Source organism: Falco rusticolus, chromosome 11 (genome assembly GCF_015220075.1).
Source record: "Falco rusticolus isolate bFalRus1 chromosome 11, bFalRus1.pri, whole genome shotgun sequence".
NCBI classification, from domain to species: domain Eukaryota; kingdom Metazoa; phylum Chordata; class Aves; order Falconiformes; family Falconidae; genus Falco; species Falco rusticolus.
In genome coordinates, this window is record NC_051197.1 from 35,049,761 (window position 1) to 35,121,849 (window position 72,089).

General features: G+C 41.5%; 2 long non-coding RNA genes across 3 annotated transcripts; one reads left to right on the forward strand and one right to left on the reverse strand.

Annotated features, from left to right (window-relative positions):
* Positions 1-7,588: 7,588 nt before the first annotated feature.
* Positions 7,589-32,377, forward strand: LOC119155570. Of its 2 annotated transcripts, XR_005106758.1 has the most exons (5): positions 7,589-8,238; positions 15,283-15,447; positions 28,669-28,788; positions 31,124-31,173; positions 32,266-32,377. It is a non-coding gene; the product is annotated as an uncharacterized LOC119155570 (long non-coding RNA). The 2 variants fall into 2 exon arrangements; XR_005106757.1 differs by lacking the exon at positions 31,124-31,173 and having other exon boundaries at positions 32,266-32,353.
* Positions 32,378-54,652: 22,275 nt separating this feature from the next.
* Positions 54,653-72,011, reverse strand: LOC119155571. Its single transcript, XR_005106759.1, has 6 exons — positions 71,928-72,011; positions 70,605-70,689; positions 69,599-69,632; positions 68,660-68,742; positions 63,406-63,670; positions 54,653-62,881 (listed from the first exon to the last, which is right to left on the reverse strand). It is a non-coding gene; the product is annotated as an uncharacterized LOC119155571 (long non-coding RNA).
* Positions 72,012-72,089: the final 78 nt, after the last annotated feature.

The following is a 72,089-nucleotide window of genomic DNA, read 5'->3' on the forward strand; positions in this document are numbered from 1 at the left end:
CACACGGTGACAAACAGATGCAGCAGTGGAAATGCCAGGTCAGAGGGTTCTTTTCCCTCTGTATCTGTGGTGGTGATGTGACCAAGTCAGACTGCTCTGAGCTGCTTTGTTTCCCATGCATAGACGTGCACCCCGCGGAAGGAAGGCCTTTCAGGGGCTATGTGCAATGAACCATGTCATCCAGCTTCTGAGGGCAACCACGGAGGAGAACAGGCCATCAGGAATGGGGACAAGTCTGGGGTATCACGTTCAACTGCAACTGTCTCCTCCCAAATGGTATGACTGATCCAAGGCTTCAGTAGGGCACCGCACTCTGGGGTGATGATGATTATTATTTACCCACTGGGTACTTTTAATTAGTGCTATTTAAGGATACGAAATCAAAGACAATCTTCTATTTTTTATAAGAGCTCCTGTATTAAATCTTATTAAGCAAATCATGTAATTTGCTTCAATTCCTTATGCAGCAAACAACTTTCATCAATCAAAAGGGAGTATTTCTTTAACTCATACCTAAATGACAGTCTTTGCTCTGTCCTGCTAAGAAAGATGACCAAAAGAGAACCTTTAATCTTGGAGAAAATCTGAGAGGTGTGTGCTAGGTACACTAATGGTTTACTGATCCTTGAATTAGCATCACCTGCTGTTTTTGCAGCTACTTTGTAAAATGCAGATTAGCTCTCAGATACCTTTCAGACAGGATTTGATGTATTAGGTTGTATTGCCATAGCAGCCCCTATACCCTTCAACTGAGTGGTTACTCAAGCAAAGGTGTGGCACTCCCTTTAGCCAAGAACTCTACACCTTGGCAATTTTTGGCATTTGAAAAGACCTTTGGCCTCTCTCCTTCAGGAGACCTTGGCCATCTGGGTGCAATTCAAAACACCCTGTTATGAGCACACATCCAGCTGAGGAGGAGGGATCATTGAGGGGACTTTTGTACCAAAGATCTGAGCAATGACATGCTTTTAAAATTTTATTATAACGATACTGGGATAAGTGATTTTGTAAAGAGGTAAAAGATGTGAAATGCAGGAGAGAACGTGTTGATTACCCCCAAATGTGCGAAGCTTTGCTGCCGGGACGAGGTTACAGAAAGGCGTTCTGGTCAGCCTTCCAAAATCACCAGGGATTAGTTAAATAGGTTGTAACTGCCAGTGCAAACTTTACAAAATCAAGGAATCTGAGCATATTTGCCCATGCAAGGGTTTGTATCCTCATGTCTTTGGTTTATTGAAAAGCCAGTCTGCTGCTAACAGAATAATTATAGGCAATGCAAAAGTCCATTATCATCTCAATGCTTTTCTGTGTCCCTTGAAGCAAAGGAGAGTACGAGAAGGCTTGATTTTCATTTTAATGGGTTTTTTTGTTTTATCAAATACATCTGTCTCAGTTGTGAAAAGTTGGCTGTAACAAGTAAGAACAGTGGAATATTTGGCCTCAGAGACAGAGTTTCATCAAAAAGTATCACAACTTGATTATACCAGGGGCAATTTTGTAGCTTAAAAGATCCTTTGCAACCTTAGCAAGGTCTACAGAGTGCAGCAGGGGACAGAGCAGAGGAAATCAGATCAGACAGAAAGTGCAGGTACACACAGTACAGCTGGGAGGCTCCAGGCAGGGGGAGGTATTCTGTGCTGCTGATTTACAAAGAAACCAGTTTATAAATCGGTTTACATATAATTTGGTCATCTATCACAGGACATATGCCTCCTGCAAATTGACTGTCCTTTCTTTTCATTTATAGTCTCTGATCGTTGAACAGCTGCGGTTTAATTGTGTGAAACTGGGTTTCAGGATTCAAGATATTGCTCAGATTGTTCTGCAATAAATTGTTCAGATTCGGCAATGTGGGCAGGAGGGAGCCTATGGATGCTGAACTAACCCCATCTCTGCAGCCCATTGTGCCATCACGTGAAGAAAAGATTCTTTCTTCTGGATCAGTCAGGATTTTCCCAGCAGCCAGCACTGTCGCACAGGTGATTTTTTGGATGTGTGCCGCCTCCATTACTTGCCTTTGATTGCTTTCCCCTTTATACTTCTTTTCCTGCTAACTTCTTCATGGCTTGCAGAAGGCATTAGTTTTATATGTGTCTTCTCTGACCTTGCAGACCTCACCCACAAAAATGCTTCACCACAGTATGTCCTTTTATACCTTAGTCATTCTTGCTTACTGCTGTACAAAGGGCATAGCCGATCCTGGGAAACCTTTTTCTGTGGCACGTGATGTATTGTGCATCAACAACGACAAGTCTGCCTCAGGCAACTCCAGCAACCCAGAAAGCATAGGGTTTTTTTATACAACAGCTCTTTTAAAAACAAGTGTATTTCCCACCCAGAGAAACTTTTTTTTCCTTTGATTTCCTGCAGGTAAAATCAGCAGTTGATGCTACACAGAAAGACAAGCCAACAAGACCTTGCTCATTGATAAAAAGCCTGAAAGTAGCAGTAGCTATGATGAATTTGATTTGTACTGTCCATTCATATAACATTGCAGAGAACTTCATGCAGCACCTAGCAGAAAGCATGTTATAGAAGGGATCCTACTGTTACGGCAATACCGAAAGGGCAAGCCTGCCCTCCTTTCGAGAAGGCTGTGCTGCTGTAAGGTCCGCTCCTACCGCTGCATTTGCATGAGAAAGCGAGAAAGTTTATGCCAGGTGTCCTGGAAGGCTCCTCTTGCTAATTAATTTGAAGAAGTAGAAGGAGGAATTTCAGAGAAATTTTGCATATCTTGCACACGAGGCAGGTCATCTTGCAGTTACACTGAGTTCCTAGGGTTGCAAAACATCTCTAGTCTGTGGGGCAGGGCTGCTATCCCCAACAGATTTTTTATTTATTTTTAATTATTTTAAAATAAGTCCAGAATTGAGTGTTTTTCTGGACAAACTGTTGGCAGTTCTGTAACTTTAGACGTTAGGAATGCTAGCACAAATTCCATACATGTTTCTAAACTAGAATTCAAAATGGCCATAACCTCTGAATGTAATTTAAAGAACGATTCAGGATTCAGAAAGAAACCAATCTTTCAGTTTCTCTTAATTTAGGAGCTTGTAATAAACAGGAATTTTTAACTTGTTTGAAATCACCTTTCAAACCGAGCTCCAGCTATAACATAACCTTCTGACTAGCTGCGCTTAGTTATAGTGCCAACAGGTAGAAATTCAAGTGCACAGTGCTCTTCTGTCCTCGTAATAAACTTGAAATCTCTCTATTTTGGACCTCAGCCTGAAATGTTCTGCATGTCTTCTCTCCTCCTGACCTCAGCTGTCACAGTGACACCCTGCATCACACAGGAAAGCATCTTTGTTTTCCATCAGCCTCCATTTTAGTATATCAGGGAGACGAAGAATAGGGGGTTTTAAATAAATGCATTGTTGCTTGTGTTCTGTCTGTATTTCTACTATGCCATGTGTACATAACGCTATCTAGGAAATGGGTACAGACATTGTCTGGAGCTCAGGGAAAAGGGAGGTTTATGAATTACACCTTTTTTCAAAAGAGACCATGCAGAATGCTGCTTGAATTGGTCACAGGGCAGCTTGAGAGAGCTGAGGTATTTGGTAGCCCAGCGTTATATGGCAGAAACCTTCTACCCACATCCCATACAAAGCTTATACTTAAAAAAAATTACAGTAAAATTAAATCTGCAGCTGGCTATTTAGTCCATTCGATATTTTTTGCTATATCTGTCCTTCTTTTACCTGCTACCATGGTGAAGAGGCAGACTCATGCACTGAAGTGGGGAGAACACACTATGTTTAATAGGACAGAAAAGAACTCCTGTCACCTGTTTTCTCTCTGCTTGATAGCGGGTTCCCCACCCTTCCCCCTGAGCTCTGAAGTCAGTTTGAGCAGCAACAGGTCTCCACAAATGTGCTAAGGGGGAACCTTTTGAGACAGCTTCTCAAAGTGCTTTATCTTTTACTGACAAATTGGTGCCAGGGCCAGAACTTAATGAAGTCTTCAGAGAAAAATTTGCAGCAAATCAGAGAATCTCAAAGGTATGGACTTGCAGTAAAACCAGTGTAACAAATGATGTATCTAGTTTTATTCATCTTTTGAAAGGCTGAAAGCTCAGCTTTGTGGCAAGCTGTAATATCACCTTCTTAGCTGCACCCACATGATTATTTTTCAGGTTTCCTGACATTCAAAAAAAAAGAGGCCAGGGCAGCAGCTGGGAGTAATTTGCAGTTTATCTCTCACTGATATCTTCAGTCTTGAAAGCTTTTTGAGCACCTCTGCTAGGCTTCTCAAGAAAATTACCAGGACAACCAAGCAGGGGAGGTCAAGACTGTGTGCCAGTGGTTCTGTTCGAACTGCGGAGCTGTGTTCATGTCAGCAAGTAGGTGCTGCTCTTTCTCCTGGACAGTGACAAAGTTTGCTCCCCCATCGTATGAAGAAACTCAGGAGACACCATGCCTTCCGAAGCATATCTGCAGAGCTGGGATGATGTTTCTGTCACCAGAGGACCTCCAGTGCTTAGGCAGGACCTTTTATGTGACTTATTTACCACAAAAGTGTTTTCCTTCACTTATTCAGATGTAGAAAAGATAGATGAATGGGCAGAACCTTAAGTTGTTATTGAGGATCAGGACAATAGTGATAGAAATAGAGCAGTCTAAGTGGGTTTTCTGAGCACTAGCCATTTGGAGAGAAAATGTAAATTTGATCTTGATTCTGGAGAAATTAATGTAAACTTGCCAAATTTGTCAAATTTATTTTTTCCACTGAAAAAGGTGTCGGCGGAAATGTTTTTCTCAGTTCTCGGAGCCAAGGGGATTTTTTCTCCATTTGAAAACATTTAAGGTTTTCAAAGGAGTTGGTAGCATTAAGCTCTTGGTAGAAAAACACCCACTTCTCAAAAACCACTTTTAGATCACCACTAGCCATCTCAGCTCACAGCCCACAGACTGAACGCGCACATAGAATCAGTAACTCTCTCCCCGATAGATAACGTGTACCAGGAAGCCAGGGCACCGCTCTCTGCTGCTGGGCAGGGGCCAGGGTCACGGCCCTCGCTGCGCCCCAGAAACCGGGCAGGCTGCTGTCCTCTGAGGGACAGACCTCAGCGTGCCGGGAAGGTGTCAGGGCACTCGGGTTACCCTCAAAGCGCAGGTTCAGTTGTATAAATACAAGCACTCATCTTTGGAAACTGTTGCTCTAACTGCATCGTTTTCACCAGCAGTAAAACAAGGCAATAGAGCTAGTCCTGGCTGGTGAGAAGACCCAAGTCCTATGTGTAAATGTACTTTTGTTACTGAAAAAATGTTATTTGGTCAGATGTGAAGGGAGGAGAGCTTAACTCCCTCTCATACCTCTTGTTTAAACTAACTTACATGGCTGCACAGTGGGTGTTTGGAAATCACCTTTACTAGATGTATTTACTGGTAAAAAATGAACACTCAAGAAATCCAGATGTGCTTTGTTATAATAAGAATGTTTTAAAGGGGCAGGTATTCTGGTACACTCTCAGGTCAGGCAAGTTCTGTATCTTTTGTATCGCTTCATTGTTTAACATCAAGGAACTTGATTTTCTCAGCAACATTCATTCATTTTTATGAAACGTAACCAGATACAACTAGGGACAAATGCCCACCATTAATTCCTTTCTTCTGATTCCTGTTCTGGTTTTATGCATAGAACACATGCGATTAGATTTTTACATTAAGCAGATTCCTTATTTGAAAGCTTCCTTAACTTTCAGATTCAGATTTGAAAAAAACATAGAATGAATGAAATTAAATGTTTCTTTTGGATAGCACACTGACAAAGGAAAGGAAATCCCTTGCTGCGGGATATTGCAGTCACGGGTCATGAATGTTTAAGCAGGAGTTACTGCCATCCAGAGGAGAAAAGCCATAAACTGTCATATTTCATTATTTTTTTAAGCATAGAAAGGTAAACCTAAATGGTTGATTCAGTTTATTTCATATTAAGCAATCAAGGAATAGACAAATAATATAAATGTAAATATAGAGGTTTCTGTGGGGTTTTTATATGTAGGTATTTATGAAACAAGGTTCAGAGCAACACTGGAGAAGCACAGTAAGAAACACATTCATAGAGGAAGAAGCACCAGGTCATAAATCAGATTTATTTTCCTTTCTGCAGTTTGAGATATTTAAGGAAGAGGTTTTAGAAATACCTATGCTAGGTTCCAAGCTTTAGACGTGACCCAAAAAGTAGAAAGGAGATGTATGACTTATGCCAGTCCTACCCCAAGCCTCTGGTGCAGCACAGGCAGAGGACGCCTGGGCATCCTGCCCCCCTCCCCGGGGGCACATGGCAGGGCTGTCTGGGGGCTGGAGGCAGAAAGCCCCAGGACACACAGGGGTCTGTTAAATCAGGAGACTGGATGGTGCCATGGACTGAAGGTATTTTTCCACAACTCTTGATAACCCAACTAATTCAAAAAACCCTGGGTGTCCAAGCCCAAATAAAAGGCCCCTCTCTCTGCAGTCCTTCCTTCCCCCCAAAAATGCCAAAACCACAGTAGAAAGCAAAGAAAAAGGTGATTTGGGGAAAAGGAAAAGGGTGGGGGGGAGTTGTTTGTGCCCTCTGCCCAGTATGTCCCTGAAGATGAACGAGAACAGAAGTTCTCAGCTGAAGGGGAAAAATAAGGGAAAAACAAATCAAGGAAATAAGTAAGCTACTGAAATGGGATGCCTGTCTTGGGTGGTCATAGACAGCCACAGGCAGGTACCAAATTCAAGCGTGGCGATACACGGCACCGAAAGCAGTGACGGTGATCCTGCCAGGAAAGGTCTGTCTAGATAGTACCTTGTCTAAACTGTATCTAAAGTTCCTTCTAAATCATAGTGTTTCGGTATTTTTTTCTTTATCGGAAATTAATCTCTGGGTGCTTGTATTTTCCTCGTACCTATGAAGAGTACGAAAAAGCAGCGCCTGTGGTACAGATCTTTACTTCACACGGGTGAAAAATAGCTGCACCCCCTCTGAGCACAACTGTGTGTAACTGCTGCAGGGGGGGGTTACACGTCCGTCCGTAGGTAATTCCGGAGTGCGCTTGGGCCACGCTGCTGGGCCCCCTGCCCAGAGCCCCCAGCCCCTAACCCCCAGCCCCGAGCCCGGTGGCGGCCCCCGAGCCCCCCAGTCCCGCGCCCCCAGCCCGGTAGTGGCCCCCGAGCTTCCAGCCCCCAGCCCCAAGCCCCCAGCCCCCAGACCGGCGGCGGCCCCCGAGCCCCAAGCCCCCAGTCCCGAGCCCCCAGCCCCCAGTCCCCAGCGCCCAGCTCCCAGCCCCGAGCCCCCAGCTCCCAGCCCGGCGGCTGCCCACGAGCCCACAGCCCCGAGCCCCCAGCCCCCAGCTCCCAGCCCCCAGTCCCGAGCCCCCAGCCCCCAGTCCCCAGCGCCCCGCCCGGCGGCGGCCCCGAGCGCAGCGTAGCGCAGAGGAGCCGGGCCGGCAGCGGCCTCTGCTGGCCGCGGGGCGCAGCGCCGGGCGGGCGGGGGCTGCGGGGCCGCGCTGCCCTCGGCCCTGTGCACCGCCACGGCGGCCCCGGCGGGGGGTGGCCGCGGCGTGGGGCAGCCCAGGGCGCCCCGCAGGCTGCAAGGCCGTTTGGCTCGCGGGTCAGGGTTGCGATGTGCAGCCGGGCAGCCCCCGGGCCGGTCACGCACCGGCGGTACCGGGGCAGGGCGGGTGCGGCGGGCCCTGGCAACAGCGACGGGCTACCCCGGCCTGTGCGGGGGCTCCGGGCCGCGGTACGGCCGAAGCCCCGGCGTGCGGCCGAGGCCGGGAGGGCCGAGCAACCCCGGACGGCTCCGGTGCAGCGCCCCACGCGCTCGGCCGTGTCGGGGCCGCCCTGCCGGGCTCAGCCGGGCCGCCGCCCGGGAGGCGAGTTCTGGGGGGAACTTCCCGACGAGAAGGCGATGCTCCCCCGTTGTACAACGTCTCGAAGGACACCTACTCACTTTCCCTTTCAGATTTTACCTACAAATGTATCAAACGTTTAACCCCGGGAGCAGAGCGGAGCCCGGACCCTCTGCCACCGCAGCCGCGTTATTACTGAGCGCCAGAGGCGTGCGCAGGCTTCATACAGCCACAGACCGAACCAGTTTACATTAATTAATACTCCCCTTTCTTTCCTCCAGGGTCTCTACTTAATGGAGGATTTTCCAGAAAGACCCCAGCCTGGGACCAGTGATGTGCCTGCCCTGGCCTCAGGTTTAGTTCTGGCGTAGCAGAGAGGTCAAAAGCAGGGAGCCTTCTCCTTCAGTAAGGTACGTGCCTGATGACCTGCTGCAGGAGTAACTATTGATCTCTGCTCGCAGCTCCTCTTAGAGTCCCGTACGTATCGACAGTCCTGGAACCCCAGATTTAAATACTAGCAGTGCCAAAGACAATCAAGCAAATATGTTAGCTTGCTGTCTGCAAACTTTCCCTCTGCAAAAATATTTCGGTTGTGATTGTTCCCAATGACATTGAAAAAATCTGATAATTTATGATTTATAGACATGCAAAATAATGTAATCTTTTGAAATAGAATTTTAGGGGTTTTAAGCAGGTTTTTTTTTCCTTTCTCATCCTGTATAATGCTGAAATTTAAGGGGAAATGGGAACCTCTCCATTACTATATAATTCTTGTCAATTACATGTATCGTAGTCCATTAAAAAGTCCAGCAGAATACCCTATTGATTTCACACAGTTACCCAATACACAGAAATTTAATGAAGTTGGTAGTGAGGCAGGACAAGCCCCATGTTTTTTGCCACTGTACCAGATGCCTTCAGTATGGGATTGTGTCGTCTCTAGCTCCATCACAAGATGATATATTTCAATAGCATCTGAGGAGCAGTTGTTCTTACAGGCAATAGATAACCCTAAAACAGCAGCATCCAAGAAAAGCAGAGCAGAAATCACTAGCTACTGTTTCCAATTAGGAGAAAAAAAAAAAACCACAAACAAAAACAAACACCAGGAAGAGCTACATTTTACAGAGCCAAAATTATGTGCTATTTCATAGTCTATTATTTTAATATTATACTCCAGATAAAAACAAACTTAATTTAGAAATCTGCATTAAAAGATGGAAGAGGCACTGTTGAGATGTAAGGAGGTGCTTGGGCCAGTGCCCAAAACATTGGATATAATTTTCCACCACATTTGTCCAAACAAATGCATGTAAACTTTAAACAAGTTTGGCAAGAGCCATAGTGGGGTTTTTTTTACTGCTATATGAAGGGGGAAAAGTCTCTTGTGCATTGTGTATGCCTTGTAATGGGCAAAATCATTGTGGTAAAATGTGTTTATATATTTTAAGACAATCATGAATCAAGACAATTCTTTGAAGACAATTTATGGCCATAATCTCCTGCCTGTTTCTTAAGTTGCCTAGTCTACATAGCTGCCTAAATGGGTAAGTGCCAAAGTAAACAGTCAGTATTAGGTGATGCCAAATGAAATCATCACCCATTTTAGTGCCCCTTACCAAAGCATGCTCCTTGCTGGCAGCCTTCAGTACGTAAACAAACTGATAAATCATCTTGCTAGTTCAGAGGGTGACAATAAAATTAAATTCCTTCTCAATGCTACAGTTTAGTCATTTGAGACAGGAAATCACTTTTTGTTGGGAAGCAGTACTGCGTAAACCTCAACCAGTTTCCAGAACGATGAAAGGCTCGGGTTGTAGCAGTAATGAAGTGATTATGATGGACAGGAAGCAGAACAGGACAAGTTCCAGCAAAAACTCCATAGAACACAACAGTGAATATTATTCTTGATGTAGATCTTTAATAGGTGGTTCAAAAAATTGTACCAAGATTAATTCTACAAATACATTAAGCTCTTAGAGCCGTTCCTGTAGAATTCTATTCAATACGGTAGGATTTTTCTACAGAAGCACTTGTCTGTGCCCTGCATCAACCACCCTGAGCCCAGTTCTACAGAAGTATCTGCATGAATAAGGACGTAAAGGAGAAGATACAGAGAAGTAGACAGGGAAGTATGAAAACACACACTGTTGTTTTCCTCTCCCACTTCCAGTCAGCTGCAGTATCTCACTATCGGTGAAAGCTGGCAGAGGGATCAGTGACAAGTTGCCACGAGATAAGGCAGGCACAGACTGCTCAGTAGCACTTGGAGAAGTATCTCCTGTGGAGGATCTGCGCCAAAGCTGATTTTGATTCCTCTTTGTCAAGGCAGAGGCTAAACTTTGGAGCAGCGTCAAGTCTATTTTTACGATACTAAGAGCTCCCTGGGAATTTATGAGACTCTCTCTTTGGATTTAATTTATCCCTTCAGGAAGTGTGGGGTTTAGATCAGTCATTTTAAGCCAGCTGACCTCAGTCACCTTCAGTGACAGGTAAACTTAAGCTTAAAGTGAAAGGATCCCCCAGGGTCACTGGTTTCTGCTAAAGGCTGCATGTGTGCTATCGGAATGCTCAAACAATAAGAGAAATGTGATGTAAACTGGGGGCACTTGCTTGGAGCAGTGCTGCAGACACAAACGCTAAACTAATGTAACAACCACTGACGTTTAATTCCAGAACTACTAATTCTTCCCAAATGGTACAGATGGAATTAAATTCAACAATGAATCCCACTTTATAGATGATGATACAAAAGACTAATAGCAATTACCTGGCGAATAACAGTGGAGCTGAGCAGTATTTGAGGCGTTTGCAAGTTGCTCAGAGCAGACTTTAAAGACTGCCTGAAAAGGTGCTGCCTTTGGTACAGCTCACTGTAATCCACCTGTAAATCTTCACAACTTTCATGGCTGTTTTATATGCCAAAAGTTCAATTTCAAGCTGAAATGCTAGCCCCAAGTATTCAGGGTGGGTTCATTAAATTCCCAAAAGCACAGTCAAGGATAAAAAAGCCACTTGCAGAGCTCTCAGACTGTTCATCAATCCACCTGCGGCTTCCTTGCATGTCTGATGGGCAAGGAAGTGTTCCAGTATTTTCAGTGTCTTTGCAAGGCTGTTTGGAAGGAAGCAAAAATATTAGGTGTGTTTGGAGATATTGTGGAAGGCAGTGCATTTCTGGAGTGAGTTTTCTTACTAGTTTATGATTTTACAACTCAAAGCTCAACATTGCAATTTAAGAATTTGTAGTTATTAGAAGATGATGGATTCTTTTCTATCTAGGCTGACTGAATGCCCTATTTGAACACTATCCAGATATTTCATCTAAAGTAAATATCACATGGAATCAGCTATCTGAAAGAAATTAAAATGATGGAATATTTTCTTGGCTGTTAGACATCAGAGAAATCTAGAAGGGGATGGTGCCAAAGTATCTGCCATATGTATGCTTCCTCTCTTCTTATTTTCCTGAATGAAATGTGGTTACCCCAAAGGATATTTGCAAATAAGGAGGAGAGATCAGCTAGATTTGGCTTTCCTAGATGTGGTCTATCTCTTAGCAAGTGTTTTACAGTTTCTATTACAAATTTAAGTTTTTCTCATTAACAATCACCACTTTACATTTTCAGCACAGAAAAATTAAGGATATTGAGGTAAGTTTCAAGCTACCATTTTAGAGTTTTAGGCAAGCGCTCTCACCGGCTCATTGGGATTTCACCACAGGCACCCAGGATTCTGTTTGATCAATCCCTTAAGAAGTAAATAAATAATAAAAGTGCATTTACATATATAATTACAAAAATTTAATTTAGAAAAATTATAAAGAGTAAATAATTCCAACCTTTAAACAAATAGGACAAAACATTGCATTTCAGCAAAACTTAATAACAGCTGTAAAGAAAATATTTCTTTTAAAAGATTTCTGATTTCTTTAGGTAAGTTCTAGAATCATAGACAATTTAGGCTGAAAGGAACCTCTGGAGGTCATGTAGTCCAACCCCCTTCTCCCTTCTCAAAGCAGGTCTCATTTCATCACGTTGCTCGTGGCTGTGTCCGGTCAAGTTGAACCGTGCAAAAACAGAGATTCTGCAACCTCTGATGAACGCTGATTCCTGCCATGTGTTGGTAGCAATCTGCATGCAAAATTATTCTGTTTTTCTATATATAATTTGAAATGTTCCACTTCCTCACTCACTAAACTTTCTGGATTGCATATATACTGTTCAGGAATCACATATCAGAACTTTGCATCTGGTGGTAACTGACAGGTGCCAAGAGGTACCTCCTCCATTTAGTACATACATTTAGTATGAGCCTACAGTGGTAATAATTAGTTAAATAGCTCAGAGTGAAAAAGTTAGCACAGTAAGTAAAATCTTTTGGTGACTTTGTGATTTACAGCTGGTTGGTTTCCTTGTTTACAAAGCTAGGGGTTTTTTTCCCAAGCTTTTTTAAAGCTGTACTTCATTGTCTCTAAATGATTTTCTAGATATTTCATTTAACCTACAGCATTTTGGTTCCTTATCCAAAGTTTTAATGGTCTTTCATTTATGCTTCATATGAAAATGTTGACAAAAGCCTTAGCCAGCATCAGAACCTATGTGCTCAGCCCTGTGCAAATGCATCAAAATTTCTGCAACACTGGCAATTAACCTCTTCTTGTACTTCCCAAATTGCTTTTCCCTTCCTTACGGGTCAATTAGCTCTTTCTGCCTTACCCTGTCTCATTTGTGGTGATTTCTGGGTGGGCAGGAGTAAGATCTCATTCCTTGTTTTCTCTTTACCTTGGAACACAATCCTTGTTTCATACCTAGTGTCATTTTTCTGGCCAAGACTCTGAATTAGCAATGCTGTAATCAAGTTTCCAGATTTAATTCTCTCTTAGGCTTATTGAGGGGTTGATAAAAATCTGTGAACTGTCATTGTCACTGGTATTTTAAAACAGTCCCTTAAAAAGCATGCAGTGATCTAACTCATATTTTTGGACAGACTGGAAACTCTCGCATCACTGCTAGAAGCACTGGTAGCCCTTCCCAGCGTGCAAATCCCACGTGAGTTCCCAGTCCCTGTGCAGACCTCATCTGACCTCTGCAGAACTGGGGACTAGAGGTTCTGCCTCATCCCTGCTGACCTGTCCTATCTCCCTTCAGCTTCAGTCCCTCTTCTGTGCAAATCTCAGGTCAGAAGTGCCAGGAAAGCAGCTGCGATTAACTTTTGTGGCAAAGTGCTACTTCAAGAAACACATCTCAGAGACACAGTTGATCCCTGCTGCTTTGGTCACAGTTACTTGCAGAAAAGGTTTCGATCTGGACTAGTGCTGGGACCCTCTTCTTCCACCTTCTTGGGAGACTAGTGCTGTGCTAGGTCAGTTCCCCCCACCAAAAATGAACATGGGGCATTTTGTTTAAACTGGGAGGCTGATAGTGCTGAACCCATCTATTTGTATAAGCTACCTGGCGATCTTCTTGCCATCTCTAATATAAACCTACTATGGTATTGTGAAATTTTATTTATTTTGAACTTGCAATATTTACCAATGCAAACCATACAGAAAGGGTCCTTTCTAACTTCCATACCGTTTTTCTACTGAGTTATTTGTTGGAAAGATATGTTCATGTATAATTAAATGTGGCTTGCTTAAACCTTTGCAGTTGGTAGCTTAATATATATTTTGTTGTATTTTGAGTACAAAGGCTATATTATGCTTTTGTTGGCATCCTTGCTGGTTAGCATGCCAACTGCATAATTTCGTTCTCTGCTATATGTCAGGATTCGAGTGCCGAGGGCTCAACAGGTGGTGCTGGGATAAAGTTCTGGCAAATCAAATAGGTAATGCAGTTATTTCTTTTGTCAAATTATAATTGAAAACAGAGACAAGTAAAATGAAACTCACATTTTCCTGGTGCAAAACAGAGTATAGAATTACATTCAAATCAGTTTCCATGACAAATACACATTACTACTGGAGCTTGGTCTGTAAATAAACATACAACACCTTAGTTTTGATGTGGAATGATTTGTTCCCTGTAAATTTAAACCTTAAGCATCAGTGTTTAAACAATAACAGAAGGCTAGGGTCCTTCATGAATCTTTCGTCTTTCTTGTACACATTTTGCAGAAAATGTGCCAAAAGCTTTGGGAAAACTTTGAAAAGATTTAAATCTAAAAAGTCAGAGAATTTGAGACAATCTGTGATACATAACTCAAATGTTTTACATCAAGAGTTTCCTGCCATATTGTTTTCTAATCATTTCTGTAGCCATGCTCCCAGCAGAAAATGATAAATACACTGGAAATTTCAGTGAATGTGCTGAATGAGGTGCTGCTTATTTTATGCTTGACTTGGATAATGTTTATTAATCCTAAAATCATAAAAATGGGATAAAGCCTTCTACAACAAAAATGCAACAAATCATAGATGTATAGCTTGGTTTTCCAAAATTGCATATAAAAGACCCATGCACTTGCAAGCCTATCCACTTCACTATTGTAGCTGATTTCTTTACACAGAGATGTTTTCATTTTCCTCTGAGGACCTATCTAAATATAATACATATAATATTATCTACAGCTCCTACAATCATTGTGGTTTTATTTGGTTTTCTGTTCAAACGTTTGATTCAAAGACGTTTCTCCTAAACTATAATTTTCTCAACTCCAGGTTTGGTTTGATCAGATCAGAACCCATCATCCACTGAAGCAGCTTCCCACAGTGGCCTCCAGTTCCTTAGGCTGGTCACAAACATTTTTATGTCCCTTTCAAGCTCTTATTTAACGGAGGGCTTTACCTTTGTATGGGACTAGATGGCACATCCTCTTTCCTCAGTAACTCATTCCATGAGTGATCAGGAGCAAAGCAGCATGAGCAAAAGCGGTCGTATTCAATCCATACCTTGCATTATCTTTACTTTTTATACAACATAGTTACTATTGCTTAGTCCTAGAAGAACATACGTGCCTCTGTCCCACAGCAGCAGGCTGGGTTTGTTGATGCTGGCTGCCAGGGCTGCAGGCGGGTGATGGGACCTGAGGCACACCCAACCCAGTAAGACGTGAGAAACTACTGGGCATGGCACAAGAAATTGTGGCATCTGATAGATCACAGGGTGAGAAGCTGACAAATTTGCAGGTGGTTCTGTGGGGAATTCACAGGTGGTTAAGGAGGAGTTACGTGAGAGACAGCCAAATTTCACAGAAAGCTGGGGGTGAAAACTGGAAATGTTTTGGGGAGTATGATAGTGCAAAGCCAGCAGTACTGGCTAACCATATCAGCTTAGCCACACAAGGCTGAGGTGACCTTGAAATGGTATCAAAAATACCAAAATCCAAATTCAACATCTACAGGAGTTGAAAATGGAACAGAAGTTGACTGGACTCATGGAGAGCTACTAAATCCATGAACCACTAAGCTGTCGGCATTTGGCTAGTCATCAGTTTAATTTCTTCACGCTTTTCAGTATGAAGCCACCTGGGAACAAGACATCAGCTGAGAACAAGGATCCCTGTTCACCATAACTGCCTTCACAATCCCGTGCTTGGACTGACTGTTCCCCCCGCAGAGCTGCACCCAGTTGCCTCAGGAGTTACTCTGGCAGCTTCACTGCAAGGGACTGACTCAGAAGGTACAAAGTATATTACAACCAAAGTATTCTTAAATTCTTTGCTTCTTTAGAAATCCTTTCGCTGCACTACTGCATTTTTAGATTGACCCAGGACATGCCATGAGGACCAATCCCTGATCTATATGATTTGTCGTTAATGTTCAGTGCATGAGAGAAACTGTTCTGTTTTCTTCATTTTTTTTCTTTTAAAGAACCACATTGAATATTTATCTTAAACCTCAGGTAGCTGTTTAGAAAAGAAACAGCTGAGAAGCAGATAATGCACCCCTTTCATGGACAAAAGATTTATGGCTTGCCTGGCAGGACTTCGTACTTACAGAGCTCACAGCTGACATAGCAAACACAAGTAGCACGTAGTCCAGTGTTTATCCAGGGGAATCATGACTGCTGCTCCCACACTTTTTTTGTGTGCAATTAGATCAGCCACGTTGAAATTGGCAAAGATTTAAAACCATGATAAAATTCCTATTAAAAAGGGGGGAGAGAGTCTCAGAGGAGTTCGAATCAATGGGTACCATGCAAAAATAGGTAGGGTATGCATGAACATATCTGCTGACCTTCCGTAGGAGCCATCTGCCTAGCTGCAAGGCACCCTTGCCCCCACGGGAATGGCTGAAGAGTTCAGCCACAACACCGACCACCCTTCCCCTACAGCTGTCAAAACTATTGTAGCTTGGCTGTAGCATATGTGCCATAAACTCCATGCTGTGCCAAAAAGAGAAGGAAAATAGTATGAAACATAGGTATGTCTTTGCCATGGACTACATGTGGCTTGGTGTCACTGACTGCTGAGAGAGAAGGCTTATCTGCATTTTATCACAACTTTTTAGTCGATGTTTAAAACAAAAAGCTTTCCCCCCCCTTTTTTTTTTAAGTAGGGAGCAAGAAAAGTAGATTAGAATAGTAAAATTCTACATTTCCCAGTAGATCCTTAACTTTCTCCAAGGATAATATGACAGTTTCCACCAGCTTTGCCACAGCTCAAATGAAGGGTAAGGAATAAAATGTCTTTAAGGTATAGTGCTGATACTCAGAAGGGCCCTCAAGGGAGGCCAGAAGTAGAGGCAAGGGATTCAGTACACCTTCATTTCATGAAGTGAGCAGGTAAACCTGTGAGTTTTCTCTTCCCCTGCCCCTCATCATCTGCCAGTCCAGACAACTGCACCCACAGAAGGGCCACTGATGGCCCCATAAACTGCCTATTCGAAAGCACAGGCAGAATTTACCTCAGAGGAAATAAATTAACCATACGTCTGCTTAAAATACCTCCTCCCATCTAATACAAATAACACTAATTTCTTTTGAAGTATTACTTTTATCCTGGGACTGAAAAAAAAAAATGGAATATGGAGGAAATTCATTTTCTGGTATGCATCACACTGCTGGAAAGCCTAGAGGTTAATGCACACAACTAGATGGCCACGGACCTGGGTCCCATTTCTTCTTCAGACAATATTCTGCTTTGCATCAGGCAAATCACAATGCTGCTTCTTAATTTCATCCATAAAATGAGAATGAACCTGCATGACTGTCACTGCAGTGAGGATGGTGGAGCTAATCTGACTTGGTTGTGAAATGAGAATGCTCACATAGAAACAGGCTTCTGAAATTCAAAGTTTTATTATTCCATGCTGTTCCATTACATAAAAATGCCAGATTCTTCTGTGGTGCTTAGGAACAGAGTAACAGAGAATTTTCTGGTTTTGGTGGTGGTGGTGGTTTTTTTGTACATTGCTACAAATTTCAATAGAATCTACCCTCTGCCTTTTTATGTACAGCATTTGATTAACTGAGAATTAGAAACATAGTATCTGTTTTATATTTATCTCTTAGAAATAGCCTATACTAGGTTTGATTCTTTGAGGGGAAAAGAAGTGTTTTTCCTGTGTATTTTTTTGCCATCATTTTCTGTGAGGGTGCATAAAGAAACATGGGTATATGGAGGCAGAGAAATGGGGCGGGGGGGGGGGGGGGGGCACGGGAGAGAGCAGGCAGGTAAGCACGTGTATGCTTCCGTGAAAAGGTGTTTGTACATGAATGTGCATAGATATATATATATTGTTCCTGAACCTGGAACCAGACTTCCAATTATTCTTGAGTTTACCTGCAAAACAGGAATTGTTTAGACTGAAAATAACATCTCTCTGTGTTCTTAAAAAACGTGGGGGTGGGGCAAACAAATCCTCCAGGACAGGCGTAAGACAGATACCATTTCTTCTCTCTACCAGTCCCCTTACAGACCAGAAACATATCCTTAGAGTTATATTTTGATCTCAGTTTGCCGTACCAGGTTTTAGCTATTCAAATCCCTTTTTCCATCAGGTTAAGTTAAGCCGCTCAGGCTTTGTGTGTGGATGTTGCCCTACTTTCGTCGCTCTGTCTCTGTGCGCCCTCACTTCGGGTTGCCTGCTCTGGGCTGCGGGGTAAGCAAACCCGTGCAGGGCTCTGGCTGGTGTGTGCCCACAGGTGAGAGCATCACCTGCTGCGCCTCTCCGCTTGTGCCACCTTTCAGGCTTTATTTTCCCCTTCAGATGAGGAGACCTGCACTGGCAGGAGCACAGATCTGGCCAGGAGTGCTGAGGCCGGCCAGCCCAGGCAGGCAGCACCCATGGCCAGGGCTGGGAGAGCTCCCAGCACATCTGCCCCAGCTAGCCAGGTCCAGAGCTAGGCAGGAGAAGAGGCTGGGAATCAAAGCCCGGGCTTAGACCTGTCCGTGCATGTTCCCAGACTCCCTTCTGCCATCCCACCCCTCTGCTTACAGCTTCCTGTTTTCCTTCTTGCAGTTCTTGTATAAATGCACGTGGCATGATGCTTTTTGAATACCTCTTCACTTGTCCCTCAGACCCATCCTCTCTATTTTCCTTTCTATAATTTCATCTTTATTTATTTTTACTACAAATAATTTCAGGGCAGGGGACTTGATCCACGCAGAGTCCTGTCATTGTGAGACCTAAAATGGCAACGTCTACCCTGCCGTGTCTGGTTTCCAGTGGCAGTCACTCTGGTAGGCATTGCCTCGTGTCACATGCCTAAATTTCATAACAGTGCAGAAGGGCTTGATACCTTACTGAAATCTATTTCAGCCTTTTTTTCTTACGATCTTATTATGATTAATGGATGAGACTAAATCATTTGCAGTGCATTTATTATCAGAAACAACATTGAAAGTAATTTGACCCCCACAGTACTTTCTTTTTTTAATAATATTACACAGTGGCAAAAAAGGCTATGAAATCCTGTGTAGAGATCTTTATCTTAGTTGAACTGGTTGAAATATAGACAATGGAAATTCTCTAGGTTGACATTGGTATAATAGGAAGCAGCATATGACCTGCTCTTCTGAGCAATGTGCTGTCACCACAAACCACATCACCATACATACCTAACATATAAAAAGTTTATTTGTCAGCCTGCTCCTGTGTGCTGTTTATTTATGGCTACTTTATCATCTGAATAAAGCCATGTTTTTCATTATTAGAAACATAACAGTCTTGCAAAATCTGAAGCTGTGTAGGTGAATGTGAATGCTTTTATTACAAAGTCATTTTGCTGTAAGCACTGGAGAAATCGGGTAATGCCAAACTGTTACTCAACTAGCAGGTTGAGTGTGGTATGAAAGTACCAAGCTCAGAAGATCTCGCCTAGCACACTGCCTTTCACCAAAGGATTAAATTGCTCTGTTTGTCACAGGACTTGAAAAGTTGGAAACTCAAGCTAATATTTTTGTCTGCATCTTCAGCTGAGAGCTGTGCCTCCTCGAGCCCACATGCGCAGCACCTTACAGTGGTCTAACCCTGAAAATGTTGTTTCACAGCTGCCACAGAAGGCAGTGTTGTATGCTACAGTAGTCCGTTTACTACTATGAGCAGCTGTTCCATGTAGCTCTGGAGTGACGGTGTAACAGCTTACCTGAGGGGCGAGAGCTGAGGCAAGGCATTGACTGAGATACCTGGATGCCAGAACCCCTCAGCAGTCAGATACGTTCAGCAGAGCTAAGCCGCCAACTTTCTGTGTGTAAGGAAAAGAAACTGGTAAAGTGCTGATATTGTCATTCTCAAATTCAACTCCTCTCAGAAAGACAAAGTCAAAACCATCAAGCTTTGCAGGAATTTATTTTAAAATGGCAAGGTTAAGTAAATAAAGGAGCAGCTAGCTAGTCCTCATGGAGTCTGCTTAAAGGCACAAATAAAGGTTCAGTATAAATGTATATCGTTAAATAGCCTTTTCAAATTTCAAAAGTACTTCTCATGTCAGAAGGGCAGAGAATTTGGTTATCAGGAGTAAAAAGCCATCTTTCAGAAACTGACATGTCTAATGGAGAAAAACAGATGAGAGAGTAGACTTGGAGAAGGTAACTTAAACAATGATCGTTTGAAGAGTGACTTGCTGAACTTACATACACAATAAAACTGTGTTCAGTTACTCTAGAAGGCTACCAGCGAACTGGTGGTGCCAACATATGACAGAGGTGCAAAAGGAGCATTTCTGGAAAAGAAGGCCCTTGCAGGAAACCTAAATATGTTACTTACATCAGTATTCAGTAAAGGAGTACAGGGAGCTTCCCGTATGAAACCAAAAGTGTCTCCAGGAATGCATCGGTTTGAAGTGTCAAAAGAGTACAACACTTGGAGCAGAGGGTATTCACTCAAAATTTCCAGATGGACTCAGATATGAAATTTCCAGTAATGTCTCTGTGTAATCAGTTATTTGCAGTGACCTTAGTACCACAGGCAGGGAAAGGAAGGTGAAAATCTGTGAGAAAGGCTCTAGAGGTGACCCTGAAAACTAGGAACTAGTATACCTGACTGCTGCAGAGAACAAACTGGTAGAAATTGTGAAAAGAATCAAAATTAGTCAACGTGGGGAAAAATAAGTCCCCCAGAGAGGGGTCCACCTGACTTTTGTAGAAGACAGTCATGCCTCCCAAACCTACTAGGGCTCTGTGGAGGGGTCGGCATGTTGTGCTTTATGAGGAAGCCCCAGGAGCCCAGTTAAACATGCCCCCTCTGAGACACGACTGCGTACTGTCTGCCTAACCGAGTGAACTAGCTGTGCTGGAGTCATAAAAACCTACTGCAGTTATAACTAATATTACAGGGCTTTGGTTTGCTTCTTGGGTGGAACAGAATTCTTTGTACTTCTGACTTTTTTTGAAAGCTGCAATCCAAATCTCATATGCATCAATTAGACTGTGAAAATGTACTGCTGGAGCTGCCTATGGAATACAACTTCATGATAAATTGCATGCATGCTGTAGAGAGACATAACATAATGTTATTGCTATTGTTCATCCTTTGGTATTTGGTCTGCAGAGTCTGAGCTTGTTAATCAGCAGTTCATCCTGCTTTTACTTGGGTGCGTTCAATGCCAAGAGTGAATTTCCTCTATACGCTTTTCCACTGTAAGCTTTGCCAAAGCTCTTTTGTTCGGTATGTCAGTCAGCTGTGCTCTTGCTTTAATTGTGCCAGTAACTCATGTCTGGAGATCATTCATTCCGGTCTGGTGCAACTAGCATTGCGTCAGTCTGGGGCTGGTGGAGACACTGCACTTTGTGTAGACCCAGCTCAGGTCTGGGGACAACAAGCATGATTCTGGACCCTTCTTCAGGTGCCCTGAAGAAGGGGATTTTGAAGGTGCACTGAGAAGGTAAAAATGCTATTTTTGTATTGTGTCTACAGAACAAGGAGTACAACAGCTCATGTAGTCCACATGCTCCTTTGGGGAAAGATTTGATATCACTGTTTGTGAGATTTGTTCAAAGGCATTTGGTTTGTGGTTATTACCAAGAAAATTAGTAAAATGACTGTTAGGAAAATTATTTTGAGTAATATTTATTACAAAGCACAACTACAGTAGTACTAATGCTAGTTCTAACACTAGCATTTTTCCTTTCTCTGTATGTCTGTGGCGGTTAGATTATGATTGCGTGTAACTTTGCAAAACCAGTTGTACATCACAGGATGATTCTTTTAAAGAAAAAGTCAGCTGAAAAAGATCAGACGTTCCTTGCCAGGGAGAATTTATCACTTATTTGACAAAAAAAAAGTGATTCATACATTGATGTCTACAACTTTGAATCTCCAATAATCAGGGGAGATGTTAGGTGCATCCTCCTCAGTGAGCTAAGTCAGAAATCTACGTGTTTACAGATGAGCCATTAAAAAGAAAACAGATTGACTCTGTTCATTTACTCCCTTTCTTGCTCAGAAAACAGAAGCAGCATGAAAGAAAACTCAGTGAAGACAAGATTCCTAGAATTTAAGAAAAAAAATTCACATCAGAGAATTATAGAATACTTTGGGTTGGAAGGTACCTTAAAGGTCCTCTAGCGCAACCCCTCTGCAATGAGCAGGACATCTTCAACCAGGTCAGGTTGCTCAGAGCCTTGTCTGACCTGATCTTGATGGAACCAGATCTCCAGGTCTGTGTTTGAAACATTGCTCACCCTTCCATGTCTGCCCAGCTCAATACGAAGTCCTGCAAATGAAAAGACTACTCAGTAGAGATCCACAGTAAAAATATATGCAGGCTGAGGTTCTTCATCTCCTAAAGGATTTTGATGTCCTGTCCCAATAAAAGTTTAAAGTAAGATAAGGTTATTTTCATTAGCTCTTGAAATTTTGGATGAAAACATGTTTCTTTGGGATACTTCTTTTTTCTTTTCCCTTTTTTTTTCCCTTTTTTTTTTTTTTTTGTCTTCCACAAAGCTACTTTTGAAATAGTCTTCTGTTAGCATACATGCTGTTCCAACTTTCATCCTTGATAAAAACTACAATAACTAAGGGGCAAATCTTACAAAGTAAAGTAGCTCATGAGTAAATGGAATTTAATGGGGTCAATTATCCCCACATGCTTGCGTGCAGGTTTCATTAATATTAATAGGTCATAGGCATGCGTATTGAGCTGAAGAATAGGCTATTGCTGGCCTCTACGCTGTATTTTGTGCGTGTGCTGATTTAGAATCGTTCAAGAGAATGTGTTAATTTTCAAATGTCCAGCATATTAGTGGCTGAAAAAAACACATTTGTCCATTGCACCTGCAAGATACAGAAAGGTTGAAAAAAATAGATTAAACATGACTGAAACAGCGCAGATTCTGTTTGTGCTTTTTCCATAATTTAGAATCACATTACATGCATGTCTTTCCATAAATATTTAATGAAATGGAAATGAATATGTAGCAGGCTGGGTTCTTCCCTCTAAGGGTTAAGTTCCATTTCTGTAAATTAGTTTGTGCCCTATTTCTGTTCCTGTGTCTCTGTGCATCTAGACGTTTTCTTGGCATCTCTAACTCTTCTGAGGTTTCAGGAGATCTTCGGAGATTTGCTAGTAATTGACCTGTTTGGATTGCACATGACTGGCATTTGCTAAAGGATAATACAGTCCTGCATTTTGTTGTTAAGTGCTGGTTGTGTTATTAACTTGTGGCCAAACCCAAACAAAGGCTCAGGAGACATCATTTTCCCTTAGACAACTTCATTTGGTTCTTACCGTAATCTCCATTATAAATGAAGCACTTTGGTCTCAGCTGAAGAGAGTCACGTATTCTTTAACTTGTCAGCTGTGTTTGTCCAGTAATGAATACACCCACTTCGCTTCATTTTTTAAAGATATTACTGTACACTAAGGGTAAACAATCAACATCACACCAAAGTCAGATGATTTAACCTTCTGCCACTTCTCTAACCACTAAAGAGTTCCTGCCACTGCTACCTGAGTATGGGAACGCGTGCAAATGTTTTCTGAGAAAACAGGATCATCAAATGAAGGAAGCCTGATGTTTTCTCCTTAGAAAGAAGGAATAGTTGGTGAGCTTAGGTCTGCCTTATCCCAAAGGAGCCTGAACAAGCTCCATTTGGTTTAGGTTTGCAATGTAACAGAAACAAACCTTGCCCCCAGTTACAACAGCATAATTCTGGAGGAACCTTCAGGTTTAGTTGGGCTGTGATGGAAACTGGTACAGCCTCAGTGTAACATGTCCAATCTCAGTGAAGTTCCTCATGTTTGGAACCATCTTTAATAGCCAAGAATATTAAAAATTAAATTAAAGCCTACAAACAATGAATTAACTCTAGCCAGATAAGCACATGCAATCTACTTTGTGTAACACAAGAATTAAATACTGCTGATCTTTGCAAGTAGCAATGACAACTCAAATACAATGCCTTGGAGCCTGCAGTAACCTGGAGGCTAATTAACTGCAGAGAGGGCTTTTTATATCACACTTTGTATTAAATAAACTCAGCACAGATCCATAGAGACCAATAAGCATTTCTAGGCAGTCTTGTAAATTTTACCCCTAAAGTGATCAAACTACATAGGATTCTGGCTTGTGAGGTGTCTGATTAACATATTGTCCCCCAATAATGCAGGTGCTTAAGAAGAAAATAAGAAAAAATAAGAGATAGAGAGAGACAAAGTTTCCTGTCAGTACAATTCTCATGATTTTGTATCTTTCCTTGGACATAGCACTAATACAAATACATTTTACCTCAGAGTTTTGTAATACTGCTCTAAAATACATCATCATTTTAAAACCAGAAGCCAATGTGATCAAGAGAGTAAAAAAGCAAAAGAAAGCAGGCACAGCACTCTAGATCTTAATTTCAAGGCTCACCCAAGTACCCCATCATCTCACAATGTCCCAGTGAAACCTGACGATGCACACCAGCAGTATGCAAGCAAAATGCTGCAAGGCCAAGTGCTAAGCACAGCTGGGATATCAGCAAGGAATTTCGGGGCAGGGGTAATAAAATCCTGCTTTGTTCGTAAAAGGTCTGATCGCAGTCAGCAACTGGGGTGCATACAGGTCTGTGGCCAACAAACACAGCAGTCACCCAAAAAAGTCTGTGCCTTGGCTGATAAGGATGGTAAAATGACATATAGTAAAGTCTCTGTAATCCTCCCAGCACAATAACACAGAATACAGAACATGTTCCAACAGGTTTCTTTTTCATCAAATAACATGCTGGGACCAAGCAATACTCTAGGTATTAAGCATATCTTTTTAATGCAAAAGAAGTATGTATAGTATAGTTCTTAAAACAGCAGCATTCTGGTGTGATGATTCAGCTGGCGGGGCATTCAGCCCTCCAGGACGAGCCTCATCGGTTCTTGGCTCCTCGCTTGGTAACTCCTACAGTACCGCAGGCACCTGACCCTGCGTCCTCCCCAGCAGGAATCTGAAGTCTCTGTAACTAAACTGGATACAAAAGTGTCATTCTTCACTTGCAAGATGATGTGCCTTTTCTTCACGTATACCAAACAGTCATATTTAAGTAAGTTTGGATTTATATCTGTTATACAAAACAAAGTTATTTAAGAAATTGTTAAAAGATCCTTTACCTGGACTCCTGCTGGCCACTGTTAGAGTGACCAACTTGTTTTTCTTGGACAGCACCTTCCCCATGGCCTGGCTGTGACAACACAGCAACCAGAAAATGGCAGTGCTTATCCCAGAGGTGGATGAGAAAGGGCAAACGCAAGTGCAAGGCCTGCAGCTCCGCAGCAGAAGCTTTTCTGTGTACTGGTGGAGAACAGAGAAGAGTATCTCTAATAACATCGCCCTGTTTTTTGAGAGCTAAAAAATTTGGAAAGTAAGGGATGATGGTGTCAAACAAACCATTGAAAAATGCGCACCTAGAAAGAGTAAATAATCTCTGTTCTGGTCACAAAGAAATATTTCACTTACCTTTGTAGATGTCTTTCTCTGGTTCTCATTCTCTACACACACCCAAGAAGATCAGAAGTAGAAACAAGGCAGAAAGTATGTCTAATTCTTAGCTGAAAAAGAAGACATCACTAATTTTTTTTATTTCCAGACTAGCAGATATGTGAATCAGAACCAGTGAGCTAAGTTTAAAGTTACTACAGTGAACTATGCCTTCTTTCTGAACACTTTCAATACAGTTGTAATACATTGAACGTAACAAGGAGGGGAAGAAAATGGAATCTGGCTTGAATCTTGTTAGACCCTTCAGGTTGAAGAAGCAGCTTCCCAGAACTTTTCTCCATTAAAAAAGTAAAAACCCTTAAAAGGAAATCTGTCTTCCTCAAAAAGAGATACCAGATATGTCAACAGTGATGTCTGGAGAGATCTGAAGTATCAATAGCAGATCCTCAGGCACACCTGCATAGCCATTGCAAAATAGAGCAGGACAAGGGAAAAAGGAACACCACCAATGTTGCTTTACCCCAAATTTCTCAGATAGCCCAAACTCAAAAGAAAAGGAGTAGACACTGATGGATTTCACAAAATTATAATAAATAAAAAATAAGCCTCCTATAGAATCTTTCACACAGGCATTGTCACCCTTTTTTGGAAAACCAAGTTAGCCACCACTCTGAGTCAATTCTCATTTAGGGTCTTCAACAAGTAATAACTGCCAAAATTTATGCAGGGAAACCTTATATCTCCACAAGTTATGACCCCACTTGACAATCTGCATCAGGATAGCTTTATCCACAAATTAACACACAAGCTGTTTATCATCAGATAGCCTCAGCTGTTCCCAAATGGAGGCAAGCTGGTTTCACCCTTCATTCTCATAGGATTTCTTAGATATTATGGCTAAGACAAAGCTGTCATGTTTTGGTTTCCATACACTCAGAACAGAATAGCAAAGTAGCAAAGATTTATTGGTGGGCAAAGGTTTGCCCCTAATATGCAGCCATCCTTTTTAAACTTTTAAAAAAAATAATTTAAAAAAATATTTTTTTTTTAAAAAAAAGATGCTTAGGAGTTTCTCAGTCTCACAGTCAAGATAAATCCACTACTCCCTGGAATTCCTGTGTTACACTGTTTGCACTGTTGCAAAGAGTGCACTGTTGCACTGTTTGTCTTGAGAGTGTGGTCATCATGAAGTCTTCTCACGACACCATCCTACATGTCACCACTGGTCAGGTTTCAGCTGAGTTCACTGGACAAAAAATAACAGATAAAGCCATGATTCCAAAGTATTATCTGAAGAGCTAAATCTCATGAATAAATAAATGGTTCTAAAAAAAATTTAAAAATAAAAAAGGAGTTTCTCCTGTAGTCAAGAGCCTTCATTAATGAGATCCAGACAGATTTACATTTTCATAAAGTACAAAATTTTGGGGGGTTGCCATTTAAATCACCAACTACTGTATAAATTACATTTGTAAGACCCATTGGCTCCAACTAAAGGGTATTTAAGAGTCTGTCTGACTCTGTGAGTTATGAAAGAAGCAGGTAAGAGGAAGTGGAAAAAAGGACAAGCTATAGAATATCCACTAGTGAGATGATTAATATTTACTACAAACCTGAGTTCCCATTACTTTGGCTTCTTTCATGGACATTTAAAGATAATTGTAGCAAAAGGTCAGGAAGAAAAGCTAAAAGAGACACAAATCCTGCAAAAGGAGGTCATATTTACAAATGCTCAATATTCCTTCAGGTTTATTGTAAATGATTTATGAGGTGCTTTTCAATATTAAAGTTTCTCATGAGTTCATTGGAGAGATGGTCAAGATTAGTAATGAACTAATTGTCATAGAAAAAAATTTATTGCTAGCAGTCTCCAAAATTCTAGCAGTTTGGCTTCTGTGGGTAAAAATGAGGTAATGTAGCAAAGTCCTGACTATGAGGAAATATATACAGGTTTTTAGATCACAGACAAATAAGATTAATGTTATATCCCATGCTATGCTGAAAGGGATATCTTGCATGGTTAAAAAAATAATTTAAAAACCATCTAATTTCCTTGTTTTTTCCTATGTTTTACATTTTTTCACATACGTGTTTCCTGTTCCAATAATATAACATTTCCCTGTCACATAGTTTGCATTTTCTTCAGCTTCAGTAATGAAAATAAATTAGTTAAATTCACTTTTGTTAAAGCCAATTTCTCATTCAGATTTTTATTCAGCAGTAGATTATATTAATGCTGAACTCAGAGCTAGAAGTGAGGACGTTGAGGACAAAATCAAATAGACTTCTTTTCTTCCAATGGATGGAAATATTTCTACTGCTTTTTTGTTCTTCAGAATTTTGGTAAATTTTGTCCTTGAATTGATCTTGACAAATTGGTTTAAAGTGGACTTGTAGAAAAATGGGAGATCTTTCAGGTTAATGTTTCATTTTGATACATTTTCTCCCAGTTCTGCTGGTCTGGACAAATAAACATTGATCTTTTAATCACCATCTAAGGCAGTTAATAACGAACTCAGAAGCAACGTAGAGGGATCTGTGTAAAGCAAGAACCTTCCCTCCCTGGCTGCCATGCCTTCCCTCAGCCTTTGTAGAAATTTCACAACAAATTTCAGCCCAAAATCTAATCCCAAAGCAAATATCAAAAGGTTTAACTAATCACTTAGGTTTGATTTGTATATGTGTTCTTTTAAGCTAGTTGTTTTTCATCTGATCACAAACACCTGTGCCTTTTTCATGTTTTGAACATCAGGAATTCAGCAGAAATTAAACTGTATGTACAATTTGAATTTTTTATATTTTTCGTCCATTTTTTAAAACTCAAAAGGTTTAAATAGGCTTATGAAAGCTTCAGGGCTCCAGTTTTCTTCTGTGATTCACTCGATTTAGACAGTGGAGAGCACCAAGTCAAGAGATTCAAATAGGAAATACTACTGGGTAATCTGTTATAAATTAGACTTCCCAGTGACATATTGGAGGATGATATATTGTAGACTGGGGTAAGTACGAGGGACTTCAGCACAAGGCAAAAATTAATCACTACAAATGCATTCTGTGGAGGTGCATACTTATGTGAAGAGAACCTCCAAAAACTTTCCATGTTAGTTTGAAATTGTCTGTAAATGCCAAGAAACTCCAGCCAATCTACAGTTACTAATTTGCACCCTATTTATTGCTGTTAAAAAGAAAAGAAGGAAAGAAGACGGGGCCTTACAGTCTTCTCTGGTGGCCCACAGCACTGTAGGAAACATTTTTATAGACATGTAAGATGTCTTTCATTCATAATTATTTCCATTTTAACAGAGCAAGATACTTTTCAAAAGAAAAAATTATGTTGGTAACCTCCTCCTAGAGCTTTTGTGTTTTGTCTTTAATGTGAAACAGTTGTGCTGCGACATAACCCAAGCTGTGCCCGGGTTAAGACTTGCTCACAAACACCCTTTTCTGCCTGTTTCATGCATGTTTTCAGAGTATTTCTGTCTAATCTCACCATTTGCTGTAATCAGGACTGCCGGTTTTGGTTACTTAGGGGAGAATTTCATCCCCAGAGCCCCACACTGATGTCACACCCCGGCTTCGTGCCATTAACTCAGCTTCCAGCACCAACGACAGACACAAGAAGCACACGATTGCTGCACTCCCACGGACTGGCCAGGAGAATCCAAAAGGTCTGTTAAAATCTATTAACTTATGGCAAATTCAGAAAATCTGATTCTCTCTCACACTCGTGAAACCTAACTACTTCCCCACAACTGTAGCAACCTCTTTAGCATTTGGAGAAAATTAAACTAAATACATCTTGCCAAAGTCAAATACTCAAAGGACAACTTTTATTTTAATTACTGTAGACATAGAAAAAGAAGTTCTTTAAGAAAGTCTGTCAACCAAGAGCTATATATAACTCTTGAGGAATTCCTTAGTGATTTTCCTGGTTAAACAGCTTTCCTTAAAAATACATTTGTTTGCTGCACAGGGTGAAATTATTGTTAAATCAAATACTTATTTCTCAGAAGACTGATCTGGCTTGTAATGCCAACACAGCAGATAGTCAACACGCATTCGTTGCACGAGTTAGGTTTGTTGTATTGATCTTAAAAAAATGACCAGGCATTACAGAGCCAACATTCGTACCTATTGAGAAAAGGGCCAGGATGAAGTGTTAACTGTTGGAGCTCTTTCTCTCATTGATTTCAGTAAGCAGTTTTCCAGATCCAAAGCCTTTCTGTTAAGTTCAGTGCTCTTTCAGTCAGAGCTGTGATATCCGTTGAAGCCAAAGAACAGCAAAGCTTGTCTGATCTTTTTTGAGACTCCAGTTTCAGTTAAATAACCCACTGGATCACTCTTTGAATTAGCGCTGCAGAATATGTACCAGCAGAGAGTGTACTACTAAGCTGCAAGCTATCTGAGAGCTACTCCAGAACAAGGAAAGCAACAGACCATGCGAGCTGCATGTGGTCCTAATTATGTGCTATTATGAAGGAAAACATCTTTGTAACATTTTGTTTCTTTCCAGACTTGGATGAATTTATTTCTTTCTTAGCTTTACATTCCCCATATTTATTTCTGAATTTCTATATTAAAATGCAAAAGCTTTAGCTATTTTAAGGCTTTATTTTGTAAAGAGTTCCCAGTATATATTTATACTAGTGACATTACTTTTATTCAATAGAACAATGCTAATCTGCGCTGTTGTGAGAGCTGGCAAAGGACCTGTGAACAGATATTCATAGGGATGAGTTCAGAGATGATGGGTAATTTAAACTGAGGAAAAGGAGCCACACAGAGTCTGCGTTAAGGTAAAGCATAAAGAGAAGGAGCAGAAGAGGAAAAGCAATTAAGTGAATGGTATGTAACACCTAATCTAAAGCACATTTATCTCTCCTTCAGCACACACAAAACTTTTACTAGTTTCTTTTTACAGTTACTGAATACCCACATTATCTGAAGTTGGAATTTACTGTGCTGGGCATTAAACTCTAACTAAAACCTTAAAAATAGACTTCATAATAAAAATATGTATTAATCTGTAACCTACACCAGCTCCCACATTCCCACTTAATTCATCCTATTGTCTCCCAAAAACAATATCATGAATGTATGTCAGCCACAGAAATATATTTGATACACTTATACTAGAATAAGTGTTTGACTATCTTCTATTTCTTACTATTTTATCCCTATTCTAAATACATGTGTACGTTTGCTCAGCAACTCGGCTTCTGAAACACAAAAAATTAGATTTTCTAATTTCTACAGCTGTGAAAAGATTTCTGGAATATGGAAAATCTCCATAGCTCCCTCATTCAATCACTTTCTTAATGAAAACAGCTCAGGATTAAAGAAATCCAGGGAAAGAAAAAAGATTAACCTAGAAAAGGCAAACAGGCAAGTCAAGCTGAATAAATCTGAGCTTCATTATCACTTTCCACTTCAACAGAGGAGTCCTACAAGGACCAGGCCACAGTGCCACAGCTCTCGCATGCATGGCAAGGGTTGGCAAGGTCCCCTACATGCACATCAGTTTATGTGACATTAATCAGGGCCACAGTGCGATTGTTCGGAGGAGGAGGAATAGGCAGTCCCTGGCACAGAGCTGCATTTTCTTTCTGGTTGTTCAAGCAGTTAACGCAGGGAGCGCAGGAGTCAGACAGATGCCATGGTACTGTAATGGAAATAAATGACTTTGCAGACCCAATGAAGGGAGGTGGGAGCGAAAAAGCATCCTCACCCCCCCGCCCCAGTGGCTGTGTAAATCTGTCCCTGCCAGGCGAGCCCCAGGAGGTGTTCAGTGCCCGCCACCTCCCCAGGAGTCAGTGAGAGTTCAGGTGCTTACTGTGTCATCAGGCTTGACCTTCAGATGCGACACTGCCAGGACGTTTGTTTTCCCACAGCAGTGATTGCTTCAGTCAATTATTATTGCCCATCCTAGAGTGCAAACGCATAAGGACTTGATTTACAGTGCAAAATATACATCCTGAATTTACTTTCTCTTTTGTTTTTAAGACTGTCGTAGCATCTCCAGCTTAAAGAGATGACAGCAAATTACTCCATAGGTAAATATATCTATGTATAGGGAAGGATAAATACCAGTCATTCAGGTCATCCTGAGATGAACGTTCAGTATAGCTGTGTTGTGCTGGACACGACGATATATTTGAAGGTTTTTGCCTTTTGTTTTAAAAGCAGCATTTTTTTTCTGCTTCCCCCTGAAGAAAAAATCATTAGCAAATTTGTTGATTTGGCAATCTAACCATTAAATCCAGTTTAACACAGATTTAAGATTGTAAATTCAGTTCTTTAAGCAATGTTTAGGTATTACCAATATACTGAAAGATAGATGAGACAGCCTCATGGTAATACAGCTTTTAACCTTTCCTCTCCTCTACCATGACGGGGGAGAATTACAGTAAATGATGGTTACCTTGTCTGCAGTATGGACAATTGATTTGACCTCACTGCATCTGATGCTCTAATGGACTTTGTGGCTGAATCCCTGGAGATATAAAATATGTCCAAGTGAATTGGGGCAGGTTAAAGAACGAACCCGCTTTTCATGGCTGGCTCAAGCTATAATAGATCTCCTGGTTGTTCTGAGAAGAAGATTAAAAATGATCAATATCCAAATCATTAAAAAAAAAAAAAAAGTGGAGGCTTCTGTAAATCTACCTTAGCTTTTTTTTTATTCCTGCTGAATGCTGTGGGGGGAGTCTATGTTGACAACATGAGTTTCTATAACAAATGTTTGCTTCTGTTTACTCTCTTGTAACATGTTCCCTTTTATATTAAGAATCAGACGCTCGGATGGCATGAATCAGCATTGCTTTCCTGAAGTCACGCTTGTTTACACCATGAGGAATCCGGCCTTAGGTTTATTTAATACAGATAAAATAACAATACTATAACATTTCCTGGAGCAGAAAATAAAATCAAGGACAGATTTCAGAGAATTATGGTAACTGATAACTAAACGTCCTTACTGCTACCAAACAGTGCCGAAGACAAAAATAAAGGTCTAATTTAGTGAAGGAAAAACAAAAAGATTTTCCTTGGCTGCTCTGAGCCCTTCATTTGGCAAAGTGTAAGTCAACGTCTTGTTTATCCTTGCCTACCCTCTCACGAATACATCTGTGTTCTTTTCCCACCAGCCTCGTATATGTGAACTTGTAACATCCCACGACTCGGAGACCTTCCTCTCTACACACAGCAGTAAGGGCCAGGCAACTTCAGTGGGATTATGTACATACATTTACTTAACTGCCTGAAAAACCCATGCCTGGAGAGACAGCTGTGCAACTGTTCTGTAAGTGGCACACATACATTAGATGAGTGTTTATTAAACTGGAAATCTAGGGGAGCCCAAATCTTTAACCTGCAAAGTCTGACATTGTTTGGAGCTGATGTTTCCATTTGTTTAATGACAGAAATAAAAGCTAATCCCAAAGTCTGTATTTGAAGATGCACGTGCGTTTTCCTAGTTTTGAGAAGTGTCAGCACATAGGCATCGGGCTGACCTAGCTCGACTGCATTAGATTAACTAGGTGAATATGAAGAATCTTCTATTATTAAGAAATAGGTTCTCAAGAGTCAAGACATTTCCAGACAACATTATGGTTTGCATCTGCATAAATGGCATGTAAATAAATCAAGGAAATGTCCAACAAATTGGAAAAGTTCAAATTCTTTTTATCCAGTGTTTGTTGGATGATACTTACCTTTTGTCTTTCACACATCATTTGTTTAAAAATACGAATGTGTAGCAACAGCCTCTGAAAGGAGCGTTTGTTTGCCTGATGTCCCGTTCCTATATGTAGAAAAGTAAAGGCATTTTACAAGCTCTTTGCTCAAGTCTCTGGAATTGCCTATAGGCTGTGGCGAGGGTTGAGCTGAATGCCTAGCATCCATGGGTGGAAGAGCGAACAACTGCTGACCCGCCGAGCCAGCTATTCTTGTATCTGGAAACATTGCCAGGTGCTGCAAGCACCAAGCCATCTGAAAGGCCAAAGCTGAGCACATTATTGGACTAGATGACACCTTATTCTTATTCTGCAACAATCCTAACAACTTCGAGTCCCTCACTGGCCCTTCATGAGCACAGATGTCATTTTGATGGGGGGACAGCCAAAATGACAAGAAGGTGACCTGCCAGTGAACTCCGGAGCAGGTGAGGCTTGTCAGCTTCTAATTTGAAACTGGTGTCAGTCCTGAGGAATGGCTGGTATAATCACATTTGTAACTGATACCCTATAAACCCCGCAAACATTCACAGTGCGCCTGTTATGAGTAATATGAAATTAACAATTCATGTTTATGACATGAGACACCAACTGAAATCAAGTAGGTTTCGGTAACTGGATCAGCTCTGTCTGTCGTCCAGAGCAGAACATCAAACTGCCTCGGTCGAAGCCGAACGGCTGTGTGCTTATGTTACAATATGCATTGTATTTATTTTGAGGGCAAACTTTTGTAACTAGGTGTAAAGTGAGGACCTAACAGCTAACTGCTAGCTGAAATTATTCCTTTTAAGATTTCTCTAGCTCGAGCCCAGCCCTTAAGACATTTGTGATTTTTTTTTAAGCTGGAGTTTGGAGCCTAACGAATCACATACGTACTGCATCTCAAATTTTATGAATAACTGAAGGGAAGGCTCTGGGTAAATCAGGCACATAAATTACCAGCTGCATGAATACTGTCATTAAGACATGCAGACAAGTGCAAGGGGTGGGGACAGGGCAGGATGCCCGAAGGAGGTGGAGTCACAGGGGAAAGAAGACATTTGCTCATTTATCCTTAACCTGCCTTCACTGTAGCTGAGCGAGAATGAACACCATGAGCTAGCCCCTTGGGCTCCCTCACTTCTCTAGCATCAGGGCATTTTGTGCCACAAACGAGGCCAGTTCCTCCTGATTCTGTGTTGCTTTATCTGTATTTTTTGACTAAGAAAAGTCAAAATTGCAGTATGTGAAGCTAAGAGTTGAACTAACATCCGGTTCAAATACAAACGTAGGCTAACCTGCATTTCTAATCTGAAGACAGCAAAAATCTCACAATCTCTTCCACATACATTCAGCCCAATTTGGCGGAAATCCTGGCCGTTCAGTTCCTTTCCTGATGAAAGTGCTGCCAAGTGTGGTATATATAAGAGGAAAGTTCTCTTCCACAAACTTGCAAAGTTAAAGAAGGTCCAGAAATTGGATCCATTGCAATTGCTACAGTGGAATTTAGTTAGTCGCACCAGATAAACTCAGGTCCAAAAACTAATTAGCTAGTGGAGCTTGCTGAGCAGTTTAGTACATTTGCACATATATAAGCCACCTGAGCTACCAGCTCGTCATAGTACTGCTGTGTGGTAGGAAAATACCACTTATTCCCATTTTCCAAGAGAGAGCTACATCCCGCAGAGATTCAGTAACGTAACCAAGGCCAGGTACAACACGGCGCTGCGAGCCAAGCCAGGGATATCCTTTGCACTCCGGCCCAGCACTAACACACCACACTTCTCATGCTGCTTAGCTCAGCTTTCTAGCCATGAACCCCCACCTCATTAACAGAAGAGAGGTGCAACTGTGAACAGCCTTTTTGGGAGAATGTCTGCCCTAATCTGACCAGCAAGACCAGCTTGTAAAACTCTCATTAACTTCAGTTGCATCAGAAAAACACAGGAGCACTTTGTGCTGCTGCTTCCTGAATCCCAAGAGCTCTATCCTGAGCACTTTTGAAACTCCCTAGAAATAGCCCATCATACCTCTGAAAACCAGATGTCCAGCTCTAACCTTAGCAATCCTTCCTCCCATCACCCAAAACCTCATCACTGCACATCAGCCTTGAATCCTGAGACAGGGGCTACAAACCGTGTGCACTGCCATTGCTGTAGCCACCTCTAGATATGTAATACAACAGCTCACTTCAAATATGATGGTACAGCAGAATTGTTTGGTGTTTGGATAGGGCCCATAAAACCTTGATAAAAATTACATCCATTCAGAGCTTTTCTAGAACTCAGTGAAATATGTTTTAGTTTTCCTCCTACTTACACCGTTATAATTCAACACATGGTTTAAAGAGAGAGAACTCTGCGGAACAAAGCCCGGCACAACACCAAGCCCTGCTGCTTCAGCTCCGTGCAGAAGCATGGCTGCTGGGCGATGTACAGCGTCTCTGTAAGGTCACAGGAGGGAGGCAGGGCATGGCGATATGGGCAAGGGGGTCTCGAGCCGGGCTGCTGAAGGCAGGACTGGCTGACCTGTAGAATCTTCTGAGGCTCTGTTCTTGTGTAGTGCTTCTCTGTCAACAGATAAATCCGGTATATTTTTGATTATCGGCTGTAAATATGCATTATCTTTTGATTTCCTAGTAAATCAAGTTGATGTGTGTATACATCTTCTACAATGCTCATTAGAGTAACACTAAGGTCTGGCACAACTATAGAACAGCATAACGTAAAGTTATTGCTAAAAATTGATCTTGGCTTCCCCTGTGGTGCTCACCGAGCCACCCATGGAGTCCAGCAGATGAACTAGCACGAGCCCGGGCGTTGCCCCTGCCCCTTGTGCCTCTGATGCTAAAGGAAAACTGCCACCACCATTTAGGTAAGCCCATCACCAAGTGCTGGCGCTGAACGTGCCACACTGACCGTTAGGAACTGCTGATGGCAGGTGGCTGCGTGGCAGGGGTGCTGAGCTCTCCTCCCCGTGCTGTCCCCCCTCCCCAAGAGCCGCAGCCAGCAGGCATGCAGCAGGGGCAGAGCCCACCACCGCTCTCAGCCCCAAGCCTGCCCCGGACCTGCCACAGCACTGCTGGGGGTGTTAAGGTGCTCCCCATAGGCTCACCTGCTGCCTCCAGCAGTTGAAAATGAGGATGTCTTTTTTCTTTTTTTTTTTTCTTTTTTTTTTTTTTTTTTTTTTTTAAAGCCAGACAGAATTTCTGTAGAACGACTTCTGAAAGCTGTCCACAGTGACCAGAAAACCAAGTGGGGAAAATAATAATAATAAAAAAAGCTAGGATCCCTTCTGAAAAGTAAAAAGTAGAACAATGGGCAAAAAAACTTCGTTGTTCAGAGTAGACCCTGACCTTGAGTCTATTCCCCATATGCACAACGGAGTAAGAGAGTACATCTGTTTCCATGATGTAGCTGATGGCATTTGTAGCACTCAGGTCCTGCACTTCCCCTTAACCTCGCATCACCACCTTCTGTTAATACAATTACTTCTGAGGCATCCTCAGCTCCCAACAGCTTTAGTTCTGAAGGTAAACAAAATTAATCCTTTCAGGGCAATTGTGGACTGAACAGTGGAGCATTTAAAAGGGACAGATATAGGAGGTAAAAATGACACTATAAATAGAAGTCCCAATTTTTAATCTAAAGGGGTAGGCTGTATCACAAAAAAAGCAGTTGAGGCATTTAAGTTTGCAGGGAGCAACATCACCCCTAGGTCCATTGCACAGGAGAAACCCGTGCACAAGTCTTTCCCCTGACCAGCTTGGATCGAGGGTTTAGGCACGCCTGGTCCCCAGCTTGCCCAGCTGCTTTAACTGCTGGCTTATGGGTGTTTTCTCCCTGACTTACCCATTTTTTAATTAGCTCTACAAAATGGATTGGCATCAGCAGGATATACTGAGACCATGAACCAAGGACTGGGAAACTAGTCTGTAAAGCAGGTTCAGATCCTTGCCCTGCTTGTTTCCCTCTCAGCCTCAGCAACTACTTCACAACTCACTGCGCTTTGCTGACTACAGGGCTCCTGCACACAAGTTCCCTGATCACTGAAGAATTCTTTTTTTTTTTTTTTTCTCTACATAGAAAGTCCACCCTGTTTGGAGAACTTTCCCCTCAAAATCAATCCATTTACAAGGTATTTAAGGTATTTTAAGTTTTTGTGACTCAGTGTTTTCTTTAAAAAAAACAAAAGCAAGTGTGTTTCAGTCAGACACTGTGATCACCTGGGACTCAACTGGCATGGCTTCTCCTGCCTTTGGCTGGGTGGCCACATGCGCAGCCCCGGGGAAAGCTCCAAGGCCACTACGGTGACCCAGTGAAAACCCTGGCAGCAGGAAGACAGTATTAAAGACATCCATTAAGAGTGTTTACACATACTGCTGAGGTGAATTACAAAACTCCCCAGAAGTTTTTGCAATGTATTGGGAACTGTATTCGCAATATACCTCAGATACAAGATGTAATGCCAGCAACAAAATTAGTGGCTGAATCTTACCCCCTAACGCCCATCTCTTAAATCCCTGGGAACCAGAGCTGCACAGGAGGAGGGGGATGCCCGTGGTGCACAGCCTTTCCCATTTCCTCTCTTGGTACAAGTTTGCAGAATGACAACATGGATTTATTCAAAGGAGACAGTGTGGAAGTAGACCTGGACACATGTGACAGAGCTGGAGGCATCTCACTGTAATTAATGAGTAATGAAACAAGTAGTTATTTATGTTGCACATGTTTAATGAATAGGAATTAGTCATATCTCTGATTCTTGGGCAGCTATTTATGCTGCTTATCTGATATTTTAAAGGAAACTGCTGCACTGGCTATTTTCTAGTCCAAAGAGGGGTGGGTTGTTACAACAAGAACTGACTTCTGCCTTTGACTAAGCATTAGGAAACTGCTTTCCAAGTCTGGAAGCGTCTGGATGTATTTTTCCATGTTTTTCCTTTCTTGGAGTTTTCCTGACTTCAGTCAGGAGGTGAAATGCCAGAAATACCCAGACACTCTATTTAACCAGATGGCTGCCCCTCGGGCATTGCAGCCCGATGGGTGTTTTTCCAAATCACCCCTGAACTCTGAACCTTCAAATCATTTACAGATCTCTTCCACTTGGAGGCAAAACCACATCTCTACATGACTTTCGAAAGCAGGAGTGTGGTGGAGAGTCTGGATAGCAGAGCTCCTGTGCCTGATCCAGCTGTTTTGCAAACACAGCTGGAGCAACTGTGAAGGCTGCTGTGGTCTCAGTCGCCTTCTGGAGTGGGGAATGCAGGAGTCGTGGATGCAATCACAGTGTTGGAGTCTGTGCCCACCAGCTCTGTAATTACCCAAAATAAACCTTTACCTATTCTGCTCAGGCTGGAGCTTGAACAGACTTAACTAGCCAAAAGCAGCTGGGAGAACCTAAATTTCCAATTAAAGCACTGTCTGGTCTGACAGTATTTTTTTTGTAAGAAACCAAAGCCTTCTGTCCCTGGTGATAAGCTGGGTTTTATTATGAAGTATAACAGTTGTATGTACATGACTGTTCTGTACAACGCAATTTACAGAGATGCTCTGGTGACTGCTGTCGTTGACAAGGTGCCCTTTACAACAGAACTTGTATCACGTCAAAATTCTCATGATTCTGAGGGAGTAGAAAAAGAAATACTTCCATGGCTGAAAATTTCTATTAGGTAACAATTACTGAAGTGTGTACAAGATTGCAAGTCAAAATGTTTGTATTGTTCACTGGTAGGAATTACATCGACTGACAGCAGCAGTTTAAGAAGTGAGGTCAGTGTAATTTGTTATTTTACCTGCTTTTCCATGGATCGTCTCTGTCCGTCGGAAGTCCATCACTTCGGAGTTACAAAGCCCATCTTCAGAAACGCATACTCCTGTCCTCCCACTTCCAGTATCTTTCTCGAGCTGGTACAAGACAAGTGAGTTATGTAAGAGATTAGAAAACAAGACTTTTAACTTTTTCTTGCTATATGGTATCAGAGTATCACGGCCTCTTAGTAGTATGGCCTGGGTGACGACAGGACACAGTTAAAACGAAAAGCAGCAACAGTCTGGGGTGGGGGGTGCGTGGCTTAAGACCCAATTCTGCTTCTAATTATGCAGTTAATCAAGATGCTCTAAAGAGGGAACGGGGTGGAAAGCAAATGGAGTTTTACATCAGATGGCGATGTTAAAGGGAAAACTAGCAGCCAGCAGGGAGCCAGCAGGCAGCGGGGATTCCCAGTGCGGGGTCACTGCCAAACCCCCGCGTCACCTCCGCGCGCCGGGCTCTGAACCGCGGCCCCGCCCCGCGCGCGCAACCACCCCGGGCGGGGGCGGCTCGGCCCAGAGCACCGCTGTTTCCCCCCGCCGCCGCATACCCCGCCGCCGCATCCCCCCGACGCTCCCTCCGACGACGCATGTCCCTGCTGCTCTCCCCCTGCCGCACCCCCGACGCATCCCCCCGAGGCACCACCCCCCCGTCGCCGCCGGACGCCCGACGCTCCCCTCCCCGTCGCCGCCGCACCCCCGCCACATCCCCCCGCCGCCGCCGCCCCCCCCGCCGCCGCCGCTAGGTGGCGGTAGAGGCGCTGCCATGGCAGCCGCGGCCCGCGCAGCGCATCGGGTGCCGCCGCCCCCCCGCGCTCGAAGGAACCGCAGTTTGTTTCTGTCAAACCTACGTCTGCTGACAAAAAATCGACCCCCTCCCTTTCCCCACGGCTACGAATTTGGGGGGCTAGAAACAGCGACATACCTGCTCCTCGGATCCCCCCTCTATTAGCAAAGGCAAACCCCTCCCTCACGATGTACTATTTATTACCTTGACTTGAAAATATTCCTTGCTGTCACACGCGCTTCCTGAAAAGTCCCCAGACCTTTTCCTTTGACTGGAGCCTTTGCCACCCGCACGTACAGCTGCTCACCCGGAGCTGCTCACAGCGCTGGGCTGGGCAGCGGCGCCCGTCAGACCTGTCGCACCCGCCGTCATGGCACCTCCGGCCGTGCTGAGGTCAGCCATGTTTGGTTTACCTCCAGTCTTCATTTTTTCCTTCAACGGTTCCGCAGCACGCAGGGCCCAGCTGTGCAATAGCATCTTTGAGAGCTGCAGACACGCTTAGGATGGGAACCCCCTGATGAGGGTGGTGTGTGTTGGCTGCCAGCGTACAGCTGGCTTCACCCAGGGAGCGATGGTAACGGTGCCGCTGGCATGGCGTCAGTGTTTCTTGCTTCCCAGCCCTTCCCATTACAAAGACCAGTCACTGCGTCCACTGGCATGCCAGAGCCAGGAGCCCGGCCGAGCTGGTGGGGGGCTGCAGGAGTGGGCTCACCCACACCTGCCCTGGCGGGACTGCCACCCTCCACAGCCAGCGCCAGCCTCCTGCGCCAGCCCCCGCATCCCACACGGTGTTCATCTTCTAGGTTCGGTCTCGGTTGCCATACACAGAAAAAACTACAACAGCAGCCAAACTTTGCATCTAACTGGGCCAGAACGACTTCAGGGTGACTTCATGGGGGTCACAGGCTTTGGCCCTGGCACTGCAAAAGGCAGTGCCCGCACTCCGCGTCAGCATGTGCTGCACACCGAAGCGGGCCAGGGCGGCAGAGAACCCTGCGCTCACAGCATGGCAGTTAACAGCATTGCAAGATTCCAGCAGAGGCAGCAGACAGGTAGAAAGGAAAGGGAAAAGGAAGAGAGGAAGATAAAGAAAAATGAAAAATGAAGAGTAATACTTAGGGCAGTTATAAGGTACTGGTCTTCATTCTTTGAGCCTATTCATTTGTGTGCCCATGTGCATGCATGCATGTGTTACCCCAGCACGTGACCATAGTAGCTGCTGGTGGAGAAAAAACAAGAAAAGGAAATGTGGTAGGAGAGGGTGAATAGAAAAGGAAAGTGGTCCAGAATGAGGAAGCCTGTTATTTCTTATTTGTCTTTGAAGACTGATGGTAAAGACTTGTGTAAAGTTGCATAGCTTCCACATGGAAGTGATTATTTTAAAAACGAATGCAAAGATTCACTCCTGGGTAGAACTATTTCAAAGTAGTTGAACAGTAACACTGCAAAACTCTTAATGGTAGCAGCATGAATAAGGCAGTGTTAATGAATTCAGTCCTTGCTGCTAAAATACTGCCGTGCTTTTGAAGTAAAAATTTCAAACTGTTTTTCTTTGTTTGCTAGGAGTTCATCTCCTTTTTTCACTTTCTTTTAATCGAATGGGATTTTGGTTCTGCCTGTCATTTTGAAGTAGACTGGAAAAGAGGGAAGGGCCCCTGTGAGAAATTAATTTCACAACCAAATGCTGTCCCTGAGAAACCAGAGCGGCTCCTCTGAGCTGGGGGCACCGGCACAGAACGGGGGGGCTGTACATCTTTCGCAGTGTTGCCCAGCTCCCATTTGGGCTTCAAAAGCCATCAGCAACATTTTTTAAAATGCTCTGATACTTTAGAGATCTGAAAGTTTGTCCACAAGCACCATGAGGAGCTCTGGGTGGTGGAAGCATTTAGCTGTCTCTGATTCCATTCAGGTGCCTACGGAAAAGACACCACCAAGTATAAATCCTGCCTCAGTGCCCAGGTGTCAAGTCCTGGTTTGGCTGCTAAGTTCTGTTCAGGTTTTCCCTTAGAAAAAGTGAAACAAAATCCTGTACTTTGAGTGCTGCCAACACACATGAAGTTTCAGTTTGAGCTGAACTAAGATCATTGAGATCTGTTCAACATTAGTCTGACTCTGCCTGAGTCGCCAGGATGCTTTGTTTTATGTCAAGAGGAAGCTAGGGGTTACGGTTTTTTTTGGTTGATTGTGGTTTCTTTGATAAAAAGATTGTGTCCAAGACCCACTGGAGTGCAAAGGTCACCCTGCTCGCTCCCAAGGGCAAACCTTAGAGGAACAGGCCACTCACTCAGAAATCTGTTATCTCCACAGCCAGCATATTGTTTCTTTATCAGGAGATACCAGTTTTGGAAGAACTAGATTTCAGAGTATGAAACAGTTCCACAGACCGCTTGGGCTTGATCTTCAAATGCCTTAGATAGATACAAGCCTTGAAAATGACCCTCTGTGCCTGGGGAACTTTTTTTTTCTTTTTTTTTTTTTTTGGGGGGGGGGACACGACAAAGAACTGCCCAGTAGGTATATTCTTGACTGTATTGCTGAGTGAATGAATTGCAGTGTTCTAAATGAGCTGAAGCTTTAGTTAACAATTAATAGCTTTTCTTAATCTAGAAGACAGTAACAGTACTAAGGCTGATAGTTTGTGAATGTATATGTTAAATATATGCATGCCCCTATATGACAGGACAGGAAAAGGAGTCTAGAATTAGCAGAGCAATTTTATATTCCAGTTCCTGCTATCTGGGAAGACCAAGGATCTGAGGGGACATACCCAGGAGCAGACCCATGACTTCTGCAGTGTTGCTTAGTCTTGGCAGTATGATGGGCCCAGTGCCACATGGACAACCCAATGCACCCCAAAAGGCTGCCAAGAACCTGGCAGGGAAAACAGCTGGAGCAGCTAGAAAGCCCATCCAGCTCTCAGCAGGAGCATTTTCAGCATTGCAAACACGTGCCTACCTGAACTTGCACCATTGATGCTTCAATGTAACATGCCCAAAACCAAGGAGAGGCTTTACCAGACCTTCCCAGCAGCACTGGAGTGGAATATGGATCTGAGACAAGTGCAATTTTCATCTTTACAGCTGATCCCAACACTGTGCAGGCAAACACCCTTACTGAGAGATAGGGACAATAAACTCTGTGGTTTTGTTTGGGTGTTGACATTTGGGTATTTGGGGCAAAATGCTTCACAGAAGCAAAGGCGTAAATTTATCTTTTCCTACATCTTTATATTTTTGTTTCAAAATATGGGTTTTTCATGAACTATCCATGATACCCATCATGAACCTGAACAATTAGTGTGGCTCATCTATCATATACATGTTTGCAGATCATACACTGCTCTGTGATCTGCCTCCACAGTGTTCAGAATGTGCAGCTGCAAATGAGAATGTGGGAGGGGTCAGCGCTGAGGGGTTTGCATTTAGCTTCACCTACTGGAATCCCAAAATTAAAAATGAGCCAGAGGAAAACAGCAGCGCTCTGCTCTGCATACACCTACAGCCAAAAAGCAGTTCCAAGGATCCAGGTCTGATTTCACAATTCTGCACATGCACCCCTTGCAAATCTTTTCAATATCTGCAGCAATAAACATGTAGGCATCTGAGGGTTGGACTCAGATCTGAAATGAATATTTACTTCTATCAATTAGGAGTAGACAAAAGCTCTATGATCATTACCCTAACAAAACCAGAACTTTATGCATGGATTTGAAAAATGGTATTTGAAGAGAACAATCACAAGATCTGTAAGTATATTAAGTTCCTCTAACTCCCACTGACTTCAGTACAGACATCTAAATCGAAGTTAAATATATAAATACTTGTCCCTTTTGCATTAGATCAGAGACAGAATTTTGTTCTTGTTAAGATTATTGCTACCATGACATGAAACTGCATGGCATGAAACTGTGACATAAAGTAAATGAATACAGCAAGAAAGTCAAAATGCCCATGAAAAATATGTTCACATACCTGTTCTACCTTCCCAGCCTTTTCTTTTTTTCTTTACTTATTTGTTGTGCTTCTTCCTATGATCTGTTTTGGTCACTCTCAGCAGGAAAACCTCATTACAGTAGGTTTTCTTTGAATTGATGCAAGTTAATTTTATTCCCAGCAGAAACCAAACCTTATTAGGACTGGCTAATTCTTGCAGCTTTTCTAATTTGAGGAGCTCCAGACACTAATATAAGGGCAATATTTAACAGTACTTAGTAAATTCTCTTAGTAATAGGAACATGAATTTGAGACCAACACAGTGAATCTACTTAAAGCCTACAGCAACTTCATGATCATGAGTATTTACACAGCTAACTAATCCAGAGTTTTCCTCAGCCAACCAGGCACACAAACAGGGCACCCAGCCGCCGTGGTTCATCTTGTGCACTCGGAACACTTGCCACAATGCTTCTTTAATCACTTTAGCAATAATGTCTTGGACAGACTGTTCATGAGATGACAGCCTCAAACCACAAAAGAAGCTCCAACCTTTTTGTCAAAAAGAACTTTCTTTCTGTTCTTTTTGTTAGGGCTAAGTGCTCTGTGTGAGTGTTGGGCTAGGAATAGCCCACCCTGCCTTCCAGCCCACAGGCTGAGGCAGCGCTGCGAGCCGGCCGGTGTGACCATGCCCGCACAGCCCTGCCATTCACCCACAACTCCAGGCACTCGCTGCCACTCCATCCGCACAGTACTGTTATCCCAACCTGCTTACATATTAGGCACATTCTTTTTTTTTTTTTTTTCAACGTCATAGATATTCTCTCTTTTTTAGGTGGAGAATAGCAGACACTTTTTTTTTTTTTAATGGACATAACTGTCTGTATCATTTTGGATACCTCAGCACTCCTTGGGATCATACTTACGCCAGTTTGTCATAATCTGAGGAAAATCTCTCCCTTTGCATCTTTTCATTGATTGACTGTCTGATCCTTACATTTATTCTCTTCTGTGAGTGCAACATAAACTTGGGTGTAATTGAGCTACCATGAGGTCCTGTTGTATTCATGGGAACCAAACCAAAATGGATGTATTAGCCAGCACTGATCCGCTCGGAGGTGGGCAAGTTAGACTGCAGGGTAAGTGTGATGCCAGTTTCTCTAACCCCCACATAATATGTCCATCTGCACAGAAGTCACCCAAATCGTTCAGAGATGCTGTGCTAACTTTATTTTAAGATCCAGCTGAGAAGCCTGGGTTCAGCTCCTCTTAGGAACTGGATCCAAACTTGCATTTCATATCAAAGCATGTCACCCTAGAACTCTTCTGCCATTCAGGCTAGTCTTGCAAATCTCTGTTTGCATGGAACAAATAAATATAATCCTATTGGTATTAAAAAAACCACACATACACCAAAAATACCCAAACCCTGGGCTCCTGTTTTACCTTCATTGGAAAAGCTGATCTGATGACTGGGTTCGTGAATGTTCTTGATCAATTTGCAAGTTGCTGTGCCACATACGGGGTTTAGAATTCCAGTCACCAGGTCCATCAGTGATTTAATATTTAACAAGAAAATGACATTTGTCGGTCACATCTATTTAAGTTTACGCAGCCATATTTCCCACAGACATGTATTAACAGCTCAACATGTCTCCAGGTATTTTTAATCCCTTTCCTCCCACTCTGTTCTTCTATCACGCATCAGCTTAGGTCAGACTCACCTCAGTGGCCCAGCACAGCAATCTGCATTTAGAGGCAGAAAATCTGAATCTTCGCATTGCTGACCTGATTGTTTCACAGACTATTGATTGTGAGTCATCAGGTTTCAGCAGTTCAAAGGGATCAACCCCTGGAAAAGAAAAGCAGAAAGAAGGAATGAAGCGATACACAAGACGAGGGCACTATTGCAACTGAACTGTCAAATGGCATTATGTTGGTTCTGTGTAATGTGGATAAACGGCAATGAAAAGAGGTTCTCTAACCATTTTTATGCAGCTCCAGAACGCAGCAGCCAGAAGTTTGCAGCCCAGAAGCGTTCCCCATGGCCTGCTGAGACGGTGGTGCTGGTGAGGGCCACAGCCAACACTGGGTGAGACAGGTCTCCTTCTCCAGGGGCTCCAAATGGAGCAGGAGCTCCACGTTTCTCCCCATGGGCCCATGCCCACCTTATGCTTTGGTCTAGACAGAGCCAGAGGCACTACCTAAACCAGAGCCAGGGTGGAACAGGTAACGGGGCTGGTAACAAGCCCACCAGCCCTGTTCAGGCTGCTCCGGTGGCAGCAGACAGCAGTGCCCTGCTGAGGGCTGCCAAGCAGCTTCCCAGCACCATTTGCCTGTTGAAGGGCGGTGGGGGTGCGGATGGGGAGGGCAGCAGGGAAGCAATGGGCACAGCTAAAGCAGGGAGCCTGGGTGCCCCGGGGCAGTGTGAGGCTGCCCTGGCAGACTCTGAATCTCCCAGACCTAAATGCCCCAGAGTGCCCACCACTTCACTCTGGCTCTGGTGTGGGGCAGAGGGAGCTGTTCCAAACATTTAAAACAAAGATGGAAAACCAACATATTAGGCTGGAAGAAATATTTTGCAACATTTCATAAGCTCACTGTAGAGACTTATTTAAATACTAGGTTTCAAAAGCTGCATAACAAGGAAATAGATGCAGGTAATTTTTATGCCCCTCACCAACAATACAAATAAGACCTATTTTTCCAACATTCAATCATAGTATTGAAAATGTGTTCCCTGCCTTGAAATACTGGTAATCATGATGATTGTCAAAAGGTGATTATTTATTTATTTATTTTAATTCTTCAAGATGGGAATATTTAAGACACCTTTGAGAAGATCTTTGTCTACATTTTGGTTTTCTAAGTCTCCTTTCATAAATATATTTAATGCAATTCATGCCAGACAAATAAGACCACTTGTTTCCCAGACATACCAACTGCAACAAACTCACACTCTGTATTGCTCAGTATAATAGTCAGTAAACTGTGTTAGTTAATGGATCTATATAGACTATTTAGGTCTGCTGAGAAGCAGAATTTGTTAGTCAGACAAGTTACAGCTTTGTGGTAAGAACCCTTTGCTATATAAACACATCCACAGCCGTGTTCTTGATAGCCTTTTGCAGTAACTCAGGAACATGGCAAACTCTGTGCCCTCCTGAGGCCATGAATTGCAGGAGACAAGTCTCTCCCTGCCCCACGTCACAGCAGGGGCTTGGTGTCTACTGAGGCTCTGGCCTTGCTCAGAAGCCTGTACTACTCAGCTGTACCTCTGTCTTTGTAATAAAATATGGTAGCAAAATCTAGCTCCTTTTTTGCTATGTTTAAATTGCAGGTTTTGTTTGCCCTTTGTTCCTCTTATTGCATTGTATTTATCAAAAACATGGCATCAAATATCCGAAGTACTACAGCCTGGAGGAGACTAAAGGTAACAACCAGAAATGCAAAGGACCAAAAGTTCTAGTTTTGAGTCCTGTTGCATGTGAACCGGGCGCTTGTCTCAGCCTGGAAAACTTTCTCAAAGGGAAGCAGCATAATGCCAGTGAAAACTAGGAAAATGGCAGTGATAACCATTTGAGAGTGCGTGACCACATCCTCCAGTTCCTCGGTCAGAGTCATCATTTTTCTCACAAACATAAAAGTTCCACTGGAAGATACCTAGCAAAGAGCGCTGCCTACCTGACCACCAGCCTCCTGCTCTCCATGGGAGCCACAGCTCAATGCAGTTGAGAACGTTTCTACCAGCTTTTCTTAAAGTGCCTGTTTTTCACTGGCTTGGCTCCTTTTTGATGCCACTATTCTTACAGAATGAAATGAAACTGGAGTTTCTACCTTCCACTCAAACAGTGATGGTATTTCCTTAGAAAATGGTTTCATTTTCCCTAGAAAAGTTTTCATTTTCACCAAAGAGTCAACAATGCTATATTTCTGAAGTTACATATAACTTACCAAGGTTTAGGCTAACAGAAATAATTTGGAAAAGTATACTTTTGTGGGTTTATTAACAGCTGCGTTTCTTCTACTGTTCTTACTATTTTGTGACATTTCGTGTAGCAAGAACCTTCAGACATCAGCATTACAACATGGCACTCTGACTGAGGAGGCACCCTTTAATATTAGGTTCCTCAGGCCTTTAGGACACAAGTTAGGCTGCAAATTTCAAGTGTATTTTTTGATAAACTACTTGCAAATGAGACATTTTCCAAATGTTTGCTCACTTAATTAGAACATAAAAGATTTTTCTCTAGGAGCTTGCTTCTGACCCTTCTTGCCTGTGTGTGGTTTGTATTGTTCTTGGCTAATGAGATATAGGATATGTACTAAACATTTACACATTAAAGGCATCCTTCATTCAGCATGAAGGTGTTGATACATCAAGGATACCTCAAACATGCTGAGATTCCAACAACTTGTCAGACAAATTAGCACCTTACCAATCGGGGGTAAAATTGAGTTTCACATTTCTCCCTGGTGGGAAAAAAAATCAAAAATCGCTGTAGTTTAATGCTTTCTTTGTAAATATGAACACAAAAGGCTTTATCAGCTCTGTAGTGTAAATTATAGCCCTCACTGATGATCTGATTTTTAATTCATTGGTTTTAAATGATCCCAGGCAGTTCAGAGCAAATCCATTGTGTCATTCCTCTCTTACGGCAAACATCTCCCCTCTTTTAAGTTTATTTCTTTCACAATTACTTCAAATTGACATCTATATATTAAAATGGAAGAAAACAAAAGTCTCAAATCTGTATGTTCCGCTAGCATGTACCTACCGGGGGGGTTAAGCCAAACTCTAAGGAGTATGTGGAATTAAGGGACAGTATGACAATGAAACTGTAAAGGATCAATTTTTAATTTTTTTTTCAACTAACTAGTGCTGAAAATTAGTGCTCAGTGCTTCAGATTGCTGGCACTCTGCGTGAGACATTCAGAGCACCACAAAGACCTACTGTCAGAATATTCAGCCTAATCAAACATCCCAATCAAACAACTGGGCTGAGGGTAAGGTTCAGGTCAGCCTGTAGACACTGCAGCAGGAACCGGTGACCATCCTGCACCTCTAAGTCACAAATCACGTGTGTACTTGGGAGATCACAACACAAATTGATGCCTACACAAGATCTGAGGAGAGGGGTGCTATCATAAACTTCTAATATAGGAATCATTGATACATCAAAAGGGATTTCTTGAACTTACTTACCTCACCATGATCCCCTCACAAACATACATTTTCCAAGATTGTGAGGTAGCAGATCAAATCAACCTGTAATCCAAGCAAGAGGGGGGCTAAGGTTTCTATAGAGATCAGGTAGGTACCTGTAGGTCATTGCTCAGTTTCACCTTGGCAACTTCCTCATTCTCAATAATCTCAAATTCAGCAGATTTTTTTTTTAAGTACAGGAAAGACAGTTGTGGAGGACCTGCCTGGTTGCAGCTACTTGAAACTCTTTTCTGAAAGAATTGTCACCACACTAATGAATTTTACCATCAGCCCTTCTTCATTTATCATGAAACACTAATACCTACACAAAACATACATCTCTTTCTGTTCCACACCTGGGTGTCAGCTCCATGTGACTGTTATCCTGTGGCCACAATTTCCTCTTAAATGGGACAGGACACCTTAACTGGTTCAATCATCTTTGTTCAAAGATTCAAGGACCATATTCATCTCATTCCAGAATAGCTGCCTGGGAAAAGAGTGTTACCAGAAACAGGTATTTAATTCTGAGGATGCCAGCTCCTTTTCTGCACATGTGTTTTTCAGAGCTCTCAGTACAAAAAAGTGAGGAGGGTTCTTGGTGCCCAGCATCCATAACAAGGCAGACAAGGGCTGCTGAAGCACAGATATAGGATGCAATGCTGACTGTATGGACATTGCGTGGGCATGTCAGCATTGTAAATGAGATTCTTATACAAAGAACTTCATCTAGAAATCTGAAGAAGATCAAAGATTTCTGGTTTTCATAGTACATGTTTGTATGGGACTTCAGAGCAGTGCTCCTGCTTAGTAATATATATTACATATATTAAAACACTTGCACATGTTTTTGCCTTTAGGGGAAAAAAATCCCAAAGGAAAAGACATAGATTGTTTAAATCTTTCAAAGAGAAATTTTAGTTCCCATACATATAGTGACATGATTTATAAATATGTAATTAAAAGGAAATGATTCACTGACAGGATCATAAATCTGTATTTAAGTGTTAGTATTTGACTAAAACAATAATGGCAAGCACTAATTGCATGTGGTCTGTTGCATGGCTACCGGAATCAAGTAGTGAAGAGGATCACAGTTCCTTATTAGTTAGGACCACCTAGAGTGATGGAAAGCATGAATGATCAAAGAGAAGACAGTTTTATGCTGCAAATATTGATATACTCTTGAGCTTTAAAGCACACTTTAAGATCCAGTATGAACACTTGACATACTAACTGCTGAACAGGGAAATGAGTGTAGCGTCAGACTACAAAAGGGTTTTTTGCATCAAAGATAAGTGACTAATATTCCTATTCCAGATTGTATCACAAAATAGTTTTGTATTGGTACCAGAGCAAAACAATTTACTTTTGCCTACCTTAAACAAGAATAAATTAGCCTTTCTTCTCAATACCGAAGCATGAGAGAACTTACCCTGCTTTCTCTGACTATTCACAGTCATCTCAGAGTATGGAGTGAAAAAACTTCAGGACATAATTTCTTTGTAGAAACCCAGAGTAATTTACAGTGATTATTTACTTTTCATAACTTGGTCATCCATTCCCATGGAATTGTTTCTGTGTCTTGACTGAATACCTGAAATGTTTCAAAAAGAATAAGTTATGGTATCTCTGCAGTATTGTTGGTCATACCTGTACTCAAACAAGGCACAGTCTTTCCTTAAAAAATTCTTTTTTGGTTTGGGGTTTTTTTTTGGGGGGGGGGGAGGGGAGGAAATGTTCCCATAAACATCTGTGAATGCTAACAAAAACAAAAACATGATTGAAACAAGCTCTGCCTTGGAACTGAGGACAACTGAAGAGTGAGGACTGTCTTGTAGAATTCGAGTGGCTCTAAATTTTATAAACGAATTTTCAATTTACTCACATATATCTGAAGTTATTTTATCTGTTGCTGTTCAGCCTCCAGCTTTCAGGCCATACATTTGATGATCTTTCAGGTCATGGCTTTTGATTTTGTGTTTCATCAAATAAGATCTACTCTGTGGATATAGAAAAGCCTTGTGGTTCAGGTGAGAGGTGCTGGAAAGAAATCTGAACATCAATTTTAAAATCTATCTTAAAAAAATATCTTAAATTATGACTGAATAAGAGTAGTGATCTCCTCTGAGAGAGCTTTCATTTAACATAACTGAGGGACACAAGCTAAAGAGAGATACAGTCAAGTAACAACCTGATGCTTCCAGTAAGGGTGAGTTTTGCTAAACAGTTTTACCCTCCAAACACACTGGTTTAGTGTTTCACATTGAAAGCTCTTCACAGCTCTTGGCCTGACTACCTCTAAATTCTCTCCAATCCCTAGAATCTTGCAGGGATAAGGACCTTGGTATAGCAGGTATAATTTTTATATTTAATATATTGATGCTTATATTTATACTACATATTTAATATAGATTATTATATAAACATGGGATATACTTGATGTTTCCTCACTGAATAAGCAACATACACTAGCTGGAAAAATATTCACAGATATTACCTTTGGGTTCTTTGAAGTCTGTAATCAAGCAAATAGATCTCAATATAAAATGGACAACTGTCTAACTAGAAAAGTTGCCACTGTCTCCTTGCCATTCTCACTCCTAAAATGTCAGAATGTCTTTGTTGCAACAGCCTGACAGAAGCTTTAGGAAAAAATAAACCAGTGTCTGCGATCATGTGCCCCGCTACAAAGCCAGCATTACTTCACAGAGCCTTCAAGCTTGGTATAGAGATGCCCCAATCTCGTTTGAGATTGCTCTTTCAGACCACATAATCCTGTGCAACACTACTACAGAATCCAAAATGAGCCTAACACCTAAATTCTAGCTTTTTGAAGGCACAGTGACAGCCCTGGTTTAGAGTTCAACTAGAAACAAAATACCCGTGGTCAGATTTGGGGAATCGATTTAACGTTTTGGAAGAAATGAGAGGCTCGGGCTGTCAACTTTGAACCATCCCCACATTTCAGGTTCAGACTTCATTAGTTTTGGCAAGGAATACTCTCTAATTACTACGAGAGTTTCCTCAAGTTGCACTTTAGAAATTCCTCTTTTTTGTAAGCTGTAAAGTATTCATAAAAAGCAAAAAACTGTGGGAAAATTAGCATTGATGGATGTTTTCTTACCCTCCATCAGGAAATTATGTACTTGAAACTCATTACAGATCTTCACAGAAACTCTGCTGTATGTGCCTTGGGTTTTGGGCTGATCAGCACACACAGAGTTTACTGCATAATTCATCTCTCTTGTGTCACATTTAATGTATAACATGTACTTCCTGTTAATTATGAAAATAAAAATGCATCCTTTCTTTTAGAAACATAATCATGAAACTACTACAGAAATTAAGAACACTGGAGTTGTATGTTACCCATTTTACACAATTTTTTTTTTCTTTTACGTCAGTGTTACCTCCTGCACGGAAATGGAGGGGAGGCATTGCACTGGGAACTCACCAAACACGCTTCGCTTCTCCTGCCCACACTAGGCACGGACCCTCCCTGTGCCCGCCCCAGGGGAGGTCAGCGGGGTGCCTGCTGTCCTGCCAGCTGCCGGGGCCACGCTTCTCACCGCAGCTGTCTGTTGGCACGTGGTCACCTTAACTTTCTTCCCCACAGAGAGGTTTGGATGTTTTCATGCCTCTTTTCATAGATGTCAATGAAACATTAGGCATCCTGTACCTCATTTTCCTCATTCAAGGTTGAAGATTATTCAGTGATATTCTACTTCACTTCACCCATCCATCTATATGAGTCTGTTCAGCTTCCCTTACCAAAAGGATGAAGAAACAAAAATCCCATCTCAGCATCATACCTGCAACCAATATATCTTAGGAAGTTATGTTGTCAGCCACCCTGAAAGGGCAGGAGAGGGAAAGAGTAAAGTGATGGAGCAAGAGAAGGAAAGGAGCAACGCCGTAAATCTGACAACCATTCTTATTTGGAGTAAGAAGGGGGAGGAAGGGGCTTATCTGTATACAATGGTACGTTTGGCCCCCTCCTACATTTTTTCACTGACACACTGGTAATTTCCCCTTGGAGAAACAGTCCTGTGCTGGGATTATTTGCTCTGTAGCTGGTGAAGCAACTGGGTTAATACCGCTTTTGTAGTTCACACTAGCATCACATCCATACCAAGTTTTTACAGAGCTTTACTATCGAATCAAAGTTGATAGTCCAATAGGTGCCATAGACCTATTCTAACCATAAGATTGTACTGCCTGCTTGGAGTGCACTCAAGTATTACAGTGTGCAGCATCCCAAGGAAGTCACCTGTACTTTGTGACCACGGGTATGTGTGTCACTTTCAGAAATGCAGCCACATGTAGCTTGAAGCCTGCCTCAGGTGCTATGGCCCTGTGCTGGCTGCAAGACCACTGGGACCCACAGGGTAACCCGAGTGGGAAGGAGCAAGACACCTGCCCATGGATCCAGCCAAACCTTGTTCCTCAGGAAAGCTTGATGGGGCCTATGGAGACCCAGTATTATCTCTCTCTTGTGGGGTGGTCCCATAGTTCTCCCATTTCAGAAGCTTTCAGGTCATATTCCCTCTTGACTCGCCCACATTAAAGTCTTCTTTCTTAATTGCTGAGGTCAGTAAAGTCAACCAGCTGCCTAGAGTAATATAACATTGTGCATCAGCAGCAGTGCCAGTGACCTCTAGAGAAAGAAGTGAGTCTGGATAAAACAACATATTGCCAGTAGCGAGTGATGCCTGGAAACCGGGATAAATGTCCATTGCCCCCGCTGCGGCCAGGCCTGCAGCAGACCCCCACCAAAACGGCTGCAGGAGCGGAGCACAACTTCCATAGCTTCTCCAGCAGTTTTCAACTTCACTGTTCCTTGACTGCCCGAGCCGATGGTTACAGGGATCTCACTGTAAAAAAAGAAAAAAGGCCCGGGCCGGGGGGGGGTGGGGGGGGTGGGGGTGGGGGGGGGTGGGGGGTGGAGATTTCATTCTGACACAGATGATTTCTGTAACAAACAAAACCAGCTTTGGCAGAAAGAAATTGGTCAGGTTTAACCTTCTCCTTCAGGGTAGCATTTAAAATCTGGGTTAGCAAACAATACGCTTACCACTAGCGATTGTAGTATCTGAATTTCTTACAGCATACTTAAACATCAGCTTCTAGAGTCACATGGCTGTGTAAAATCATCTAGCGCTCATTTAAAAAAAATAAATCTCTATTTATGATTGTGGGGAGAAGTTAGGAAGTGATTTCTAAAACCACAAGGCCTGGAAAGCTAGACATGCCAAATGTACTCACTTAACTTCAAACTCATGGCTTTGAAGCTAATCTCATGATTTCTAGATGCTTAAATCGTATTTTATTGAACTGTGGGATGGCAATGCTGGAAGTGTTGGGACATAAACATTATCACTCCAAAATCAAAAATACCTCTTAAAAATCACTGGTATAAGCAGTCACTCCTGCCTTTATGGATAGCTAAAGAATGCGCTTCAGGCTATTTAGAAGATGAAGATTCATTTCTGAATAATGTAAGCAAACACAAAGCAACCTGTAAACAAAAAAAGATTACGAAACATTCTTTTATGAAAGGCTGGGATTTTACGTAGTCATCTTACAATAAAAGCTTTTCCCATCACCTTAGCATTTCACCTCAGGGCAAATTCATAGATTTTTTTCAAGGTATTGATTCGTTTGTATATCCTAAATGAGATTTAAGTAATATTTTTTTATTATTTTTTTCATCTCTAGCTCTCAGGTTTGGAGTGCATTGCCTTGGAATAGCCCATTTCATCATTACATGCTGCACTTACATTTCTTGCATACTTAAGGGTATTTTGCCATTAAGGTTTCTTTTGGCACTTTTTATCTGTTGAAAGGTTGTTTAAAGTATTAGAAAAAAGCAACAGAATGATTAAGACACACTCCACATTAGAAGTTCAACTGTTCCAAATGTTCACCATTTTACCTTCTAAGCTCACATATTTCATGCAACCTTGTATTGTTTTATTTTTCACCCTCAGGTTTCTTTCACTCTTCACTGGCATATACAGTGAGACTAATACTCTTTGAAAATAGATCTGTACAGAACATTTATCCTTGAAGTACAATATCTTATTTGCAAGAATATTTTATATAAGAGATGAATTATTGATAGACAGCCTTGACTTAACATTTAGGACAAAGTACTGTTGCTATATTAAACTACATTGTATTACTTTCAGGTTAATTGGTGGAATAGTTTGATTTTTGTAGTTTTGATCACATTCAAAAATTTGACAAACCAAACTGAATCTGACAGATCAAAATGTACTCCTCCTCAGTTTTGCTGAAGAAAGGCTGCACCAATGCCTAAATTTGAGAGGAACGAAGAGGTCTGTCCTCTCTGTAGGAACAGGCAGCTCTTCATGCCCCAGCCTTTTAAGAACTCCTGACCAACACAATTACATCACTCTAACACTAATGTTGTACACATACAAAATACTGTAAATATTCCTACATAATGAATGCATGAGGGAATTTTAAACACAATTTTGCATGAACGCTTCTTGAAACAACGATTTTTCAACATTCTCCAAACTTGCTGTCAGTACACTTAGCAGCGCGTTGAAGGCAGACGTGCTCAAAGACACCCAAACCTCAAATTGTACCACACTAACAGCACCTCACAAATGTGCTCTCTCAGGTCTGTTAAGCCCCCATGCTCCCTTCTAGCTCTAAGTGAAATTTTCCATTGATAATCATTTGAAAACAAAACCCACAGTCTGATTCTGAACCCACACAAGGTATAACACTGGCGTTTGCACTAGAACAAAATTCCATAGGCGCCACGGTGCCAGGCCAGACCACAGGAGTAGCTGTCCCAGCGTCCTGGATCTAGCAGTGATCAGTCGTGATCAGAAAAGGCCTTTTGCTTGGTCAATTGCAGATAGGAGTCAAGCTTATCCCTAGCACCAAAGGCAGTAATTTGCCTTACCCACCTATAAAGTATCGCTAAGATTATTCACACAACTGTTTTCATCTCCAATGATTTTACAGAATATTAAAAACCAATATTTCCTCTGCCACTATCACAAACAGAACTTTGCCAAATTTTCTTGACTCATCAAGGAGTGTTTCTACTGAATATGCATCTGGGCTTTTATATGTTTGATAACACCACTGGATTTTTTGTGCGACTGCTGTATAGAACATATAGTAAAGCAACTCTTTCTCCTAGCTCCTTAGCACCTCACCTTGACTCTAGAGTCTCCTCAAACCAAAGCCCCTCCCAAGTCAGTTTGGTTGCTTCGCCTCCATGTCATAGTTATATTGTCTATACACTTCTTTTCTGAGCACAACAAAATGACGTGGAGGAAGCCAGTCGCTGATACTTGAAAAAGCCACCTCACTAGGAGCGGAAGTTATGTCCTCAGCAAAGGTCTAACAGTCAGAGGATCTTCCAGCATCCTTTACTCAATGGAGAAGTACCACCAGAGAATGATTAAGAGTTAGAGGAATCTCAGCTTCAGTACTGCAATACATAACCAGAAACTAATGTCTCCTGTGCCAGTCTCATTCTTCCTCTTAGAATGGCACGTCACTGTGCATCATGGAAATGAAACAGCAGATGTTTCCAAATATAGAGCCAGATTCTCTGTGCTTGTCAGCTGTTTTCCTGGACTGCAGACATGCATTATAACTGTAGGCAGAAAGCCACTTCTGCAGTACCTTACAAAATTGGGGAAGAGTTCTAAGTTTTTAAATAATGAGCATATTGAAAATATTTTTAGTTTATATTTGAAAAACATAGAGTGCGGGAAGCGTAACTGTTAGTAACATCATTCCTCCAGCAAGCCCTTTCAGCTAAATCCCCGTAGAGAGTCCAGCTGGATGTCTGCAGAAGAGTCGGACGCTAATGCTGCGGTGGCCGTTCAGTGGGTACTAGCTAATGAAAGATACGGAGCTCTTAGAGTAAGAATCCTGCTGAAAGCTTGTGGCAGCTTTAAAAACAAAAACAGTTAGTGGTTTCCAAAAAGGAACTAAGTATATTGTGAACTTGATACTCCTCTCCATTTATAGTTGATCTTTAATCTGTGAACCCACCCACAAAACAATTGCTAATTGGCTTTCCTTTTGTATCTTGTAGAAAAAGAGAAGGCAATTGGTGATACGATGCATTTCCACTGTGTTAGAAACAGCTGTGCAATTTGGAAGTGGTGGAGGGAAGGTGTGACCTGGTTGTTTGGTACCATCTGTCTCCAACATACACAGTATAAGGTTATTTTTTATTTAGTTAGGAAGGTTTTTTTATAAAAGGTAAGTATATGCCATGTGTGTCCATATGGTTTGGGACAACACGCAGACAGAGAATAACTTCTTTAAGATTCACGGTCACAGTAACTACGATGAGAAAAAATATTGGAATGACAAACAGACCCAACCTCAGAATTTGCATGGATACAAAATTCAACATTACTGGGATTTCTAAAACATATGTCCATCTAGCTCCCTGAGCTGATATTTTCACCAGCTTTGAACTCAGATGAAAGCCTCATGTTTCCAGTCCAATGAGTGTAATCTGCTCACTTTTCAGTAGGGCAAGAGCCGCCAGGGGACACCTTTTACTGAATGACAGAGCATATTGAGGAACAGTCAATATTGGGAATAAACTCCAAGGTGGTCTTGCATAGGGAGTGAAAAGACAAGTCTAGAGTGATTGTAACTGCAAAATTTGAATGTCTTATTGGTGGTAGGTCATTCCTCAGAGATGATGGGCGTGCGGGTGAACATCTGTGGAATGCTCAGGATTACCAAATTTCACTTAAATGAGAAGACAACACCCATTGTGGTGTGAAAGACCATAATCTCTTTCCATTTATGCATACACCTGCTCAAGTAGTGCCCTCTTACCAAAATCAGATCTATTTCTTCTTTATTGTAACTGTATTTGTTGATTTTAATTGAAATCTGAGAAACAGGAAAGCCTTTTGCTGTTCTTGGTTTTTCTTGGTCTTGTTGTGCTCACTCTACAACAAAGATTTAGCTCTTATTTAAACTGGATGACACAATATATTCAGTTCAGCTGCTAGATTGACTGTCACTGAGTTGTCAAATGCCTGTTATGAATAGTATACAGAGGGAGAACAAGTTGACCTTGAACTCACTAAATGTTTTATGAATACTACCCATTTCCAGAAAAATATGAATATGTTTTCCAGATTTGCTCTTTTTGCTTTCCTTAAGGCTGTTCTCAGTAACAAATGCCTTTTATCTTACTAAGATGCTTGTTACATGGAAGATTTGGGAAAGGGAGAACAACATTTTAATGATGGATTTAATGCTTGTGGATTGTCGATGATTGATTATATTGTAGGCTGAATTCCTGGACTTAGCCAAAGGCTACGGAGAATATTGCTGCTACAACGCTAGCATTGCTTCCTAAGACCTGTCGAATTCTGTTTTATAATTTTCAGTTGCTGAGATTATTTGGTCTTGGTGACTATTCTTTCCTCCTAATTGGCATTCTCATCGTTAAGCAAAATCAGAGTAGATGACACTATTTAAATAGAATAAATAAAAGCAGAGTTTTGATCTGTCCAACTCACGCAAACCTGTGCATTGTTTCCAAACAGAAGAATGTGGCCTTAGCGCCTCCAGCTGGTGTTGGAAATGGGTCGTTCTCATGCACATGTCAAAAAAAATACAACAGGAGGGGAGCAGTTAGTACTATAGGATCCAGGCCAGAGGATCCGGCTTGTAACCAACAGAGAAGCACTCTAAATAGAATTAAAGACACTTGTGCTCAGCACTGGATTTTGATCAAGCACTTCAAAAGTAAAAAAAGAGCAGCTAATTTACTCTGCCATGAAATATATTGGTTCCTTTTCAAAAGGTACTTTCAGCTCTTTCAGAATTTGTGGACAAAGTGGTTTCTAGCTAATATATAGTTTTAAATGCTTTTTTGAAAGCCTCTTGCATGATAGAGTTCATAGCAACAGCTTCAGCTACTGCTTTAAGAGCACAATAAGCTTTAATAAGAAGGATGTACTTCAGTTCATAGATTGTTTTCTGCTTTACTTTATTCATCATAATCCTTACCTCTGCTTAGTAAAAAAAATAAAATAAAATAAAATCAGAAATAAAAAAGACAGCAACCAATATTGATCTCCTCTATCCCAAAGCAGGTTCCCTTGATCTGGATCGAACCTGTCTCTGTCAGTAACAGCTTTTCCAGGAGACAGTTCTATTTAAAATGTTTCACAGGGCATCTAGTTATTTGTTCATTTGTCAGGAATGGTGGAAGAGACTATAATAGACAAGCAGCCTCAGCTGGCTGCTCCATGTAAGACTAGATCCAGTCGTATCACAAAGACAGAATAAGAATATATTTTCTGTGCACTGTGGAAAAAAGTTTTGTGACACATCTTGACCCAAGACTTATTAAAAAACCCATTATCAATATTAATTGAAATTTAAAATGTCCTTTGGAATTTCATTACAAACATTTTTACTCTAATATTGGTTTTGATGTTATGAATGAGAGGTGAGTGGCATGGACTACAGTACAGTACAGTAGGCAGCTATCTTTCCACTGCAAGATCTAGTTTCCATTTTCCATTTTCCATTTTCCCGTTGAATGTAAAAGGAATTATGTTTTCCTGGAGACCACATCCCTCATCATCGGTACCACATACTCATGCAAACTTGGGAAGGGGACAGAGACTCTCATTATAATCTTGTTTATCTAATGAAAACTATCTTAGCCTTTGTGGTTTTTAAAAAGCTTCATCTGAAGGCTGGCTTCAAATGAACACCAACATACCCAAATAGTAGCAAAGAATGTGAGGTGCAAGTGTAATCCAGACCATCCTGTGGTAGTTTGCAATATCAAAGACCACCAATGTCACTTAGAGAGGCAGTTGGAGTGCCCATCCTACATTAGACATGGTGAGAAGAAACTCGAGACCTGTTCCTTTTCTTCTGACACACTTACAAGACAAACACATGCTCCATTAAAAATAACACAGCTCTGCTCTGATACGTTTCGCTCCCATGTGTCTGACTTAAAAATATGCCTCAGTCCACAGTGTTATGCTTATTAAGATATAGCATTACTGTTCTGCAATGAGCCACTTCAGAGAACACAGCAGGGAAGCTGGCTCCCATTGTGTTAAAGAGGGCAGCCCCTTCAAACTGCACACTGGAGCAAAACATTCTCATCTTGTAACACTCTCCTTGCATCCGGAGTTTATTTTTTTTATTATTTTTTCTTCTCTTTTCCTTGTTTTGCTATTTTCTTGAGTCATGGTGGCTCCACTTCTGAAAAGCTGTAGTGGCATAGTTGACACTACAGCAGCTGGAGCTGGGAACACTAGAAAGCAGTGCATTATGTTTTCTTTTCTTTGCACAGGTCACCAAGTACCCACTATGATTTTAGCACATCTTGTTGTGCAGAGCTTTTAATGTTAATTTGTTACTATTATTCCAGAATACTCTGCTGAAGGGGAGGCTTCCAGCATGCTGTCTAAACATTAGATATTATTTTTACCTTGCTTTATTCCTGCAGTAAAATCTGATCGCAGGTTGCAAATGCATGCTGTTATTCATACATGGACCAACAAAAGGGGCAACCTTGATCATAAATGTATGTGGAGAATGAGTATAAGGAAATGATGTAGAGTTTTGTTTTCTTCTTTTTTGATTCAACTATATAAAGGAACTCACATGTGTCACTTGTTTGTTTGTTTTGGTTTTGTTTTTGCATTAAAAATGATACTTTAAAATGTTAAGGTATAAACAATGCAGGATGCCACTGCACATGTGGGGCCATACGCAAAGCTTGCAGTTGAAACAATAAAAAGATCAGGTGAAGTGGATAGAAATATGATTCCAGAAGAAACAGAGTAGAAAAGTATTCTGCTCTGTGTCTTGGTAGTAAAGACAGTTCAGCTGGCTTTGCTGCGCGGATTTTTTTTAATGAACATGTGTACGAGCACAGTATATCCTAGTTTAGGAATGAAGGGATACCAGTTTTCCCCCAGCAGGTTCACTAGCCCAGAGATTCCTCACACTGAAATTACCAGTGAGCAGCCTGACCTCGGGGACAGGATTGCTGTCACGTGGCTGTGGCTGGGAATGTTTCAAATATTTAGCACTTATGCATACACTAGCCCTTCTTAATTGTTTTTCCTTCAAAATGTCTGCAGAAAAGTGATTCAATGAGTCTGGTTAAAGTGTTACAGGTTTTTGTGACACTTTTTTTTTAAGACTTTAAGCTTCTGCAAATTTAAGTATCAGTATAAACATCATTTTTCAGAGCAGAAAGTTAGTCTCAAATCGAGAACATTTATAAACTTTCTCCTTTTTAGTATAGTTTGACCAATGTCACTCTTTTTCTCAGCCTGAATTACTGCTGCCACTGAGAGCCTCTGTTTGGGAGCGATCATTTATGAAGAAGGACCTTCCATTATCAATTACAGCAGCTGAGGATTTGGCATGGGTATTTATTCACTCCTCCCCAAACCCAGCTTCCCATCTCAGCTGAGCAGGGGCTTCGGTTTCAGCCTCTGCTTCAGCCACATTTTCAAACCAAAGTTTTTTCAAAAAATGTTGTCCACTGCATTTAGCTCTGCATAACCACTGGTAACATGATGCAGACCTCACACATCCATTTCTCTCAAAAAAATGCCCCCAACTAGCCTAAGAGCAACACACTGATGCTTCATATATTTCAAACCTTTACTACAAACTTTCGTGTCTCCATCCGGTCCCTTAGTCTTGGACATAATAGTAAGGGGGATTTGGGGGGCTGCCACAGTAAGAATTCACACAAGGAATCTTGACATGAACTCATCTGCCAGGGCTGGTAAGTAAGTTCACAGGGTGGGGTTGGACATAGCAAGGAACTTCATACCTGGTCTGGTTCACCTTGTGTATATCAAATGGCTTTACTCTCGACACAAAAGTAAATATTAGCTGAGGAGAAATCAGGAATGGTTCGACTCTGCCAAGACAACATTCATTCTTGAGACTAGATAGCAAGCAAGAAAAAAAGTAAGTCTTTCCACAGGATAACAAGGGAGTCACTTAAGAGAGTCCAAAACAAGAGACGTCCTTCACCCACATACAGCTGGGACTACAGCACTACCTAGTAGCACTGCTCTGGGGCCTGCCAGCATGTCACTGTGCCTACGAAATAAGGTGCTAGCATTTGGTAGCCCACCTGACAGAGCATCCCAAAACCTGACCCTGCAAGCCAAGAGGGAAAGGAAAGTTTTCTGACAAGATTTAAGGACAGAAACTAAAAAGAGCCAATGCCTTCTTGGAATAACAAGAAAAGAGACCGCAACTTAGACAGCACACTCTGTGCAGGCAGGAGAGCTGGGAAACTGTGATGAATGTGAAAAAATGTTTCAGTGCATTTAAGAAAAATACTGAAAGCTTTATTAAAAATATAACAAAAGAGAGGGTTCATATAATAATTATATCAGACTCTGAGAAAACAGCCAGAGCTCTGTAGGCTAACATGTAGAAGGACAGACATTTAGGAAGTCCAAAGAGGTATAGTGATGTCTGTCATGAAATGAGGCAGTAAGGATATGACTGAAAATTTGAAAAAAGGCAAGGGCTAACCATAAGCAACATGCAGCAGCAATACCTGGGAGATACTGCTGTGCAGATGCCTGACAAGGCAATCTCAGGTTATCTTTATGAAGATCGTAAATAAGACACAAAGAGTAAGGAGTACTTAAGTATTCTCTCATTTATCACAAGGACCACACTGCTTTATAATAATTTTAAAATTCAGTATTTCCAATTAACTTATGAAGGGAAAGATAAAGTAATTTTTACTGGATATTTGTAGACCCAGGTGATCCTTTTGTCTGGGAAGGCTGCAAATCCCACAAAATGCCCTAAACATTTTGTTGTCTGTAAAACATCTTAAATATTCAGTCAGCAGGCTTGATCAATAAGAAACTTTTTCAAAGCTCTGTAAATACTGGCTGAGTCTCTGCTCTAGGATCTATTTCCTTTTTGCCTAGAAATATACATGAGTGATTGCTCCAAATTAAGTCTGATTATTGAATATTTATCAATTATGAAAAACAGATATCTAATTTTGCGTTGGAATACATATAACATTTTTTCTATGAAAATCTGGTTTTATAAAAGATTAAAATGTCCCCAATATGTATACAGGCACATTAGCATATACACATTCCTTAATTTTACTTCAGAGTGAAAATATAGCTGTATAACAGATACCCATCACATGGGCGTATACAGACCTGAGTGTGGAACCGCTCTTCCCGCGTAGGTGAATCATTCAAGCAGTTCTTAATTGTTCTTCATTTACCTGTGCCTAGAAAAGTTGAAAATTATGAAAATGGCCGGCAGAGGGTAGAGGAAAAAAATGTCATTTTCTGTTTCTAAGTGGTAACGGTCCTGATAAGGGGGATGTTTGTTTACATTCCCCAGACATGCCCTCTGCCTAACATTGTGAGTCTTCAGCAAACAGGAGCACTGATATGACAGGCATCTATTCAGCTTTCTAATTATGTCAGTACAAATATCTACAACTTGGATTTTAGCAATTTCAAACAGTAGAAATGAATCTGATAAGAAAGGGAAAAGGTGAATTCTTACATTGCAATTGTCTCAGGAGACCAGGAAGGAGAATTAAGGAAGTGTTTGTGATCTTAAAGGCAAATTAGATGACGTTTTGAAAGATGTCTATAAAAACAAGGTGGTGATTAATCGAGATGGCAGTGAATTTTTCCTCAGACTAGTTAAAACTTCAGGTTTTTCTTTTTTTTTGTTTGCTCATCTGTCATGCAAATTATTCACAAACAGCAGGAAAAACTTAGTATTAAAGATTCTGCTTACATATCATTGAATTGAATGCCAGAGGCAGCTTCTAGGTCAGATGCAGGGGCACATGAAGAGCATTTTCCAATCAAAAATAAGGCAAAATGAAAGCAGGATCTTGACACGTCCTCTTCCTTCTCATGCTGATGGTTCCTTGGCACACTGATATACGTGCACCCACGGCTGCCTACCCCAGCTGGCCCACAATGGCTGCCTTGACACGAAGATTCACTTGGCAGATGTTTACTTGCATCACCTTCGGGACCCCAGGGAGTTACCTTGACTGAAAGTCAAGCCAAAAAGATTCAGTGTTTGCCCCCTTCGGGTCCCGTTCTGTCTCCTCAGCAGCAAACTACTCCACTTAGATCAAAAATCAATTTAGTTGCAAGGTCATATGGAAATACCTCACAGTATGAAAAACTTGACTCTGCTTTAGCAGAGGCCTTTGGATTAAGCAGGCAATTGACCACCTAAAAGCTTTGGCCATACTTCACATGCAGAGAAGTTTGTGTCCATCTCCTGTACAGCCAGAGCATAAAACTTCAAAAACTCTTTATGTCGTAATCAATCAAACCAGCAGGACACGTCCGCTGTTGGCACTCGCTGGTTTCACTCTCATTGCATTTGCTGCTGTTCACTGGTAAAGTATGATGACTTACATGGGAAAACTGCTGAATAAAAACCTCTCTTTGCGTATGCACAAAATGTTTCAGATGATGCTATGAGCAAGGGAAAAGAACTTAGTTTTTCTGAGGTTCACATTACTTGCATTGGTTGGAATGGTGGTTGGGGGGTTGGTTTTCACATATCCCACCCCCCCACCATTCATCTGTTGTTCTATTTCTTGTTTATTGTATTTCCCAAATAACTTATGAATAATTTTAAGGCCTTGTGAGGCTGACCTATTGTGATGATTTGTCAAAACATAATCACATAACACAACACAGGCCAAGTTTTAATTGTGCTCTAATTTGAGCCCTTACAGCCTTAAAAAAATAAAGCAGAGGGGACTGTTTCACTCGCAGCCATGGGCTACAGACATAATAAGCGGCCCTGTGATGAGCTGTGGTTGGGGAAGGCCCACCAGATGGGAAGCATGAAACAGAAATATTGTTTATTTCTGCAATCAAGCCAAAGTGAGCTGAAAATCCTGAATGAAAAACTTTCTGCAAAACTTTTACACGAAGATCAGAGACTTTTTCTTGGGACATACCACCTGGGAATTTGTGATCCTGGTTCCTACCACAGTTGTATAATTTTAACATCCCACAGAGCTGACAGACTTTGACACTAACAACTGTGCAGGGAGTAAAACAGATTTACAAGTGGCAGTGACCTTTTCATCAAGGGAAGTAAAGTAGACTCGAATCCACCGTACCCCTGGCTCACAGTCCTGACAACATCATTCAACATACAGTAGGAAAAGCACTTCAGCAAAAGTTTATGAAAGTGACATTGACACAGCACAGTACATTAAATTGATCCCACCAACATGCCATGAGTTTTAAGTAGCATCTCTCTTTTTTTTTTTTCATTGAAATTTGAAGTGTTTGCTGCTTAGTTTAGTGCCGTCTGTTACTCAGAGAAGACAAGTAAAAAGCTGTGGCATCAAGACCTTTTTAATTATGAAATACAGATATTTTGACCATCCTTCTTGCAGTAAAGAGGTAAATAAATAAATAAAAATAAAAACAATCTATAATTGAATGTTCCTGCCAGCATTTCTTATCTTAGACCCCCATAACGCTGTGCTGCCTCCACAGGCCTCATTCCCTATCTTGGATCTTGTTACCCTAGCAACTAATAGCCAAGCTGGCTTCCAAAAAAAAGTAATAGAGGTAGCCTCTCCGATTTTTAAAGGAAATTGGTTACTTTAAACCCAGTGAATGCTTGTTTTAATTGCACTGTTCATGGTTGAGAATCTCTCCCTCAGCATTTTTTCACAGCTAATAATGGGGGTTTTTCATCTATGCGGTTTGCTCCCTTGACGGAGTAAAGCAAAACTTCTCCTGCCAGAAACTTCAAGCATAGTTGACTAGGTTTTTTAGGCACCTTAAATCCAAAAATGAGGCCAGCATCTGCTTATGCAGAATCTTTGCAATTTCATTGTGATTTAAAATAAGGTTGTTATTTCAAGCCTCTGTAAGAGTAAGAATAGTTTACTAAGAAGCATTATACAAGTACAGTTAATAAAGATACTCCGTCTTCAGATTGTTGGACAAATTTATGGTAAAGCAAATTTTTCCCTATTGATCAAGCCCTAGAGGGGCATTAACAACACTTAAGGGAACAAACTGCAGAAGATGGCATAACTGACACGTATAAAAGAGTCTGCAAGAGAGCTGAACGGGGCTGGGAGGAAATGGAACACTTTAACATTACATCCCGGTCATACTAAGGTCCATTGACCCTGTACTCATTCCAGATAATTAATTTACAACACATTAAACCTCTGTGTGAAGAAGGATGTTATGCATCAATTGCATAGGAATAAAAAGTGTTATTGATTTAAGATTTCTACTGTATCATGCATTGACAGAAAGAAACAATCTAGCAGTATTTTAAAGACAAAAAAAACCCTTTTCTGAAGGACAAGTTTGCTAAATAAGCACACTTTACACTACATTTAACTGAAGTATTGTTGACACCCTAAAATAAATGCTGTTAGGAAAAAAACCTTCTGCATAATGAGGACAACATGGCATGACTGGATAGTATTGGCATTCATTCTAGGAACCAAACGCTTTGAGGTGATAATGCCCTTTTACAGTAAGAGTCTAAAGTAGAAAAATACATTGACAAATATTATTTAATGAATAAAATATGAGTAAACCAGCACCATTAATACAGTACAATATCTAATGAGAGTCAAGCTCATGTTCCTCATGGAGGCATTGTACACTTAACATGCAAAAGAAGAAAAATAATTTCTGAAGGGCCAAATTTTAAGATTCATGAACATCAGAACCAGCTTCATTTACAGTCTTTTTCTCTTTAATTAAATTACAATTTTCAGATCCCAGTTCAGAAAATTCAGGTCAAAGTTCTAGGCTGCCTAGCATTTCTCACTGCAGTTTAACTTCCCAAGAACACAGGATGCTAAAAAATTCTTCCCTGTATCACCTGCAACTTTCAGCAAACCTCCACTTCAAAGTTCATTTAAAACTTGAAGTGGTTAAAAAGAGATTTGAATCACCCTACATGCAATATGCTCCCAGTACAAAATGATCCAAAAATTTCAGTTTCAAGCAAGGTGTCTTCAATTGACCTGGGGCTGAACTACAACTGGTCTCACAATACGGAGGGAAGGGTTAGCTTCCTGATAGAAAGCCAGGTGGTGTCTAGGATTTGGTAGAAGACACCCAGAAAGAGTGTACGGAAGATCTAAAACGAAGAATTTTGCAAGCAAGGGAAGCTGCTCCAGCCAAGTTGAAACCAGTACAGGAATATCCCAAACAGAAAAGTCAAAACCCTACAAGACTCAAATAGAAAAGCATGAAGAATCTAAGCTATAAAGTCAGGACAGTGCACAAATACCTCCAAATTAACTCATGGGCAGTGGCAGAAGGTGTGAACAAAGACAATCCCTAGTGTTTGGAAGATTTAACTGGAACCCACATTTCTTTGCAAGGGCTTGTGAGTACCTGCAAGTATCCACAATATGGGTAAAGTGGATGATAGAGGCAATATTAGCTCCAGGACGCCGTTGTAAAATGCCACATAGCCCCGGGACAGAAAAATGACAGCTTGAAAGCCAGCCACAAGCACACAAACAGTGCAATGACAGCAACAGGGAAACCAGTGCTGCAAGAAAGGCTGCACACATCAGGAGGTAAACAACTTGAAACCAGCAAGTTAGTAATTAATTTTAAAGAAAAATAAACTTTTCTTCAACATTTTCTTGAGCAAAATGGCTATTTTGGACATCTCCAGGAAATATGTGGTAGTTTCTCTCAATAGTACACTCAAAACTGAAGTCAAGTGCATTATTCATCACGGGTACTAATAAAAAATTTAATGTCAGTGCTCTCAAAGAGTGAAGGGAGCCTTTGGCCTTAGTCTACATGTGTAAAAACTTATGTATCTTATTTATGGAAAGCTTATGTTAACTGAAACTGGCTATAAACTACTTACTGCCATCCCCAAAAGGAATCTGATAAGCACCTTTATCTCGCTCTCTCCTGAAACCACATAGATTATTTCTTTGCTACAAATGGTTGCTTTTCAAACCAAATGTAAATCCAAGTGAAATTTGTTGCCTGCAGATGCACATACCAGAGCTTTTCATACAAGCCCAGCGGAGCAATGTACCACCCCTAAATGGCATGCACACCCATCTGACACTTATCCCCTCTTTAGCCATTTCTGGTCTCACCCAAGAGACCCCAAATAGCAGAGAAAAATCATGGTATTGTCTTAGGTTGCTCTGCTCCTCACTGTCCTGAGATGCACCATACGAAGACCCTCCAGTTAGGCTGCAGGACACTTGTCAGTCCATTTTCCTTAGTGACAACGACACAGCTCTGCAAAACCTGGTGCGTGGGTGGTGTGCCGCAGGTTGTGCTGAGTCTGCCAGAGGCTTTCCACAACAAACTCTTCTTTTCCCCAGCCTCAGGCTCACACCATTAACTAAACCAATAACAGCAGCCATCAAAAAACAGCCTTGGCAGTTCCCTGGAAGGGAAAATTATATCCTAATACCTGTACCACAATCAACTGCACACATAGTAATAAAATGGAAACTATCAGTCATAGCAATGGATGGGGTGACCCTTCTATAATATCCCTTTCTTAAAACCTGTATTGTCTTTAAGACTGGTACAGGCCAAAGGGAAGGAAAACTCCTGTTTTACAACAGCCACAGACCCAGTTTTGACTAAGTCAGCAACACAGAACAGCCTTCTCCCAAAAGTCTTCCTGACCCATCATAGTAATTTCTCAACTAGGTGCAGTCATCACACTTTCTCTTTTGCATACACTAAGGCATCCCCGGGATTTTTATTCTCTAGCAACCAAATTATCACCCACCCAGAGCAACCAAATTACTATCCACCCAGAGTGCAGGAGACAACTAATTTTTTAATGGATTTTTATTCCAGTTAGATATTTTATGGAAATCAGTTGGTTTTTTAAAATAAATATTTTGGCATTAGAGTTTGAAACATAACAGTCAATGATAATTATTATCACTAAAGTATATGAAACAACGTTTTAAATATCTCACACACATCTATTATTTAGAACAGAATCAGAAGACAAAAAAGTCTCTTACCTTAGAGGTCTCATCAGTCCATATAAATATGCTACAATATTATGGACTTCAGTAAGTATCGAAAGTGATATTTCAATATTTCCCTGCAGCGAAACATAGTATTAGGTTTTGCCAAAAAAAAAAAAAAAAAAAAAAAAAAAGTGCTCTTCCTTTTCATTTTACAATGAAAAATATTGGGAAAAAAATGTGCATTCTTAATTCAGGTTGCTTGATGTACCAACTTTAACTATCTGCAACTTCAATGGACAAAATGGATGAAGGAGAGTAAGGAAAAGCAAAATAAACTGGTTTCCTGGTGGTACGTGATGCATTTCCTGATGCTAGCACCAAGAGAAAAGTGCAGGTTCCCTTACACTTTATCCGTTTGGTGACATTGTTCTCCCAGTCCATGTCAGAGCTATACATTACTTAATAGCCTGTTCAATTATGAGATAGTGTTAATAAGTAACCTGGGTGCGTTTGTCCTTCACTAAATCATAATCGACAGCTCATTCTACATTTTACTTTTGGTTTTCTGTCCCTATATGACAGAGATAAAGATTTCACATTTAGTACACCCGTATGGATAATCGCACTGCTACATTACTGCTATTGCCACAACTAGGGAAATGTTCCTTTTCTCCTTGACCTATAAGACATAACACAGTCTCATGCAGTATTGTTTCATTATCTCAAAAACTTCTTTCAAAGAACGTGGTACTGTCAGTCTCATGAGACCTCTGAGATTTCCCTTGGTACACCTGACAGCGTGCTGAGGAAGGCTGCTGTCCTGCGACACTGAGGCACAGCCTGCCGACCCACAGAGAGGGCTGGGGGACCTGCGCTCCATCACGCCTGCACTCCCTTGCTCACCGCATGCCTTGGTAACTGTGGCGCATCCCACAACGTACGCTCCCACCACATTAAGCTGACTCACAGCAGTTAGATGACTGCACATACCTCGCAGAAAAGGGGTCCAGCTGAGGAACTTGGTCTAGAGGAACAAATAGAAGGAGAGGACCAAGCTGTTAATCAAGTGAGACAGTACAGCCATGGAAAAAATATGCATATGAGATTTAATGATGCCTAAAAGAAGTCTGAAAATGAAACTTTTAAGTGCAGTTAAGCATACCAATGTTTTATTTTTGCTTATTTCCTAAGTTACTATTTTTTTCACTTTTCACTCAGAATAAAAAAATATCTATATTACAATATTAGCATTCCTTATTAGATTAAATTTCAGCTTTACTATCCTTTAGTGAGTGTTTCATGCCATGCACGTTGCAATGGATCAGGAGCACCTGACTGATTAGATCAGCACCCTGCACACTAGTGGTGCACAGCTGATGTGCAGATGGTCACATTTGTTATAATGGAGTCAAATGAACACCCAGTTGTGTATCCATAGTATACTACTCACTGACTCCTTGAGACCTAGCTAGTGGCAAAATTCCATTTAAAGTGTAGTCATACGGTGTTCACCCTGGAATCACTGACAGAGGTTTGGGCTACTTTTTTGTTCCAGTGACCAATATGAGCAAATGATTTACTGCACAACAGAGGATTTCTCTACTTGGATTTTATTAATTGCAAAGTGATTATTTGCAACTGCAAAGAGATGAACGAGATCACCATTAGATGCAGATTGCTAGAGTTCTGTGATACTTGTCCTATGAATATATATTTTATGTGTGAACTGCGTACCTTTGAAAGACTGTTTGTCTTTTACATGAACCAGCATATCACACACATACATCTAAGGGTAGGATTACTTTTATATTTGGTTCATTTCATGGAAGTCAGTACCTTACTGTTCCTTCAAAAAACACTTTCCTAATGGAGTATTACGTATGTAATAACTGCAGCATCGGGCTCAAATAGTAAGTCAAACTTTCAAACTAGGTGAAAGAATGCAAAGTGCAGGTAGATAACAGGGTTTTTTTAAAAATTATTCACCCATACTTACTGTGCTCCTCTCTAGAATTCATGGGTCATTATTCTTTGTAGCTCTTTTTTTCTTCAGTGTAAGATTGTGGGATGAAGTCCACATTCTGAAATTACACACAAATATGTTAGAAAAATGGAGTGTTTGAAATCAATTCTAATGTTAAATGCAAAGGACATTCTGGGCTCATTAAGTAAAAATATCTCATTTAATGAGCAGGAAAGCACTGGAGCACACTGAACCCTGACACAAAGCAAATTATTTAAGTGATAAATTATATTTTATGGGGAATGTAAAAGTTAATAATACTCAGGGGTAAGGTAATAAATGCAGAGGTGTAACTAACTTCATTGACTGCTTTACTTACAAACATGCCATATGTACCTGGTTACTTGAAATAGTAATAAAAGGAATTAACAGAAACTCCTGGAACTGAAGATTCACATAGAGACCTTTGTAGCATTCTTTTCCACTAAGCAATCTCTGGTTTTTTCTTTTCAAACTCGTTATTATCCTCCCTCTTTCACTTTAGGATATATACCTCCAGTCTTTGCTTTTCACTTTTTGTCAAATATTTGATCTTGCATTCATTAAAACTGAAACCTTCTTATCTACCAGAGAGGCTAATAAAACCAGTGCTCATTTACCTGCAATGATGCCCCAGAAGTGACCTGAAACCTTAACTTGAAGAGAACCAATCTATGCTGAAGGAAAACAGAGGATCAACTTTTAATCTACTGCCCTTCTAGTGCCTGCAAGTTCAGTGGCACTGGATCTCCTGGTGTTACGGTCCTCGGAGATCAATGCAACACACCAGCTCACAAGTACACTTCTGCATATTCGAATAAGGGTTGTCACCGTGAATTTAATAATCTGTGTTAAAACCCCTTCTGTATGTGTAAATGGGGTAAAAGACACAATTAATATATGTACCAAATAGAAATCAACAGAGGAAGAGTATGCTCAGCCACAAATATTTCCTGTAACTATTTCCTTAATCTTCAAATGGAATTGGCATTACCAGCTTCCAATTTTCTTTTGTATTTATATATCCAGGTCAACAGCTGGTATTTTATTCCCACTCATGCAGCTGGGAAGCAAATATGAAGCCATTACGCTGGGTGTTACCCTGCGTCAGTACAGTTTGTACATGGATAGGACAGTCATTCACACAGCACTAGTGTCACACCTGTCAAAATCTTTCATCAGAGTTGTACAAAAGCAATCAAATAAATGACAAAAGGATGGATATTTTATCTACTGCATCAAAAAATTATCTACATATGTGCAATTGTTTTCTAGCAATAAGGGTTGACATTCAATCCTGAATTAAGTCAAATTAACCTTAGCCTGCTTTTTGGTTTGCATCTTTAAACAGTCTTGTGATCGTGGTCAGTGGTCTTATGACATCATCTAAGTGAGCTCCAGACATCACTTTGAATTTGAAAAGTGAAAATATATAAAATCAGGAAAGTGTTTCTAACCAGATCCTGGGCAAAACAAACC